The following is a 60,375-nucleotide window of genomic DNA, read 5'->3' as shown; positions in this document are numbered from 1 at the left end:
CAGCAGATTTTACACTCATAGGCATCTTGGAATAATTATTGCTTGAGGCATTTGCAGAAAAACCACTTGAGGATGCTTGAGGCTTTGAAGTACTTGATCCTCCAGCAACGAAACAGACATCACCATTCGAGTTTACAGAAACGTTTCCTTCATGAGAAGAGTCAGAACCTGACTCCCCTTTTGAGTAATAAGCAGCAGATTCAGGCCTCGAACTTGAGCCTGAGTTAACCTTTGCACCATACATACCAGGGTCTTGTATCTGATCTGTTGGTGTTTCTTTTCGAACCATATTAAGCTCATAAGTTCTGAGCTTGTTCACTGCCGTTTCAAGATCACAATTTGGAAAGTCTCTGTCTTCCCTCATAAGAACGGTGTACATTTCCCACTTCGGTGGGAGAGCATCGAGAAGTTTTTCAACGATCTCTTCTTCTCGGTAAGCAATTGAATAATTGCTGAGCTCTGTCATTAGATGATAGTATCTGGTGATAATATCATCCAGTGATTCATTCTTCAAAAATTTGAAGACGGAGAACTGGGTTTTTAAGAGTTTGATCTTTGATGCACGGATACCCACATTCCCCTCGAATCTATTTTCAAGAGCATCCCAAAGCTCTCTCGCAGAAGTGTACTTTCGGAACGTATGGAGAACCTCTTGAGGAAGTGCCATTGTTATCGCAGCATGGGCCTTGCTTTCGGCCTCGTACATTTTCTTCTCTTCGTCCTCCATTTTGCTGTACTTCTTAACCACATCGCGACCTTCGTATTGCACAGTTGGAGGGATATATCCATCCTGGATGCACACCCACATTTTGGCATCCTGGTATTTGATGTATTGGATGAATCTGTCCTTCCATGCCACGAAGTCAGTTCCTTTCATCAGCCTCGGGGCCTTAGTGGCAGACCCCGCTTCTACTTCCATCTTGACCAAATCGGAGATGTTAATTGACGACATCCTTGCGAAAACCTGAAAAACCTGAAAATACAAAAAAAAATATTAAAACAGCTCAGTAGGCGAAGTTAAGAATAACTTCGCTTGAAAGTTAACTTCGCTGAAAAGAGAACTTCGCTGAGTTCTTAAATTCGCTAGACTTGGCGAAGTTAAAAATAACTTCGCTTAGAATGAGCGAACTTAGGAGGTAAGCGAACTTGGGTGGAAAGCGAAGTTGCGGATAACTTCGCTAAGGCGAACTTATGAGGTAAGCGAAGTTGTGGTTAACTTCGCTAAACCTTATATCTTCGCCGAAACCCTAATTCCAGTGACGGCAACTTCGCCTGAAGAATGGTAACTTCGCCCGAAGAACGGTAACTTCGCCCGATGAACAAGGAAACTGTTCAGATCTGTTTTCGTCAATCCAGCAGTTTCCGATCAATGCAATGGCTTGAAAATGACTGTCAAGCACGAGTAAAACACAATCCCAACAAAAACACGTCCCGCGAATAGGTCAAACGAGACGTTTTCTACACCCGCGTGAAATCCCGAACCTCACAATCGAGCCGATGGCTCTGATACCAATTGTAGGTTCCTGGACGGATCGTACACGGGATGTCGCTAACAACGCAGGTGCGGAATCCCTGCGTAGGTAGATACGAGTGTAGAGTATGTAGAGATCGAACACACAAGCAATAAACCAACCACGTTATATTGATAACAAACACGTGACCCGAGGTCACTGTTACAGACTATGACACGTAACTCGGTTACTGAAAACTGAAACAAAAACCCTAAACGAACAACTCTAAACTGTTTCGCAGAAACAGTATATAAACACGACAACTTCGCCATAGGCGAAGTTGTCAATAACTTCGCTGATTCAACAAGTTCGCCATAGCGAACTTGTTGACAACTTCGCGTATTACATAAATAAACATAATCAAAACATAATTACATTACAGACTCGATTACAAATGCTAGACTATGAACTACTGACACACATGTACCAACAGAATACCAGATAGTTCAGGATTTTTATATGAGACCGTTAATACATTAACGACACCGTGCTATAAGAGAATACCAGATAGTTCACAGATTTATAAATGAGATCGTTAATAAACATTAAACACGTGCTATAAGAGAATACCAGATAGTTCACGAATTTATGAATCAACCAACCAAAAGCGGTAAACACATAAGCATATAAGCATGTAAACGTAGAACACCATATCGGGCATTTATTTAAGTAAAGTATACGATTAAGTTTGTGGTTTAAGACTCAAGTATAAAACATTTAGATTGAATAAGTATGCAATATCACCCCCAAAACGAAAGATGGAAAAACAGGGTATGAACGTACTCACATTTCAAGTAATAAACTTGATCGGTATAAAGACGAGTAACCGGAAAGAGGGAGTTTAACCAGCAAAGCCTAAACGAAAGAAAAGTCGTGTATTAGAAAGTTAGTCGAGGAAGATCTCTAAAATGAAATAAATGATATGAAATGCAAACAATTTAAAGTTTAAGGTTTAAAAAGAGTAAATATTTAAGAAAATTATATTAATAGTCTTTTAAAATATAAGTTTGCTCGAAATCGGGTTAAAGTATCTAACCTTGATTTTTACTCAACCTATGTTAAGTAATAAGGTGGGTAAAAATGCAAGAATTCAAGTCCCTTTATAACATAGATACTAAAACGTGGTTTTAACGAGTATTCGGGTTGTTGGTTCGGGTCTTGGTAATTGGTCAAACCCAAAGTCAACTTTCCAAAATAACATATGTTATGAGATAACTCAATAAAATTAAAGAAGACTTAACCAAGTATGTAGTTTTATTGTTTTAGAACTAACAACGTTCGTTAAGCGAGAGTTCGGTTTTATCGGTCCAAACTTTGTTAAAAGATCAAGTTGGATTCGACATTCCAAGTACCTTGAGAAAATAATTAAAACCAGTTTATAAACTATTTTTAAAGAAATATACAAGTCTTGATAGCTAGAAACACACTTGTGTGTCTTAAGCGAGTGAAAATCGGTTTAGTTCGGTTTGGTTTGGTTTCCATCTCACAATAAGTTCATAAATGGTTGCCACATGCCCAAATATCAAGGAACTTGTATAATTATTTATAAATGATGATACTTAAGTTTTACAACCGAAAAGTTAACAATAAAGTCTTTAAACGAAAGTTCGGTTTTCGGTTCGGATCTAGTTTCGATTTAAGACCGAGGTTAGATTCTGCAAACCCAAAACCATAGAACTCATAAAATGATTTTAGAAACTTAGATCCGACAATAAACATGTTTAACCAATTATTTAACAAACTAGTAAACAAAGTTCGGTTTACAGTTTGGAACTATTTACGGTTAAACCAAGGCTAGTTTCTACAAACCCATAACCATAGAACTCAATAAAATGATTTTAGAAACTTAAATCCAACAATAAGAATGTTTAAACAATTAATTAACAAAACTAGTAAACAAAGTTCGGTTTACGGCTTAGAGCTATTTACGGTTAAACCAAGGCTAGTCTCTTCAAACCCATAACCATAGAACTTATAAAAATGATATATAAACTAAAATAAGCATAAGTTAAACATGGTTATTAAGTATAAACAAGTTATATAGATATATATATATCAAGGACCACGAAAGTCCTCCATGTAGCATTGCCTTACGAGGTCCGACACTTCACCGACCGAGACCGGAAAAGTGACCGCCAAATGTAACAAAGGGTGTATATTATATATATGAAGCAACAACAAGCTTGAATCATATGGAGTTAGTAGAAAACAAAGGAAACTCTTGTTTAACTCTTGAAGGTCAAACAAGTAAGAATCTTGAAGGTTGGAGCTTAGAACTTAGGTTGGGAGTGTTTGGTGAGTATGAGCAGGTTCAAATGAGTGGTGAGGCTTGGTGTTATGAAGGATAAGGTGTTAGGGTTATCCATAAGGTTTCTTTATAGATTTCCAAGCATTTTGATTGGTTTAGAGGGTCAAACATGTGATAAATAACAACAAAAAACGGATTGGTGACTACAGGTCTGAGGTCGCGCTACGCGACCGCCCTACCCCTCGTGGCCTCTCGGCGCGGTGTCCATGAGGGTGGGGTTTGGTTCAGCTCGTCTTGTGTGGTTCGTTTTGCGTCCCAGAAGTTCATTTTCAATGTAATTTGAGCGTTTTAAAGGCATTTTCGAATCCGTAAAAGGGGTTTTTCAAATTGAACAAGCGGGAATGATTTAGTAACATAAAATCCAATATTTCATATATTCAAAATGTTCAGGATATAAATCGGGTCGGTGTACGTGATAAACGAATACACAAACGAATACAAATAGGACGCGAAGTTGACGAATGTCACACATGTCATTAGGCTAATCTGACTTAAGGCTAAATGAATTGAATCGAATAGGCCAAACGAATTAAATCGAATATCCCAAATGGATCGAATCGAATGTCCTAAACGAATCGAATCGAATCGAGTATTCCAACGAATCTAATATACTAAATGAATTGAATCGAGTATCCAACGAATCAAATCACATTCTTAAAAATGCGATTCGAACATGGTTTTCTTTATATCTTGTTATAAACGTTTTCTTTCAACTCCTTATGATCCGTTACCGATATAACGAGTTTTGGACCTTAACAACTTACCCACTTGTTCCATACATGGTCCGAACGCCACCAGTTAGTCCTGAACCATCCCAACAAACTCGTTTAACACCAAGTTTATGTCTTTCTTACACGTTAAGGTCCGATTTACTATCCTACCAAGTTTCATGGCAAACCGACTTCATTTACCCATCCTTTTTCTCGAATCGAACCTTACCCAATTAACCAGAACCGAGCCAACTAACCCATTTACTAACAAGTTCATTATTTTATCAATAATTGTGACCGTATATATCATCCTACCAAGTTTCATGAAATTTTGTACACGAAAAGTAAGCATTTCAAATAAAAACATACATATGAGGTTTATGTTCGAAATCACTCGAATAGCCCAAAACTATATCAAATGAACTAGGAATTGAGTGATTCAAGTGGCCACACGAAGGGGATGCCAAGCTCTAACAGTGCCGCCCACTGCTGTCACTGGAATCTACTGCTACAGTTGCCAGAAAATCCAAACAGTTACTAGAAAACTCACTTTTCCACTGTTACAATTTCCTTGATAAAATCTGGACTTCCCAATCTCTGATTGAAGATCCAACCAGTGGAAATTGTCATTTATATGTTATGAACACTCTTTTTAAATTTGAGACAGATCCGATGATTAGATCTTCGAGAATCATCGGGTCTTTGTGGATTGCTCTCTCAAAAATGGAAATTTTGGGTTTGAATGAGGTTGGAGGCCAATAGTTATGAAATGAGATGGTGACTACACTTATAGGAAGGGGTAGGGTTTCATGTTTAAATTTTTATCTAATGATACTTAACCCCCTCATACTTTGGATAATTACATTTATCTTATATAATCAAATTAAAACCCGATTTATTTAAATACCAACAAAACTTGGAATGTTACACACTAGAGGCTCCACTAGTGTTTGGATTTTGGACCATATCGAACCCTTATCTTTTTTTGTTCCCTTATATCCTTTGCGTTCGTTTCTTGTTCATTCCTCGAGTAATAACATTTGCCCAAGGACTTTTCAGTATTGGCATCGACCTTTGTTGCTGACATTATGGCGTCCCATGATTGTGGCATGCCGTCTCACCCTGACAAACATCGAAAAAGTCATCGCTCCTTACTCCTTATCGGAAGCTGGCTTTCATCATATATTCGCTTATGCCTCCTATGATAAGACCTACTTTGTTGTACCGCGTGATGAAATCTTCAATCGATTCATTGTCTTCGCGGATCACTACCGTAAGTATGTCTGTTGGATCATGCTTGAATTTGAACATATATTAGCAAACCTGTTTCCATTTTCTACGCCTTATTTTCTTAAAGAAATCAACTATAAAAAATTTCCTACATTAATGATTTTACAATTTTGTTTCTTTCAAGGTAGTCACTTTCTTTGGGGTTTTTTGATTGAAACTCTCTAAGTATCGCCGACATCATACTCTATAGTCTACATAACTACATTCATGTTTTGTTTTTTTTCATAATTTTAATTCTAAAGTTTATAATTTGTGGAAAAACTAAGGCTTCTTTGCATCTATTCGATTTGGTTGTTTTTTTCGATAAACATTATTGGTTGTATTTATATGTGGATGTGTTTCTTTATTTTGTAATTTTTTGTAGTTAGCGTTACTGATAAACAAAAACAATAAACGTACCCAGTAAATCCCACAAATAGCAAAAGCTATTAGTAGGGTATGGGGAAGATGCGATGTAGGCAAACATTGTCAGTAATAATCAAGTATTAAGTTGTAGGATGTACATGGAGTTTGCCACTAATGTAATTAATAATCATGTATTAAGTTCTTATTTGTATTTATCATTTACTATTTTACATCATATATTAGTTGTCTTTAGTGTAGGCTATTTACCATTTTTGTAGTTATGTTATTGTTGAAATTTATTTAGACATTGTTTAGACGATATTTGTGTAGGTATTTTTGTAGTTATTGTTGTAGTTGAAATTTATTTAGGCATTGGTTAGCATATATTTGGTTGTTGGTACTGAATGATGGGGTGTCCAGACTCTAGATGGAGCATTGACTCACTGTATCGACTCTTTTTGCGGATGCACAGTCATTGTAATGTTATCTTTAATTTCGATAAGGTTGTTTGTAGGTGTCATAAGGTATGTGTAAGATATAAATGATATATGTTTGTATAGTTTTATATATTTATTATTTAACTGTGTAGGTTGTTTATGATGCTTATATTACATCTTAATAGTTGAGTTGGGTTGTGTGTAGGTTGTCAATAGTGTTGTTTTTACAATAGACATACATAGACATGCTACATAGTAAACATAAAATCATACACATCCATCCAAATAACAAAGTAGACATAAATACACATCCTACACATACTACATAGTAATTAGAAATTAACCACACACATGCATACAACATATGTGTATGTACAAATAAATTGAATATTACAAAATTTTTATAATTTGAAATACCAAATCATATTATCTCCATTTTTTAATGCTAAACCATGTTGGTATAAATTGATGTGTGTTTCTAATTTAATAGATTGTAACATCATAGTGAATTAGGATGAACAAAAAAGAAAACAACCCTCTAGGTTTATGATGCATCTTGTGTAGGTTACATGTTAATTAGTTGGTTTATTTTATTTATTTATATATTTTTGGTATATTTATTTGTGTGTAGGATGTTATATTGTTTATATGTTGGTAAGTATTTATTGTGAAAGGTGTATACGGTGTATGTTGAAAGGGTTGTGCATGTAGGATGTTGTTGTAAGGCCCCGCTCCCGGTGCCTCACGTTGGACGTTGGATTTTCTCATAAACACAGTTCTAAATATCAGAGTTAGTTAAAACTTTCGCGGAATATAAAAACTTTCATTAAACAATACATCATAATTCATAAACATGTCTTTAAATAAACATTCTTGTCTTCCAAACTTAAAACATCAATTAAAATACTATGAGTCTTCAGATGTCAGCCTCTTATTCTTCTGCCATGTGCCCTCGCTCAAGCCAGCTGTCTCATTCTACTCACCTGCGTGCATACTAAAAGTCAGCTACGCTGAGTGAGTTCTAGTTAATCATACAACATACAACACATTCATAAGTACATACTTCACGCTTTCATACTTTCATTTATAATATACTTACTTACCTTCATACCTTCTTTCTTTCATATTCATACCTTACGTTTTAAAGAGCATTACGCCCTATAACCTTTGCATATATTATTAGGGTATGCAACCTTTAACCTTCGCATATATTATTAGGGTATGCAACCCTGTAACCTTCGCATATATTATTAGGGTATGCAACCGTTTAACCTTCGCATATATTATTAGGGTATGCAACCCTTTAACCTTCGCATTTATTATTAGGTTATGCAATCCTTTAACCTTCGCATATATTATTAGGGTAGCAACCCTTTAACCTTTGCATATATTATTAGTGTATGCAACCCTGTAAAATTCGCATATATTATTAGGGTATGCAACCCTGTAAAATTCGCATATATTATTAGGGTATGCAACCTTGTAACCTTCCATGCGTCCTATAACCATCCTTAACCTTCTATACATACTTTCCTAAACAATGCGTGCAATATCCGAAGATCGTTAACATACTATCAAGCATTCATTTATAATATAAACATACATACTTCCATTAACAATACGTGCAATATCCGAAGATCGTTCACGTACTATCAAGCGTTCATTCATAACATATAACATATCTATCACATACATCATCAAGACATACACTTACCATTTAAGGTAAGTGTATTAACATTCACATTGAGTATGCACACAGCCCCGAAAACATAACAAGGAAGATGGGGCTAGAAACTCACCTGGATCCTGTTTCGTTCTCCGTTCACGGTTATTCCGTTCTTTAACTGAGCTCTGCTAACTGTATATTAATCACGTGTATCAAAACTCTTCTTAATCATATTATTCATATGTCTGCTAAAATGGCTAAGTCTAGTCTATTCTAATGGTCTTGTTTTAGAATAACATTTACTTAGAATATTTTACCCTTAAACACTAATATATTCAATGTAAGGCCCCGTTACCGGTGCCCTACATTGGACGTTAGATTTACTCATAAACACAGTTCTAAATATCAGAGTTAATTAAAACTTTCGTGGAATATTAAAACTTTCATAAACATTACATAATAATTCATAACTTGTCTTAAAAAATTCTTGTCTTTAAAAATTAAAACATTAAATATAAAACATCATGAGTATTCAGATGCCGGACTCTTATTCTTCTGCCATGTGTCTCCGCTCAAGCCAACTGTCTCATCCTATTCACCTGCGTGCATACTAAAAGTCAGCTACGCTGAGTGAGTTCTAGTTAATCACATGTCATATAATACATACACTTACCTTCAATTATGCATCCAGAGATACATAATAATTACTTTACTATTTTATTTTCATTACATAATTATATACATACTTTCATACTATATGATTACTGTCCTTTCTACCTTAGATATTATTCGGGTCTGATCCCTTCCTTTTCTATTTCAGATATTATTAGGGTCTGATCCCTCTGTCCTTGTCTATCTCAGTTATTATTAGGGTCTGATTCCTTTCTTTTCTATCTCAGATATTATTAGGATTTGATCCCTCTGTCCTTGTCTATCTCAGATATTATTAGGGTCTGATCCCTTTCTTGTCTATCTCATATATTATTAGGGTCTGATCCCTTTTACCTCTCTATCTCAGATATTATTAGGGTCTGATACCTTTCTTCTCTATCACATATATTATTAGGGTCTGATCCCTCTTTCTCCATCTTCGTGCATGCAATCTTTACATAACCATAACTTACATTTACTTTCTTTAATCATTCATACATATTCATACGTTGTACATATATCTATCATACACATTCAACTATCATATACATACCTCCCTTGTTAATACGTGCAATATCCAAAGATCGTTCGCGTACCAACAAGCTTTCATTCACATTCAAGATATACATATATAACATATAAATCATACATGGCATACACTTACCATTTAAGGTAAGTGTATTAACTATCACATCAAGTATGCACACAGCCCCGAAAACATAAAAGGAAATGGGGCTAGAAACTCACCTGAATGCGGTTAAGTTCATCGTTAATGATTATCCCTTTCTTTAGTTGTGCGCAACTAACTGTATAAAAAATACATGCATCAATTAACTATCACTATCCATATCGCGTTTCTAGTCTAATTATAACCCTCAATGAACGGGGGCCCGGGGGCAGCGGGGTTCTTGGGGTGGCAGCCCCTAGAGGGGTCCAAGGGGCAGAGCCCCTAGCTGGGGTTAAGCTATTTAAATTATTATTTAATTCGATAACTCGTTTGTAATAACGAATTAAGCCTTATTCGTTAACTGATTCGTTATCTTAACATGGTCTGATTCGTTATTCTAGTTCGTCATCTTGTCATCAGCTGGTTCGTCATTCCGATTCGTTATCTGAACGTGACTTGATTCATTGTATGGTTCGTTATCTTATCTTAACGAATTGGGTGAGTAACGAATCACCTGATTCGTTACTATAACATGACGAATTGGTGAGTAACGACTGGTCTAGTTCATTATCATAATCATAACAAATTGGGCGAGTAACGAATCACCTGATTCGTTACTTCAACATGAAGAATTGGCTCAGTCTTATCCAAACTTTAACTCAGAGGTCAAAGTCAAAATTGCCAAGAACACCCAAACAGTCAAACTGCGTCAGATCTGCGATTAACCTCCGATTCTTAACGAAACAATATAATTTGGTACCATTGAACTCATATTCCCAGTGGTAACAAACTCCAATCCATCAATCATTCAATTATTACGTTTTACATGGTGCGATTTAAACATATACACCTACGGCTCATTTATCCTCGATTAACCTATCAAATGTTGATGGATTGCACCATGAATTAGTTCGTTTGATTCGTTTTCACCATACTCATATAGATCTAGGATTACTTAAACGAATCCGAACCTAAACGAACGAGTTTCCGTTATAAACGTACCTTAAACGAGTCGGTTCACGAACACGGTCTAGTATTGATGTTGTTCAGGTTCGTCACAACGGTCTAGCACCAACGGGTTCGGGTTTCCACCTTTGGATCTTGGCTCGAGATATAGGATGGTGTTTGTGTGTGTTTTTGATGGTGTAGGCTATGATGTATACTATCATGTATATTCTATTTGGGTTATACAATGTATCCTAACATGCACATTTCATTCGAGGACATGTATGTATTCGAATCATCAAGTGTATTCGATTGTGTACATTGCATGCGAACCATATATTGTATTCGAATAAGGTCACATGATCGATCATATAGGTGTATTCGATTGGACAGCTTGTATTCGAATCCATCAATGTAATCGAATGACCATAATGTAGACTGACAAAATGTAATCAAATAACCCTAATGTAATTGAATGTACAAGTGTAATCGAATGTCCTGGTATTCGAGTTACATAGTAATCAATCATATGCATTGTAATCGAATGTATTGTATGCGGATATATCATATGTAAGTGAGTGTACACATTGTACTCGAACGTACGCATGTTGCATGCGAGCCCTCAATTGTAATCGAATACACACTTTGTAATTGAGTCATACATTGGAATCGAACCGGCTTGGTGTATGCGAGTATAGCCTTTATATGCGAGTATACATATGGTATTTGAATGAGGCCAGGTAATCGAATCCGTCTATGTATTCGAATGTGGACGTGGTATTCGAATGGGTACATTGTAGTTGAATGTGCCCATGTAATCGAATAAGCTGATGCATATAGCCCCTTTATCATCACTTCTTTACATTTCATGACATTAACACTTTAATTGTTTGGTATTAACCCATAAACGTTCCCGTTTCCATTTTCGGCCAAAACTTAACCCGTTTAACCCTAAAGTTTGAACCTTTATGACTCAAAACGTCCATAGGCTAGATTTAGGGTTTCTTTTATGAGCCATAACCCTAACCCTTTTCGTCTAGTCCATTTTAGGCATAAATTTTGTGACTTTATGATTTGCCTAGACCCGATCTACGATAGAGTTAAGTTTCATAGCAAACCAATTATAAAAACCCAACCTTTAAGGTTAAAGTACGTACCATTACTCGTTTTTAGGCTACGGGTTAGCTTGGTTGTGAACTATAATCTTGTATCTTGCTTAAATATCCAAGATCTATCAATATTTAACTCGGTTTTTGGTCTTGGATCACTTCTCTAGATCGCGGCCGTATATGGAAGGTTATGTGTGTGTGTTTTGAGTGTGTAGGGAATAAGATAGATAGAAATGAGGATTTTAGGGTTTTAGGGAGGTTTAAGGGAGTATTTATACTCTCTTACGCCCATGGACCTAAGACCATCCCATCCGTTATTCCATCTCTCCCCACCCAAGTTCATACTCCTTATTATATTTAATCTTAATTAAATATTAGCACACGTTTAATAAACATAAATTTCATTTATTTATTATTATAAAATTTAGGATGCTACAGCTGTAGTGTTTCTTTGGTTGTTGGTAAATTAATACTCTGTAGGTTAATAGGTTCTTGAACCTTAATTTTCGGCCAAAATCACGAATTTGATATTATCAAATCATTTGCCAACCAGAAACGAATCACACCGACACTCTAATCTTGGTAAATGATGACAAATTGACAACTAAATCATTAACATTCGTACCGCGGCTTACTTGTCCTTAAATCACTAAAAAATACTCGATTATAATGCAATTAAACCCTACCACACCGTCTTCCCAACATCACGAGTATAAGCCCTAACTCAATTGCTTCACCCCTTGTTGTTAAGATCAAATTCGTGATCAAGCCAAGAGTCATAACCCTAGTTCACCGTTCTCCGCCTTGCCGTCCTCTTGATCGGTAATTAAAATGTGTTTTTAGTTTGTCTTTAATCAATAACCATAAACCCCAAATAAGTTTTAATCAACATTGACCATGTGAGCCAAATCGGATTCAAAGGTTTATTTATGATCTAGGGGAAGTGTGTGTTTATAATTATTGGTGGCAATCTATTTCATAGGTTAGATACATGCCCTAGTGGTAGGTGCATATACATTTAACACTTTGAACCGGCATGGGGAGCGGGTTCGAGTCCCCCATGCCACGCTTTTGAGTTTTTAATTTTTAAACCTCCTTTTTAATCAATTTTTGATAATATTACATTATGATAAGCACTATTTGATAAAAATCGGACCCCGATTATGGTCGTTTTTATTTATTTATAACTCATAATCTTTTATAAACCTCATTTTATATAAAAAACAAAAATATATACAATAATGAAATCTTTTACCACTCTCGCTTAACGAACCTAACTATATTCTTTGATCAAAATAAATTATCGTTTAACCTTCTCGTATTATATATATATATCATATTATATAAGGATTATTCTTATTTATTTGTAAATCTAACATAAAAATTAATAATAATAATAATTATAATAATAATAATAATAATAATAATAATAATAAACCATAAATTATGATAATTAAACCAATAATATTTTAAATAAAATTTTACTTAAACGCTATTGATCCCAAATCCGTTATAAGTCTTGTATTTGTAACTATTTCGTTTATAATTAATTTATATTATCATTAACAACTACAAACTTTTGTTGACGTATCTCGAGGAGCTCGACCGCTTTTATCTTAATTTTTATCACCATCTCATCACTTATTCCACCTATTAAGGTGAGTAATCACAACCCCCATTTTTACCGTTTTACATTTTTTGGGGCGTTATGTGTTCACAAGTTAAATATATATTATAATTTTCACTACAATTCCACTATTTGCGTAGATATGCAATTGCTCAATTAGTTGATACATGCGAATGTGATTGTGTGTTTATTTTAGAGTTATGATTGTTGGTATCTCATCCTCATTAGTATGATCATAAGTCGCTGGAGTAACTCGACTCGTTTAGGACGAAGGAAATGGCTTTTTATTATTATTGTTTATGCTAGTTGTAGTGATTCATGTTTATCGCAAGGAATTGTCATTTCTAATATTATTATGTACACAAATCGTGATTACTTGCTCAACTTTATGTTGACAAACTATATATTTTAACGCATGACGCATGTAGCTATATGGGATGACGCAAGAGAATAAAGAATATATTGGACCTTAGGTTGCATGAAGAATAAAGATTTATTTTTATTTTAGTATTTGATTGTAATGTTATTTCCTTTGAGACAATGTTTATACTTTTTATTTATCTATTATAATAAAAGACTACTTAATTTTACAACTTGTCAATCTTATAGCATTCCTTATCTTTTTTTTTCAACCTATTTTAATATATGGTCCCTTATCTTTAAGTTCATTTCAATATATGAATTCAAGTTTAATTTGATTAAATGTAAATCCTAATCGATTCATTTATTAACATTAATGGTGAAATAAAAAAATAAGAAAATTTCAATATTGAAGTTGTATGTCTGTTAGAATAAAATTTACAAGTCACATATAATTGCAAATTAAAGAAAATAAATGCGCATAATTGTCTAAGAATTTAGATTTGTATGGTAATAAACTACAAATTGTTTCTAAACTAGGATTCGAGCATAACGCGTAATATTTTATATAAGATTAGTTTCAAATTTTGATTTAAACTTTTTCTCATATGTATTTGAACTTAGAAAAATGTATGTTTTCTTAATTTTCTTCAAACATTTTATATAAATAATGCAAACATGAAGAATACCTATTACGTAAATCTTGGTATTTAGTTTTAATTAATTCATTGACTTTTTGTGTAATATAAAGGATTTTAGCAATAAGAAAATCAATATTTAGTTTTCATTATTTTTTCTTCAATAACTCATATCAAAATGTTTCAAAACATATATTTTATGACTTAATTTATATTTACATTTAAATCTATTTAATTTAATATGCCTTATAATACAAATTACTTAATTAAAAGCATTCAAAGTTAAAATTTTAAACCAAATAATATGTTTCAATCTCATCCACTATTTTCGCTTTCCAAAAATCATTTAGGATATTAAAACCTAGATTCATAGAATATCGTTTTCGTTAGGTTTATACACAATTTCATATTATATTAACTTATTAATTTTATTATTATACAAATACAACGAATTAGGGTTGTGTTAGTGTTTTCTATTGGTTAGTACATAATTAAAGTGTTTATTATGGTTTATATTCAAAATAATAAATATATACGCAAATTAAAAAAAATACAGTCATAAAATTTGTATGCAAATATGTTATAAAAATTTATTAAGATTTACACCTTAACTATAATGTAACTTAATAGAAATATTTATTATTTTTATTACTATTTGTAACTTGATCATGTTTTTTATTACATTTTAAGGATATTCCATTTTCATATTAATTGTAAAAAATAGTTAATAAGGTTAAAAGTCATTTACCATGCTTTCATAAAATTGAAAATCTTTGGTTTTTTTTCTCTATAAGCCCAAGGGTATACTCTAACCCATACATAGGTTAAAATGACATGACACTTTAAAGATAGATTAAACCACTCCCCACTTGTGTTAAGTGTGTTAAAAATGCCCATGAGATATGCTTTTAACGAGTTACAATGAACAATATGTATTAATTACTAATTGATTTGTTATTTTAATTATGTATTAACATGAGAGAGATGGAGTTAAATGGGTTAAACCATTTCCTTTGGATGACATGGAGTGAAAGAGAAAAAAATGAGTGATGTAGAGCTTATGTGGAATTAATATGAGTTAGAGTATACCTTATGGCCTAAGTTGTTAATATATATATATATATATATATATATATATATATTGATTAATTAAGTATTCCAACAACTTTCCATAATATTAACTAATAAGTAATAACACGATATTAGTATTCAAAAATTAAAAATTCCTTATTCATTACTTTTTAAATAAAAATCACTAACTTCACTTTATGCAACTTTAAATATAATAATATTCTGCTAACTCAGAATAATCACTATTATTTGAACATGACTTTAAGGTTAGTATGTATTTGTCATTTTCCTGGGAATTGCATTCATATGAAATGAAACAAATCGTTTTATTGTATTTTAATTTTCGGTTATATATGTTGCTTGATTATACAACTTTTAATTATAAAATATAAAATCATTTAAAAATTTATCATACACAGAATATTAATTACAACAAATTTATCATGATTAATCAATTTTATATTCTAAAGATTCTAAGGATGATTATATCATCAAAGTTCAGGTATGTTTTTCGGATAAACATGTATTGATGATCTCAAATGACATAATATTAATTGTTTAAAAGGTATGCTATTTTATGTGTATGAATATTTTTATTTGTTAGTTTTATGGATATATTTATCATTATTAAGGGTTGGTAATTTGGTATGTACTTGAAAGAACCTTTATTTGTCACACGTGCAACTATATGTGGCTACACCAAGAGTTGCAAGCAGACATGGACTAAGATTTTAATTTTTGATAAACAATGTATACCAATCAATACAACAAATGTAGTGTACAAGAAGTTTTTTACTTATTTGTAACATATTTGTGTAACCTTATTTATGTAATTTTTATAATTTTAACGTAAATTGAAATTGTATTAACAATATATGATCATTTTGTTGACTGAATTTTACTTAATGGCTAGAGTTTAAAATTTTCATCAATTACCCGTATAATACGCGGGCTTCAAACTAGTACTTAATATATGAAATGAAATTAGATATTAACACGTGTAATTACTTTAGTGTCTTTTGAATTATGATACAAATTATGTCGCGCCCCGACATGTTCTGCCGTAGCTTGGGGTATGACAGATAGGTAGACGTGATGGAAATGGAGGTACACAAATTGCATGCGTCAAAACTACATGGCATAAAAGCCATTTCGGATTTTTTTTAAACAGAAAATAAACGAAGGGATGCATTTTGTCCCATCGGAATAGCACATGTACTTAATTGTTTTATTTTAAGTTTGAATGAGTCAATATGATCACACCCAAAAACAGAGCTGTCGTAAAAGGAGATCGAGGAGGGCGACACACATAGGTCCATTCTCCTAAGATGCCCATAATTGTTAAAAGAAAGTGCACAAAATGACTCGTTGGTGAACTAAAAAAACGTGATAGTCTATAGAATCAAAGGTCACTGATTCAATTATTCTCATTGGTGGTGTTTTTATGTTTTACAGGGAAAAGTTTGCTTTTGCTTTGTGTTTGGACTATTTTAGTAATTTTTTATTATTATTAACTTGCTTTTGTCATTATTGACTTTGGAAATAAAACAGAATTAATAAAATTGCCAAATTATTTTTCATATAGCTAAAAACGTGCTATCACAAGTTCTTTTTTATCTTTGTTTCAAACCCCAAAATGATAGTAATTGTGATCTATGCAGTCAATCTCGGTGGTATTTCGGTTATCGGTCATCTTGTGAAATATCGGTCTGAATCTCGGTACCGATAATATCGGCGATACTGGCCGATATTTACCGATATTTCACCGATATATCACCGATATTCCCGATATCAGTGTTTTAGTATTAATTTCAACTTTTAGTGTTTAATGTTGGTGGTTTGAGTCTTAAACAGTTCCTACTTGCTACAATTGTAAGTGTTTTGCAACTTGCAAAAGGATAATTTGTTAATATTAGGAGAGTACAGTGAATTGTTAGTGTTAAATTGCTATATATATAAATTTTGCATGATACTAAAATTACCGATATCCCACCGATATCTCACCGTGATAACCGATATCTCAAATATCAGTCCTTGACCGATATCCGATATTTTCCCGCATTAACTGCTTAGATTGTGATGACCTCTCCCATAAACCAACCACGCAAATTGTAAACTAACTATACTATATATAATACATAACTCATGAGCAAATTAAGACACTTCAATTTTAAATAATTTACAACTTAATTAACAAATGATACAACTTATATGGCATATTGAAGAGAGGCAAAATAGTAAACTTCAATTCTTTAAGCATGGTTAAAATATTCTCTCTCTCAACTTTAGTTAACCTTTGTAAATTGAAATAATAGTTCAACCTTAGTCCTTTAACTTTTAACTATATATTATTCTTAATTTCACATTTAACCCAACTTTCATCCACGACTTTTAAACGGTCATAATTTTTTCATACGCTAATATTTTTATTTAAAAGCGGCACCATAAAACGAGAATTTTATTCTCTTTAATTTGAGTAGGATATCGTCTTAATTGTTCTTAGTTAAAAAAATTAACATTTACGTTTGCAAAACGGTTTTGATAGTTTTTAAATAATCAATTAGTAGGATCGCGTTAAAAATTGAAAACAAATCATCACCAACAACACACTGTATCGAGCGGCATCCGTCTAGTTAAAGTATATATAGAGTTAGGCAAACATAACGCGTTTTTGTTAGTTTGTTTGAACCAAACCAAAACCAAACCAAACCAAGTAGGTGGTAGAACAGCCAAGCCACCGACGATCGACGCATCTCCGTTGAATTATCATCATCATCATCATCATCATCATCATCATGTTGGTGTTTTACCTGATCTCGTTGCCGTTGACGATGGGGATGGTGATGTTCACATTGAAATACTTCGCAGGACCTCACATCCCTCGCTACGTACTGTTCACCGTGGGTTACACATGGTTCTTCTCTTTATCCTTCATTGTTCTCGTTCCCGCTGACATTTGGGCCGTAAGTTCCCCATTATTATTATTATTCATCTATTCACTCTTCATTTTTATTACATCCCTAATTCTCGTGATTTTGGTTAGATGCATGTTTCGATTGGGGAATTGGAAACCTAGGTTTTGATTATGTGAAATTAGGTGGAGAATTGTTCCGATTTGTTGATCTGAAACAACCTAGGTTTTGTTTTTATGGAAATTATGTCATCTTTTGTTAGGCTCACGTTAGTGCTTTGCCACCGGCATGGTTGTAAAAATCCCGACTAGGCACAGATCGCTATTTGGTCAAACTCGGTAAAAATTGAAAATTTTGTATATATATGTATATTTGAAAAATTACATTTAAATTCCGATATGATGAATCTAGATTAATTGCTAGTACCTAGCCCACCGCCCGGCTAGCGCCTAGCAATTTCTACAACACTGGGCACCGGGACACCAACAACAGAAAAACTAATCCCACTCATAGGCTGAAGATAGATAGGCTGCTGCCGGCTGCCACTTAGGCCACAGTTTTTAAAAGCCTCTGTGACATGCACACTAAAATTGACGTTGTGGATAGAGTATCTAAACTACAATAAAACAAACTAACAAAGACTAAAACAAAAAGTACTGATAATAATAGCGGTAAACTACTGATAAAACAAAGTGATGAGAAAACTATTCTAGTGACCTTGTTTTTTGAAAGCTTGTTTTGATCTGATGCGTGATGCGCAGCGCATACATCATGTGAGGCGTTTGTTATAATAGAATGTTTGAACTTGTAGCACAAAATTATAAGATATTCTCATCATCTTTGATCAGATTTGTTTAATAAATGGTTTCGTTTGTTCAAATGCTCAAAGCCTCAAACCAATTGCTCAATAGATGATCGGATTTGAAAACTCATTTCCATTGCAATCGATGGTCAAATTTGTTCAAATACTGGTCAACTGCATAAGGCGCTACATCATGCATAAGATCATATCAGATGACATTATGTGATGCATACATTTTAAAACCAAGCCAGTAACAGATAAAAGACTGTTGCTGTGAATGACACTTTGTTTTAATCTTACTGTATCCTTAATGAAGTTCATATATTTCTTGATTTCTTTGAGGTGGTTATGATTTAAAGTTTGGACTATTGAGTTGCAAAAACTTTATTTGGGGATTTGCTGGGTATGGTTGTGTTGTTGTTGGGTTGCAAAAACGTAGGTTAGGTTTGCTCGATGTTCAATGCCTAAAGATGATTTCATGGAGTAGGAAATACATATAAACCATCTGCATGACTAGGGCACAGGTGTTTTACTTTTGAATTTTCATGTTAGCATGTTCATTGCTTTGTAGTGCTCTATGTTTAATGTACATGAGCTTCCAATGAATGGATCAATTTGTGTGCAGTGCTGCATATGACATGAGTTTTTCACGAGGTTACGTCAAACATCCAGTAGTTGTTCTAACTTTTAAGAAGCTAAACATTTCTTCTCTTTTGCAGGCTATGAGTGATCAGGACAAGGGGGGTATTCCTTTCTTTTGGAGCTTATCATATTGGAGTACATTTTTACTCACCTGGTATACTTTTTTTAACTTTATAATATATGTTTTGAACCATTTTTTACTTGGTACACTTTTTATAAGTTTATAGTATCTGTTTTCACATGCAGGGTTGTGGTGCCTATTCTTCAGGGTTTTGAAGATGCTGGGGACTTTACAGTGACCGAAAGATTAAAAACCAGTTTACATGTGAATTTGTTGTTTTACGTGATCGTTGGTTCTGTTGCATTCTTTGGACTCATACTGCTTATATTATTGCATAATAACTGGTTTGTTTCTTTATACCTTTTACTTATTTCATGGAAGTCTCTTATATCTTGTTACAGATTGTGGTTTGCATGCTCGAATCATATATAAACATGTCTTTTTATAGTACAGGCTGAAAAAGACTGGATTACGTCTGTAAACGAATTGAACAAACATGAACGGAGCATGTTCGTTCTGTTCATTTAACTTAAAGCGAACAAACAATCGAACATGAATATTACAACGAACAAGGTTTTGTTGTTCATGTTTGTTTATGTTCGTTCGTTAATAATTTAAACGAATGGTTCACAAGTGTAAACGAGTGAACATAACTGAACATTGATGAACGGACATAACTAAGTGAACCCCAATTAAAATCTAACATGAAGTTAAATATGTTGGAACTGATAATTTATTAAAACTAGACTAAATTGTAACGGGCCTAAACAAGTAGTTGACTATGTAAACAAATGAACCTACACAAATATAAACTAGTGAACATAAATGAACGTAAACGAACGAACGAACATTCACGAATGAGACATGTGTTCATGTTTATACTTTTAACTAATTGAAAAAAATAATTTGTTTACGTTCGTTCGTTTTAATAATTAAACGAACATAAATGAGTTTCTCGCCGAACAGTTCATTGAATGTTCACTTCATTTACATACTCTGACAGGGTTAGGTTTGGTTGACATGCAAGAACTTTTTGTCCACTCTTCACCTTTTCATAAATAGTTGTCGCGCTTGCTATGATATAGAAAACAATATTATCACCACATGATCTAAATGTTATGAGGTTCTATGCATTAAAATAATTCCTTTGACCCGTTTAAGATGAACCAAACCCAAATTGACCCGTTAATAAGTAAACGATTCTTTAATCGTTTAAAACTTTTTATTTTTGTCAATTGTTTAACAGGAGCGGTGGTATAATTGGGTTCGCCATGGCTTGTTCAAATACATTTGGGCTTGTGACGGGTGCGTTTCTTCTAGGGTTTGGTTTAAGTGAAATTCCAAAGGGCATTTGGATTAACGCTGACTACATTACTCGCCAAAAAGTTCTTTCACATAAAGTGGCTAGAGCTGCTTTAAAACTTGATGATGCTCATCAAAACTTCTCAAATGCTATTGTTGTAAGTCTGATTCTTCATTGCATCATTTGTATACTGTGCTTCTTTTAGATAGTTGTACTCTTCACACAGCACATAATACACCTTAATTAGTTATATTCGTAAAATTCCGGTTATTTCTAATATTTGTGTATGGTAGGATGAAAATAGCCTTTTTTTTCTAGCATAGAAAGATCAGTATGACAAATCATAGGTGGATAATAGACTTATAGACGGGGGGTTAGCTTGGTTTTTTAAAACGCACGCATTAAAAGCGCATAATGCACGGTACGGTTTGATGCGCCATTTTTGAGTTAAAAGCGAGTTTCTACGTAGATTACTTGTATCTTGTGCGTAGACCACTTGCACACATGGAGTTAAAGCTTTATTTTGGTTATACATAATGGTGGTACTAGTCTTCTTTTTTATATTTCTTTTAATCTCTTATTTTTTATAGTGTATATAGTTAACAAGTTAAAATGTTATCTAAATAGTTTTTTGTATTTTTTTAATAACAAATGTCTTGCATACATGATGCTTGTGTATCGCACATTGGCTTTTTGGATAAAAACGCTTCGTAGCGCATCACACATTTTAAAACCTAGGTGAAACGGGTTTAGGTCAGAATATGACTTTTCAGTATGGGTTGACCCGTCAATGTTTTTTTCTTTTACCTCAAACTTTATCAATAATTAATGTTTCTTATATGATTTTGTAACTGGATTATTAAGATATTAATGCAGTGTTTTTTAAATGAAAAGATTTAATTAGTTGTAAGCAATTAAATACACTGTCACTCTCGTCCAGTATGACCATTTTGACCATTTTGACCCATTTTGTTATTAACTAAGTTTAAATGTTAAATGATTTATTGCATCAGGTTGCTCAAGCAACATCAAAGCAAATGTCAAAACGTGACCCGTTGAGACCATACATGGATATCATTGATAAAATGTTGACAAATATGGTAATTTTTTTTGTCATTTTGTTCATTGAAAAGTTATGCTTTTTGTGCTATTTGATACATTGATTTCAATACGTTAAAATTTAGTTTAATGAAGATCCGTCTTTCAAACCACAAGGAGGGAGGTTAGGGGAAAATGACATGGATTATGACACCGATGAGAAATCTATGGCAACACTAAGGCGCCAACTTAGAATAGCTAAAGTCAACTACTACTGTTGCAAAAGGTAACTAAGTGTTATGAGTTTCATAATTAGGCGTGTAAATGAACAGAACGTACACGAACGGAGCGTGTTCGTGTTCGTTTGTGTTTTTAACGAACAAATGAGAGAAAGCGGACATGTAACGAAAGTGTCTTTGTTTGTGTTCAGTCATTAAGAAATGAACGTGTTCGTGTATGTTCGTTCGTTAACAGTATAAACAAATGGTTTATGAACGTAGACGAAAGGACATACATGTTAAAAGTAAATGTATACAACAATATGTTGGGCCTAAAATGTTACTGAGATTGAATTAAGTTGTAATGGGCTGAACAAATTTAAATACATATCCAAACGTAACTGGATGGGGCTAAACAAATGTAAATGTACCAATTTAAACGGACGAGCATAAATGAACTTAACAGAACGAATATAAACGAACTTTCATCAACATAAATGAACAAACCAGACGTGTTCATGTTAGTCTTTTTAACTAATGACCAACACTAATGGTTCACTGAATGTTCGGTTCGTTCTCAAGTAAGTGTTATGAATATTGTTTTTCTTATGGAAATCGCATCCGCTAAAATTTGAGTGTCAAATATGTTTGCATTTTTCTTATTCTTTAGTAATTTAATTTAAGTAAAATGATTTAGAAGGTTTTAACTAAGCTATGTGGGTGACTTTTAACCTGTTTTACCCCTTTCCATACCTTTTTAAATTTGACCCGTTTGACCTGTTACATACAATACATAATTCAAGCTACTCATTTATAAGGAAATGGGACAGAATTGCCATCTCTTTGCGAAATGAAAAAAAAAGATAAGTTAAAAATGGACAAAATAAAATTTCAAAGTTTTAAGAAAATTAAGGGTAAAATGGTCATATTATTTGTTGCTAATATGTAAACTGCTTATGTTTGATATTTTGGTTGTTTTGGTTTGGATATATGAAATTGTCTTATTTATTTGTTTGCTGAATCATTTATGTTTTACTTTCTTGATCAGTGAATACATGAACTTTGTGATAGAAGCCCTTGAGCTGGAGGACACGCTAAAGAGTTACGAACACCGTGATGCTACTGGATGGTTTGCTTTCTCATTCCAGGCTTGTTACATCTTCCATTCAGTTTTTATTGTCTAAATATGCTTCATGTTTTGGAAATTATTGTTACCTTGTGATTTGGGTCACGATTGTTGGTTGGACTTGTGAGAGTTTGTTAGAAGAGTCAACCGATTTGCAGAGATAGTTAATCGATTTCACGTGCTTATAGTTTTAATAAGAATATGCACTGAGCCACTGATCAAAGTTTTATGAGAACTTGAGAAGTAAAGAAATTTTCCTGAGATTTATGCTGTTGAAAAATATTAAAACGTCATTCTGACATTTTCACTTTTGAAACATTATGGACCAAACTTTGTTTATGATGATAACTTTGTTTACGTTATGGACCACACTTGCAATTGAACCTTTGCATAGGGTCTTACATGCAATTTTTTTATAAGCAATGGATGCCGTTTATAATGCAGGTTTGAAAACATTTCTATTAATTCACTTTGCAGGAAATATATTTCAAGCTTCAGGCCTGAGCGTCCAGGGAAGATAGGATCATATCTTGATGCAGTTGGTAATCATTTTATGTCCCCAAATTATGTTATAGTATTATCATTCTTTGTTAATTTCTAGTTATTTATTATTATAGAGCTGATATGGCGGTATGTCATGAGGAAGCAACTGAAAAAGCTTTCGGCCATCATATTGGGCTGTTTGACTGCTGCGATTCTTTTAGCGGAAGCCACTATGCTTCCGAGGGGAGTTGACTTTTCTCTTTTTTCTATTTTGATTAACACGGTTCAAACAAACGGAGTGTTTGTGCAGGTAACTTCTTTTATTTCAATATTTTAAAATTAATTTAATTTTGGTAAATAATTTTTTTAGTGAGAATTTCATATATGTTTCTAGAAGTTTGTAAAATATCATATATGCCCTATCTAAAGTTAATGTATTACGTATACCCTTTTTTAATCAACTTTTAGTTCATGACTAGATAACTTCTCTCAAACATATTATTATGTTTTTGTCTCTATTTTAATTTTTTAAATAAATATGCTTTAAACAATCGTAAATGAGAAATAACTAATAATGACAAACAGTGGCACACATGGAAAAAAATCTTCTAAATTTGGATAATCCCTACTACTTTAATGTTTTTGAACTTTTTGTCATATGGCACATTGTTGCTTCTTTTTTTAAAAGAATTGGCTCCTTTTATATTTCATAGAAACATCCAAACGATTTACAATGAAGTGGCAGGTAAGCGGGCAACAAGCTGCGACATTGTTGCTTCTTTAAATTTTTATATTTGGGTGTTATATCTATGATTGTGGTCTTTTGATATATATTGATAATTTATTGATTTTTGGATTAGTATTTTGTTAAAAGTAATGAGTTTGTAGTAGTTTTAAAATAAAAGTAAATTATTTATTAATTAGGTTGACTTTGAATTAAATTGAATTTATTCGAATTTAAGTTTCAAATAAGAATTGGATTTCGAATCGGGCAAGAAATTCGAATACAAATTCAAATTAAATAAACCAAATCTTGTTTGAATCAAAGACAAATTCAGATACAAAAAATAAAAATTCGCAAATTTGATTCGATTAATTCGGAATTTCGCTATTCGATTCGTTGAACAACCCTATTTGTAGGGGTATATATGATATTTCAGAAGTTTCTAGGGGTATATATGAAGTTATACTATATGAGCCTTATATCACTTTTTACATATGTTTTCAGGTTTTCAGTTTCATTCCCCTGATGTATATGTGTGTATGCACTTATTATTCATTATTTAAAATTGGAAGGTTGACTTTCTACTCACTTACTCCAAGTCAAACAAGTTCAGTTAGCCTTCTAATGATATGCTCGTAAGTGTTTTTTAGTTTTCAATGCTTAACAGACAAAATCTCATTTGTTTTCATAACATTGTAGATAGTAATATTGACATTAATTATTTTTTTCAGCCAGGTGGCACGATACGCACCTCCCGTCTCGTATAATTTTCTAAATCTTATTCATCTTCCGCGCGATGCCACTACTGTATTTGAACGGGTTAGATTTTAGTATCTATTTTTTTAATTGCTTAGTTCAATCTAAATGAAAGCTTATATCTAAACAATAAGTCTCACAACCATCCTTACGAATAGGCTTGTAAATAAACTAAACGTTCAGTGAAACAAACATGTCTTGTTCGTTTATTTATGTTAGTGAACCTTCGGTAATTTTAGAGTTAGTTTACATCTGTTTAAGTTTGTTCGTTTATGTTCTTTAATAAATTCATTAACATTTATAGGCTCATAATAATCTAATATGGTTTTAGTAACTTTTTAGGTCCGTCACATAGTTCACATTTACTTCTAGTCGGTTTTATACTTTTATCCCACCTATGTTTTTTTTTGTTATTTATGTTCAGTTGCATTTGTTTGTTTACGTGCGGGGACTGTTCATGTATACTGTTAACGAATGAACCTAAACGAACATGAACATGTTCATTTTCTTAGCGAACGAACAAGAACCAGAGAACTATGCTTGTTTAGTTGTCCCTAATCGACTGTTTGTTCGATTAAAGTTAAACGTGTTTGTTCAGTTCTTTTACAGACCTACTCATTGCCACGACACCTTCATTTCAATTTCATGGTGATGATGAACAACGTATTTTGCTTATATTTATGAATTGTAATCAATATTTAACAACTTATTTTGGAGGAGAGCAGCTACATATAGGATGGTGTAGATGAAGAGTAGCTACAGGCGTTTTGTGCGATAAGAGGTTCCCAACTAAACTAAAGGGAAAATTTTATAGGGTTGAAGTTAGACCTGCAATGTTATATGGAACAAATTGTTTGGCCATAAAAAAGGCACATGCATGTAAGATGGAGGTTGCAGAGATGAGTATGCTAAGGTGGATGCGTGGGCATACAAAGTTGGATTGAATAAGAAATGATGTTTTCCGAGAGAGATTAGGGGTGGCTTGCATATCAGACAAGATAAGAGAGGGGAGCTTGAGATGGTTTGGACATGTGAAGAGAAAACAGACGATGGCTCATGTTAGATCTGTAGAAAACATTACTATAGAGGGGAATAGAGGTAGAGGCCTACCCAAATTGACTTGGGATGAGAGGATTAGGAATAATTTGCTAGACATGCACCTCTCCGAGGACATGGTCGAGGATAGAAATTCTTGGAGACGTAGAATAAAGGTTGAGGAGTTTTAGAGAGAATGTCTAGTTTTTTGTTACAAATATCTTTCTTTCTACCTTATTTCCTTTTCTTACCCCCATACTTCATTAAGTTTATCTATTTTGTATGTTATTTTTATTTTTATTCTATATCATTTTCTGTACTTATTTATTACTTTTTAATTTACTATTATTATTATTCATAGTATTCTTATATTTTTATACTTACTAAACTTAATTTTATTTGTTTATTTAGTTTTAGTGTTAATTAATAAATTAATTTAATATATATATATATATTTTTAAGTATTATTGTATATTTCCAATTATCAGTACCTTTATTTATCTATTTTATTATGACTAATTTTTTTTATTATTTAATATTAATTGTATCTAGTTTTTTTATATCTCCAAGATCTAAAGATATTCTGTTGAATTGTCTTTTTATATTATCTAATGTATATGGGTTTTAGAGCTGAGGGTCTCTTCGGAAGCAATCTCTCTGTTCTTTTGTTCTTTGGAATAGAGGTTCGGTTAGCCTACATCCCACCCTCCCCAGACCCTGTTTATAGCATTGCTATTTATGGGATCCTACTGGGTATGGTTGTTGTTGTATTTAACAACTTATTCTACTTGCCAACCCCAGGGGTGGGATCCATTGCGAATGAAATTTACCTACTAAACATATAGATACCTAGAGCAATTATTGTTACTCTACAGTTTTGAACTAGAGTAATTACACTACAAAAAATAAAGTAATGTAATAATATTTAATTTATTTAAAAACTGTAGAGTAATAATAATTACTCTAGTACTAGTATAATTACTCTAGTTATTTGTACATTACGATCACAATATATGTTAAACTGGTTCAACAAAATGAAACCTAATTTACCTATAAATTTATCAATTGTTCAGTTGACTAATAAACATTAAAAATTAATTTACAGAGAATGGGGAAAATCGATGATGCGGTCCCCTTTTTTGGTCAAAACTTTAACAGAATCTATCCGCTTATAATGGTTGTATATACTATAATGGTTGCAAGCAATTTTTTTGACCGAGTTATGAGTTATTTTGGAAATTGGAGGATATTCAAGCTGGGAAATGAAGATGAAGCCGAAGATCTTGATGGATTTGATCCATCAGGATTGATGATTTTGCAGAAAGGTAATGCATTTACTTTCTCTGATGATTTTAATTATAAATAATTGTAGTTCTTTTATGCGACTCTTTTTTTTTTGTGTATAGAACGGTCTTCGATTGCTAGAGGACATATGGTTGGTGAATTTATTATTCCTCTAGCGAGATATTTTAACGACACAAATACAGATATAGAAACCGGCAGCAATAACTTGGTTAGTGATCCCCAACAAATTTTTTTAATTCTGTTATTGCTAGTGTTTAATGAATGTTTAATTAGTATATACATAGGGGCTTTTGTTTCAGATCAATATGAGAATAGTATAATGTATATGTACTTATTGCTTTGAATGTGATGCACAAGACAGGTATTTAACCGCCTCGTGACTCTTCTGCTGCTTGATTATTATATGAGGTTACATGAGCATTATATGGTTTTCGCGGTTCTCAACATATTATTATTGGTTTTGAAAACCATGTCTCCTATGTACATACGTGGGAGAGAGAATGTGAGGCGGTTAAAAAAACCGTCTTACGCATTACATTTAAAGCAATAGGTATACACTTTATTTTTATTGAAGATGGTACGTAATTATGTAACTTGGTACGTGATTGTATAATATGGTGCCCTTATGTATAGTACGTGATACTATATTACAAAAATATGGGCCGGCCCTTACACGTGTTGCATTACCTTTTTTAAGAAAATAAGCTGTTGTACAGAAACCGCCCCTTGTATATATGTATGTAAGTGTGTGTGATTGAAGCTATCAATGTTTTTTTTGGTGTTTAGGCTGCTTCCAATACGTTTTCAATTGAAGATGGCACCACCAACAAATACAAAGCATTGAGAACGGCCCCAGCTTCAGACGTAAACATGGCTGCAGGCACTGATCCCAACATGGGACTCGAACAACCGTCTAGGATAACCTCAACCTGGGTGTCCATGAAGACCAATCTCCAAAATTTTAAATCTAATATGGTGGCTAGAAGATTCATGCCTTTGCGCCAGTCTCAAGATTCACAAGAACCTTCCCAATCTCAATCTGAATCTCTAGACGAAATCTTTGCCAGGATAACAAAAACGCCACGAGATGACGATGATCATGACAGGTATGCAGTGGGCCCCAGTAGACATGGTAGTTGAGACAAGTGGGTGCAAATTTTGTTGTATAGGATGAAGAAATCAAATGACAATTATTCATGTATACTTAATAGCATAGGTGAGAGATGCACCCATGGTTTAGATGAGTTGTGTTTTATGTGTGCATAACTCTGGCTCATTGTGTAACTAACATTAATGGTTATTCAAAATAGTTATGATAAAGGAGTTCTCGAATTGGATTTAAATCATTGTTAATTTTTTTCTTTTGTGACTTGTGTTACTCGACATCATAGACAAAAACACAAATGAAATAAAACATAATCAAATTATGACACTGTTTGACAATAGTTTCTACTAATATATATATGACAAATAGACCTTGTTTTTATTTAACTTCGATTATACACTATTAGTGGTTATCAATATTTTCTCAATGAAACATACATTAGCAGTAACATGGTCGGTAGATTTCATTTTGAACATCTAAGCATTCACATTCTATCCATAGAAAATGTGAATGAAGTTTTTATAATGTAAGAGTATTTCTAATTTATTCTTCATCTTCATCTCTATAATTACACTAAAAACACTATATTTTCTCTCTCATTTTCGATTAAATAATTTTTTTTATACTTTTATCATTACTTTTTTCCTTCTTATTCACTCACAACCACTTTCAAAAAACATTAAAAATTATAAAGGTTTATTCAAATTTAACCATGAACAATAACATTTTCTCTCAACTCCTCACACAACCACTTTTAGCCATTTTTAAAAAATGAACTCCTCTGTCACATAATTTGAAGAATGTATTGTGAATGCTCTAAGACCATCCAATATCACAATCCAAACCAACCCAACCCAACCCAACCCAACCCAACCATATATTAAAAAACTAATTTCTCTATTTTCCATCTATATAACCCAACCCAATTCAATATTTTACTCACAATCACAATCCAACCTATACCATTTTTTTTATTAAATAAAAATGCTTCATTTTTTTAAAATTTATATCAAAATGTTCAATATTTTTTTTTATAAATAAAACCGTTTTGTTACATTTTTTTAAAAAGGTTAAAAGTTGTAATTTTCATAAAAAAACCAAATTATATATAAAAGTTTGGTTGCAAAATTGGGTAGCTAGAACAACCTAGGTTGTAACCGGTTGTGGATAAAAAAAGATTTCCATTTTTTTAACTAAAATGTTTTCATTTCATTTTGTGCCACCTTGCAACCGGTTGTGATAAACGGTCACCATAGTGGATATTCTAAGTAGTGGTTTATGGTGTTGTGAGTGAAGGAGAGCGAAATACAATGATTTTTCTGTATATTTGAAAAGTTCCGTTCATACTCTATAATTTTTTAATATATTTTAAAAGTGGTTGTGAGTGAAGAAAAGATAAATGATAAAGGTATAAGCAAGGTATATTTAGTTGAAAAAAAAGAGAAAATATAGTGATTTTAGTTTAATTTTGGATTTGAAGATATATAATTGGACGTGAATACCCATGTCCATCTCTATAATTACACTAAAAATTATGATATTTCACTATCTTGATCAATTAAATAATATTTTTATATATTTACCATTACAGTTTTTCTCTTCTCTACCCACACCCAAAAAAGAAAAACCCTAGTTGCAACTCGTGGATGTAGGCTCCCCACTAGGCCGAACCACGTTAAAATTTTTGTGACATTTATATTTTTTTGTGTTGTGTGTTTTTATCGTTTGTATGTTGTTTCGCTTTCGCGGGGCTTTGTTCTTCAAAGTAGTCTTGTACGATTAGCAATTTTTGCATTCAGTTTTATATATATATATATATATATATATATATATATATATATATATATATATATATATATATATATATATATATATATGGGTGAGATCTAAAGAGAACTCCTCTTAAAGAGAGAACTAGAGAACTAGTAAAGAATTATTTTTAACTATTTTTAAAAAAAAATTATTTTGTGATTTTTTTTCTTTCCTCATTCTAATAAGATGATATTGATACTAAAAAAAAAAAATTGTCGGTGTAGTAATGTAGTGCATATGTGCACTAATGCCTATTGTATATATACAATAGTTTTTTATTGCATATAATACAACACAATTGCTTTATCCAATACACACTATTGAATATATGCAAATACGACACTAATAATTGTATGCAAAACACATTATCGCATATATGTAATACAACACTAATGCACATATACACTATATCGATTTTTATTAATTTTTGTATATAATATAACACTATTACAAATAAACAATACAAACAACTATATATATGCCATTTAACACTATTTCAAATATCAAAATGCACACTATTGTACAAATGCATTATAAAAAAAGTCGGTGTATTGCATATATACATTACTCGTTAATTTTTTATATTTATTTTTTATTTTTATTTTTTTTGTGGTGAAGAATAACAACATATAAGAAGGATGAAAAAAAAAAAATTTTAAAAATATTTTTTTTAATTAAATTAAAAATACTTCATTGTTAGTTTTCTAGTTCTCTCCATAAAATGGAGTTCTCTCATGATCCTCTCCCTATATATATATATATATAAAGGGAAGGTTCAAGAGAAAACTTCTTAGAGAGAGAACTATATAACTTCTAAAAAAACTTTAGATTTAAAAAAAAGAACGTTTTTCAATTTTTTTTCTTTCATCATTCTTATATGTCGTTACTTTTCAAAAAAACAAATAAAAACTAAAAAGATAAAAAGAAAAGTCTATGTAGTACATATATGCATTAGTGTTGTATTGCATAAATGCAATATAATGTATTGCATATAATAGTGTTATATTGCATATATGCATTACATCGACATTTTTTAAACTTTTTTTTTATTTTCTTTATCTATTATTTTTTTGGAACAATATAAACATACAAGAAAGATGAATGAATAAAAAGTTATAAAATATTTATAAAAAATTAAAAGTATTTTTTATTGTTTCTCAAGTTCTCTTTATAAAAGGAGTTACCTCTTAATCCCGCACCTATATATATACTTCTAATTTAGTTTTTATAAGAATTTAATTTGATTAAAACATCATCTTGATAGGATCTTTTACTAGAAACATTCTTATAAAAATAAAAAAATCAAATTAAAACAAAATCCTTGTTGAATCAAGACATTGCGTGGTGTCAAATTAAATAACATTATAGATTTTTAGTGAGGGCATATCATATTAATGTAGTATTGGGTTAAGTTATTTTTCGCTAAAGAGGATATCTTTATATCGATATCTTTTATTTTAAATATACATAATATAACTAGTCTTATAATCATAACAACTATCATCTATGTGTTCTATATATTAAAATAGTGTCAAAATATATCAAATATAAATATCAAATCACTAATGACTTTAACGTCAAAATGTTTTCTTGTGTTGGCGTTTTTTATTTTGACATTTTTTGTCACGGCATTTGTTCCGTCTATAGGTTTGTGAAGTTTATTTAGTGTTCTAAAAAGCATTACAATGGTGAAATATACTAGTCGATTTTTATTTGTATACAACTCAGGTAACAAAATGCCGAGGATTTTGTGGTGAATTAAGAAGGATTGCAAAAGTCTTTGCCGGACCTTAGGTTTTGATGGTGGTGTTTGTATGGGATATCCTACAATGTGTTGTGGTCGTAAGAATTAACGATGGTAGTGATATACCCTACACCATCGTATTAGTGGTTATTTTGTGAAAACCGTTTTTCTAAGATTTTTTATGTCCAATAAAATTGTCAGCGCTTAATATAAACACCCAATGTAAGGATTTTCTTGTTTTTAGGATCCAATAGATGGTTTTTCCATTACACCATCCATAATGGTAAGATGACATATAGGAAATGTATGATAAGGTCGAGGAGAGATGGTCTAGGCCGGGTTAAGGGTTAAGCCGGTATTGTGATGGGAGGAAAGAGAAGGGAGAGAGAGAGAGAGAGAGAAAGAGAGAGAGAGAGTTTGTGTGTGTGTGTGAGAGAGAGAGTATATGACATATGGGTTGGTTTAATGGGAACGAGAGAAAGTGTGTTATGTAAGAAATATTGTTATGTGCCTTCCCTAGGGACATGCATTCTATTTATTTAGGTTTATTTATTAATAAATCATGTTGGAGTTGTCCTAGGTTATTTTCATTTAGTAGTTACATGTTTTATTTGATTTAATTAAGGATTGAAGTGGGTAGGTTATTGTCCCACGTTCACCATGTTAGTAGTGGAAGTAGTTGTTTGAAATCCTTATTTAAGGAACTATTATTTTGATTAATGGATAGGAAGGAATATATGAAAATTATCTGATCATCTTTCTATAATTCTAATATGGTTTCCCTCTAATCTTCTTTGGCCAATCGTGTAGCATCCCGAATTTCGTTAGATATTTTAAATTAAACGGGGGCTTAAATAAAGTATAAAAGATAAATGTAATTATCTACAGTATGAGGGTGTTTAATGTAATTATAGATGAAAAGTTAAACATGAAACCCTACCCCTTACTATAAATATGGTTTTGGTCTATTCGAGTGATTTCGAACATAAACCTCAAAGGAACGTTTTTGTTAAAAAGGTTTAGTTTTCGTGTACCGATTTGCATGAAAAATTGTAGGATGATAGAACAGGTCACGGTTATTGATAAAGTAATGAACTTGCTAGTAATTGGGTTAGTTGGCTCGTCTCGGGTAAAATGAGTAGTGTTCGGTTCGTGAAAAGGACAGGTAAATGAAGTCGGTTTTGCATGAAACATGGTAGGATATAATTTATCTCAGCTGATCAAACACATTAGAACCCGACACCGCAGCCCCGGGGTGTCGTTTGAATCTAGATTTAGAACGAATTGGGTGATTAAACGAGCTTAAGGGTCACCTTAGCTTGGGTATAGATCAACCGAGGTTACTTAGATCAAAGATACTCAAATTCCGGCCAAACGGGGCGGCCAATGGTGGCTGACGGCGCCGGACACGAGGTAAAACCATAAAAACGCAATTAAAATAACCAGATTTGCAGTTTGGAACGTATATGTATATACGACGTATTTGTTTGTAACATATACAGAGCATACGTTGTCCAAACATATGTGGTGCATATGTTATATAGCATATACAACGCATATGTAGACTTATGCATTGGAAATGACATATGCTGGAAGAATTATCCGCTGGAAACTTATACGCCATAAACATATACGGGGCATAAGTGAAATTTCAGATAAAAAAGGATATGCGGCGTATAAGTACATAAATGGTGAATATGAACTTGTGCGAAGTATAAGTTAAAAACAAAGGATTACTTCGTAATTAAAGGTAATGTTTAAAAATGATAAAGACCTAGAAAGAAATATCGAGTCTATAATAGATACATAAGAGCACGAGATTAGATTAGTAGTTAAACTTATGTGTCTTGTTACACAGTCATCCGTGCATAACTAAAGAAGGTATCACAACTAACTTAGAAAGGAACATGATACATGTGAGTTTCCAGCCCCATTTATTTGTTATGTTTTCTGGGCTGTGTGCATACTCAATGTGATTAGTTAATACACTTACCTTAAGTGGTAAGTGTATGGTATGTGAATGTGTATGAATGATTTATGTATGAGGTTAAAAGTATGTATGAAAGTATATGATACAATGTATATGTAAAGAAATGTATGTATGGTTATATGAAAAGAAGGGACCAAATCCTAATAATATCTGTGAGAGAAGAGACCAGACCCTAATAATATCTAAGAGAGAAGAGAGCATACCCTAATAATATCTGAGACATAAGGGACCATACCCTAATAATATCTGAGACAAAAGGGACCAGATCCTAATACTATTTGAGACAGAAGGGACCAGACCCTAATAATATCCGAGACAAAAGGAACCAAACCCTACTAATATCTGAGATGGTAAAGATAATTATGCATGTAGTATGGACGTATGAAAGAATTTATGTATGAATGTATGTATGTACAAAAGAAAGGTAAACAGTTAAAGTATATAATATGTACCTTCGGATGCATATATGTAAGTAAGTGTGTGAAATATATGTTGCCTGATTAACTAGAACTCACTCAACGTAGCTGAATTTTAGTATGCACGCATGAAAATAGGATGAAAGAGCTGACTTGAGGGAGGCACATGTCACGGAGTGAGCTAACGGACATCTAGTGAAGAAAATTTATGATGTTTTATGTTAAGAAAATTTGAAAGTTTAAGACAAGAATTTATTTTTCTAATGAATATTTGATGTTTTTGTATTGCGCGAAAAGTTTTAATTCACTATGATATTTAGAACTGTGTTTATGAATAAATCCAACGCCAAAGTAGAGCACTGGGACCGGGGCCTTACAAGTTGCTAGAGAAGAATGTATGGATGTTAGCTTAATTGGTAAAGAAAGAATGTGTGTATGCTAGCTTAATTTCTAGGGATAATAATGTGGGTTATATGTATGTTTGCATGATCGTGTGAGTAGTAGAAACTAGCACAAGTGAAATCATAAAGGGAAATATGTAGGACATGAGGAGTAATGTAAAGTGTTAATTACACTTGGCCACTGTCATTAATGACCATACAAATCATGTGCTAAATAATTCCTAGAGTGATACCGTTTGTGTTTCCTTAGAGATAATATTGGATGACTACTGCAAATGGACGAGCACGAGGAGGTCATACTGGACGCTGTGGTAACGTACCAACTCGACACCCTTTATGAAGATGGTGTGACAAAGCGATATACGAAAGCAGTAGGACTCCAATTTTAGGAAGTAACGAAGAAGGATCAAACTTGGAGCTTGTAGCCATATACACTAATGGAGTTGCTCAATTGTTTCGCACTAAAATGACAACAATCTTCACCAAAGAATCAAAGGCAACCCAAACTGGGAAATCCAAGTGGAAGCAATATGAAAGAAACGGAGATAAGCCAACGAGAATGAGTCAAGACAGGTAGTATGCATGCAGTAGTTAACTCCATAAGGGAACTTGTTGGGATTGTTAGTAACGAAGCGAATGATGAGAAAACAAATATTATCGTGAAGGAAGGGTGATTGTCAATGTATCCTTATTGAAAATGCATGAAAGGATGAGGCTATATAGTGTAGAGAATATGAAAGTAAGACGCTAAGAAGAATGTAATTGTGTACATGCGACTTTATGGAAGACACCATTAGCAATACTTTCATTAAAGTATGAGAATGATTAAGAATTGTAAGGTAGAACTAGAGGGACGTGAGTTCCTTGTAACTCTTATTGTTTGACCTTAAGAGAGTTCGATGTCATTTGGGAATGGATTTGCTGTATTAGTTTGAGGCTCATATAGCATGTAAGAGTAAGTTGATAAGCATGAAGTCTTTGGATGGCGGTACAATGACGGTGTATGGGTGATAAGGAAAGGTTTAAGGCTTAACGTCATTTCGATGATAAAAGCCGAAGGTTTGTTAGGGCGAGAGTGCAGTGCCTACCTAGCGTATGTTGTCAAGTTACGACCGAGACGAATTAAGAGAAAGATGTTCCCATAGTGTGTGACTGTCCATAAGTGTTCCTAGAGGACCTTCCAGGGTTACAACAGGAACGAGAGGTAGAATTTCAGATAGAATTGATACCAGGAGCACAACCCATCACGAAAGCACCTTACCACCTGACACCGTACGAGATGACAGAGCTAATGACCCAACTACAAGAACTCCTCGATAAAGGTTTTATAATACCAAGTGTTTCTCTACGGGGTGTACCGGTGATGTACGTGAAGAAGAAAGGCTGAAGTGTGAGAGTGTGTATAGATGATTATCGCGAGTTGAATAAAGCTTATGGTAATGAATAGATATATGTTGCCACGGATTGATGATCTGTTCTATCAATTGCAAAGTGCTAGTTGGTCCTCGCAAGTAGGCCTTAGAGCAAGCTATCATCAGTTGAAAGTAAAAGTGGCAGAAATCCCTAAGACAACGTTTCAGACACGATATGGACACTAAGATTTTCTCGTGATATCGTTTGGAGATGTTGGACAAATCTGACATTACTTTTGTTAATAATAATCTTGAAATATTCAAGGAGCAAGTGCGCCCATGTTGAACACTTGAGAGAAGTGTCGAAGACGCTGAAGAAAGAGTAATTGTATGCTAGGCTTTCAAGGTGTACCATTGATACATGTCATAAAAGATTGGATATCTCTTCAAGCGGAAAGAACAGAATATGAGGCAAAGATGACGGTAAAGGCTGATAAAGGATTATGACTGTGAAATCAAGTATTATCCTGGTGAGGCTAATGTGGTCGCTGACGCACTAAGTCGTAAAGGTGAAGAGGTTATCACGACAATTAAGTTGTATAAATTAGTTGGCACTTCGGATTTCATGAGCGAGATCTGCGAGGCGCAGTAGAATTTATAAAGGATGAGAACAAGATAAACAAGAAATGAATTTTCTGACTACGCCGAGATTTGGATGATAATACATATGATGTGAAAATCAGATTTGGTCACCTGAGGATTCCATTTCATGGAGATCTTCAAGGCCAAATCCTAGATGAAGCTCATAAGTCTAGATACTCGGTTTCATCGAGGCTTCGAAAGGAAAGATGTTGGTTACAATTAAGTCAAATAATAATGAAAGAGATGTCAAGTGAAGATGAGTTCATGGTATGTGACAACTGTGGGAGGACATGATACTTTGCCTACACAGACAAGAACACCCACAAGTGTTACAAATGTGGAGCCGAAAGTCACACTGCACGAGGATGCTAGAACCAAGGACAAAATATGGAAAGACATTCAAGGAAATGTAGAGATGGTTTAGACTTACGTTTATTTGAATTGAGTCTTAACGCGAGTGATTAGTGTTGTGACTGATAATCATGTGATCATGAGAGGGAAGTCATCTAGAATGGTAACGGTGGAATAACACTATAAATGTCCATATGAAGTTCAGAATATGCTCGGGAAGACAGTTGGATAAGATATATAGATATGATATATCAGACAACAATGGATTCATAGGACAAGACGAGAATTGATTGATTAGTCAAGAAAATGAAGATGTATCAGCATGGACTTCAGGATCAAGCTACCTTAGACAGCTATAACTCATGAACCCTACGTGTTGATGCAAAGCTAAGAATGAAAGAAGATTTAAATGGTGACTTAAGGAGTTCTCCGAAAAGTTATGCAATGGACGTGCTCAAGAATTGCAAGAAGTGTTCTATCTTAAGGAACAGACATAGGGATTTCAAGAAATAATCCTTAAGGAGAAACTTGAAAGATTTCCTTTTTTTGGTTTTAATAAGTTTTGAACGTATTGCAAATTAGTGTATTTGCAAAAAGTTGTAATCGGACAGAAGGGTCGTTAAATGCTAAGTGTTATGATAGCAAGTGCAATTTTTCTAGAAAGAAAAGCATGCTGGAGGAAATGATGGGGACTTGCTAAGTCTGGATAAGGAAGAGTATCATCAAAGACTTCATGGAAAAGCTACCGTGGACAGCTAAAACTAATGAACATCACTCGATGATTGTGAGACAAAGGATAAACCGGTAAGATAGGAAGCTAAGACGACTAAGTTGTATAAATTAGTTAGCACTTCGGATTTCATGAGCGAGATCTGCGAGGCGCAATAGAAGTTATAAAGGATGAGAACAAGATGAAAAAGAAATGAATTTTCTGATTACGCCGAGATTTGGACGATAATACTTATGATATGAAAATCAAATTTGGTCGCCTGAGGATTCCATGTCATGGATATCTTCAAGGCCAAATCCTAGATGAAGCTCATAAGTCTAGATACCTGGTTTACATCGAGTCTTTGAAAGGAAGGATGCTGGTTACAATTAAGGCAAATACTGATAAAGTGATGTCAAGTGAAGATGAGTTCATGGTATGTGATAACTATGGGAGGACATGATACTTTGCCTACACAGACAAGAACACCCACAAGTTTTACGAATGTGGAGCCGAAAGTCACACATCCATTGAATAACTTTTCGGAGATGCAAGGAAATGTAGAGATGGTTTAGACTTACGTTTATTTGAATTGAGTCTTAACACGAGTGGTTAGTGTTGTGACTGATAATCATGTGATCACAAGAGGGAAGTCATATAGAATGGTAACGATGGAATAATACTATAAATGTCCATATGAAGTTCAGAATATGCTCGGGAAGACAGTTGGATAAGATAAATAGATATGATATATCAGACAACAATGGATTCATAGGACAAGACGAGAGTTGATTGATTAGTCAAGAAAATGAAGATGTATCAGCATGGACTTCATGATCAAGCTACCTTAGACAACTATAACTCATGAACCCTACGTGTTGATGCAAAGCTGAGAATGAAAGAAGATTTAAATGGTGACTTAAGGAGTTCTCCGAAAAGTTATTCAATGGATGTGCTTAAGAATTGAAAGAAGTGTTCTATCTTAAGGTACAAACAAAGGGATTTCAAGAAATAATAAGGAGAAACTTGAAAGATTTCCTTTTTTTGGTTTTAATAAGTTTTGAACGTATTGCAAATCAGTGTATTTGCAAAAAGTTGTAATTAGACAGAAGGGTCATTCAGTGCTATGTGTTATGATAGCAAGTGCAATGTTTCTAGAAAGAAAAGCATGCTTGAGAAAATGATGGGGACTTACTAAGTATGGATAAGGAAGCGCATCATCAAAGACTTCATGGACAAGCTACCGTGGACAACTAAAATTAATGAACATCACTCGAAGATTGTGAGATAAAAGGATATACCGGTAATCTAGGAAGCTAAGACGACTCAAGAAAGTATGTGAATGCAGGAACTATTCCTTTTACAAGGACTAAATAGGTTTCGAGGACGAAACCTCTTTTAAGGAGGGTAGACTTGTAACATCCCGAATTTCGTTTGATATTTTAAATGAATCAAAGATTAAGTGAAGTATATGAGATAAATTGTCACACCCTCAAAATCCACTAACGTAGTTTTACCGTCAGAGGGTGTGAACTAACAGGATCGGAATCATTAGTTATAATCAAACACCATAAGTAAAGTTTTCAAACCACGAAACATTTAAGTGTAAATAAGTGCGGAAGCGTAAATTCATAAACCAAGTGTTGCGTCACGCAGGACGACTTAAAACCCAATTAATAACAGTTTAAAAACAAGTTTGCAAAAACGATAGAGTTCAATGTAATGCATGTTCCTATACCGCGCGCCCGCCTCGGCTATCTGAGAATAACATACTAAAAGTGTCAACACGGGGTTGGTGAGTTCACAAGTTTATATAAATAAAGTGTTTGCATTTGCATTTGCTTTTTTGCGTTTGCGTTACCAGATAATGTTAAATCAATTATATATCCATAGGTAGCTAACCTATAAAACAAGTATTACTAAGTGTTAGACACCGAAGCTGACTGTTTATCAATTTCCTTGCCACCATGTCTACCACGACCATGGAAAATGTGTTAGCCAAGATTGCACCCACTCGACCTCCAGTCGAGTTTAGAGTTGGGTGGGATTTGTCAAACCCAGTAGTACTACTCAACAATGACTCGCTATTATACAAATACTAAACGGTTCGATGTTATGAAGGACTTTAGTTGGTTCGTTTGCCACTTAGCCTTTACAAGTTATATATAACTAATAACAAAATCTAAAGCGTTTTGGAGTGTGTTATCTCCCCCAAGTAAAAAGCGTATAAAAGAGTAAAAGGGGAACGTGAAACTCACTGTTTGCCAAGAATTCAAAAACAAGTCTACCAAGAGATGCGCGTCACAGAAAATCTTCACTAGCGTTCTAAAACAAGAATGAGATTTTCTAAGTGTTGGAACTATTATTGAGTCTCTAGACTCGGCACATAATACCTATGCATGAGATACGTTTCGTGTTTCGTTTGTGAATTGTGTGTGACTCAACAAACACATTGGTGATACGTTACATGTGTGAACAACTACTTACGTGTCAAGTATTAATATTGTACATTACTAGCAATTATTCCCCACAAGTGCAATTTAGTCAAAATCATGGCAATTATCTAACAACAAGTACGTTTCATGTAATTTCGTATAGTTCAGCAGCTAGTTTTATCAAGACAGATTTCTACTTGAAAGATTACTCTATTCAACAGATCACAACATATCAATTAATTCACCAAAAATCTTCACAAAAGAACACATGAGTTAGGTTTCCAGAACTATTTTTATTATATTTTTATTCCACATGGTTTTCTCACAAAGACCAAAACATTACAGTAAACTCACAGCAGTCAAAATCATGCGCAACAGAATGATATTTGTTATTCCCGTTAAATGGTAATTTCAATTAATGCAAGACCAATTGGGTTAGGTTCTTAACTCAACATTTTAACTTCCAGAAGTGGAACCAACCCATTTGGTCTTGTAGTTTATGAGATATGATAATTTCAAAACAGCCTAACAGCAGACCTCACAATTCAGACTTGCACTTCAGTTTTGTAAGATAATAAAAGTTAACTTTTACACGTCCAAAAATTACAAACTTGGACTCTATAGAAACTAGACTCAACCTAGTACACTGTAGTGATTATAATTTCGACCAATTACCAAATTAACATTCAATTACAGTCGTCTAAACATAAACTTAACAATCTGTCCAGTACCAGTTTACATCAAAACTCAACATAACAACAATCTATGAACCATAATCCATGCATATAACACTCTAGACACAATATTTACCAACCATGCATATCAATCTCACATTACACACATAGTAGGGTTTTTCTTGAAAGTTTAAAATCAAAGAACAATGATTAACAAACAACAATAACACAACAAGTTATCAATTTCATTAGAAAATCATCATCAAGCATATAATCAAACCCTAACTCATCTAAATCATCAATTTCGTGAATTAGGGTTTTGATTAACCCATTCAATATCAAAATTAAACATATGGAATGCATAGAGTAGTTGTTAATACCTTCCTAGCACCTTAATTCTTCAACCAAAAGCTTGAAAATCCTTGTGTGTATGTGTGTGTAGTGTGACGGCAGCCAAGAAGAGAGGGGGGGGGGGGCAATCTGGTTTGGGAGGGAGAGAGGAGGTTAGGGTTGTTGTTATTAATTAATAATAATTATATTACACAATGGCCCCTCAACTTTTAGTTATTACTTTTCTAACATAAAATAGCTTTTTGCATCTTGAGTTAATGTTCTACTCAATATTATCAAATAACACATAAGCCTAACATATAATTATCAATTACTTATTGTTTTGATGTTTGTCGTTTCTTCACCAATGGTTTGAGTCAACTCGTTTGCGTTTCGGTGCAATCCCGAAATACTACATGTGTAGTGATTGTCAAGCGTTATTTAAAACCCTAGTTTAAATGAAATGAGATGTGCGTTATAGTTCTAGTGATCTTAAGTTTGAATTGATGGAGTTTGGATTAATGGAGTTAACCTGAAATTGACGAATGTCACATAAATGTAATTATCTAAAGTATGAGGGTGTTAAGTTTCATTAGATGAAAAGTTAAACACAAAACTCTATCATCTTCCTATAAATATAACCACCATCTCATCTATAACCATCCTAGCCTCCAAACTTCTTTACCAACATTCTCGTGTTTAAGAGAGAAACTCTCAAAGATCCGAGGATTCCCGAAGATCTAGTCGTCGAATCGGTCTGAAATTTAAACTTAGTATTCATGGCATATAAACGGATATTCACACCAATCAAAGGCCAGGAAGTCCGATTTTTATCATCAAAACCGTAAAACGTAAAAATGAAGATTTTCGACAACGGTTTTGGTTTTCCAGAAACTGTAGCGGAAGTTTCCGGTGACGACGAGCTGATGGGTTTGTAGATCGTTACGAGATTGTTCCGTGTCCGCTTAAATCACTCAATTCTGAGTTCCTTTGATATGGTTTTGGTCTATTCGAGTATTTTCGAACATAAACCCGAAAGGAACGTTTTTGTTAAATAAGTTTAATTTTCGTGAACGGATTTCCATGAAAATTTTTAGGATGATAGAACGGGTCATGATTATTGATCACGTAATGAAATTGCTAGTAACTGGGTTTGTTGGATCATTTCGGTTAAAAAGAGTAGTGTTCGGTTCGTGAAAAGGACGGGTAAACGAAGTCGGTATGCATGAAACTTGGTAGAATATAATTTATTTCAGCTGACCCAACACCATAGAACCCGACACCGCAGCCCCGGGACATCGTTTGAGCTGTTTGAATCTAGATCTAGAATGAATCTAGTGATTAAACAAGCTTAAGGGTCACCTTAGCTTGCATATAGATCAACCGAGGCTACTTGGATCAACGATACTCAAATTCCGGCCAAACGCGGCGGCCAACGGCGCCGGGTTTGGCGGAAAACCCCTAAAACGCGTTTAAAGTAACCAGATCTGGAGTTCGGAGCGTATATGTATTTACAACCTATATGTTTGTAACATATACATCGCATATGTTGTCCAAACATATGTGGCACATATGCTATATAGCATATATGGTGCATATGTAGACTTATGCGTTGGAAATGACTTATACGCTGGAAGACTATAAGACAATGAGAATATAAACATACAAGAAAGATGAATGAATAAAAAGTTGTAAACTATTTTAAAAAAATTAATTTTTTTATTGTTTCTTTAGTTCTTTTTTTAAAAGAAGTTACCTCTTAATCCCGCACCTATATATATACTTTTATTTAGTTTATATAAGAATTTAATTTGATTAAAACATCATCTTGATAGGATCTTTTTACTAGCAACATTCTTATAAAAGAAAATCCTTGTTGAGTCAAGACATTGTGTGGTGTCAAATTAAATATCAACATAAATTTTTAGTCGGGCATATCATATTATTGTAATATTGTGTTAAGTTATTTTTAGCTAAAGTGGATATCTTTATGTTGATATCTTTTGTATTAAATATACATAATATAACTAGTCTTATAATCATAACTATCATCTCTGTAATCTCTATATTAAAATAGTATCAAAATATATCAAATATCAAATATCAAATCACTAATGGCTTTCACGTCAACATGTTTTCTTGTGTTGGCTTTTTTTATGTTGACATTTTTAATCATGGCATTTGTTCCGTCTATAGGTTTGTGAAGTTTATTTAGTGTTCCAAAAAGCAATACAATGGTGAAATATACTAATCGTTTTTTATTTTTATACAGCTCAGGTTACAAAATGCCGAGGATTTTGTGGTGAAATTAAGACAAATTGCAAAATTCTTTTGCCGGACTTTAGGTTTTGATGATGGTGTTTGTATGGGATATCCTGCAATGTGTTGTTGTCGTAAGAATTAACGATGGTAGTGATATTCCCTACACCATCGTATTAGTGGTTATTTTGTGAAAACTGTTTCTCTAAGAGTTTTTACGTCCAATAAAACTGTCGGAGTTTAATATAAACATCCAATGTAAGGATCTTTCCTGTTTTTAGGATCCAATAGATGGTTGTAACATTCGTTACTTTTAAAACCCGAAAATCCGATCCATTTTAAATTTTCGGTTTTCGTTCATATATATATATATATATTAATATATATAAATATATTAATTAATTTTCGTTTCATTTATCTTATGTGACATTCGTCGTTTTTTTATACATTTATATTCGTTAAATCGACATGTTTATGGCTTCAACGTATTATTGTCATTTGCTTACCATAAATATAACATTTCCGATGCTTTAAGTTATTATCCGTTCATTACTAGTCTTCTTGTTCAAATAACGAATCTCCGATATTTAACGTCAATATTTAAACGAGTCAAAAACTAACCAGGTATAATATATAAAAAAAAATAATCCAAAACATTTTATTACATTTATATGATATCTAAAATATAAGGTTCAAATGATAATTAAGGGTTTATTATGTTTTAAATACAATATAAAAGTCTAGGGGTTGAATATGTATATTATACAAAATATCATATAATATAATATAATATAATAATAATAATGAAAAGAATGCAGCCTAGTTCCTTATCCCGTTCGTTTTTCCGGCCAGAAGGTCCGACGACCGGATTCCAGCGCCGGCGACCCTTAAACGTCAATATATAACTCGTTTTGATCCGTTAACCACCCCAATAGACTCCTCCACTAATAATAAACTTTATAGTGTGATTTATATCATCATTTAACAACCCAATAACTCGTATTAATCATCGAACCGTCGGATTTAATAAAAATCATATTAACTCAATTTAAACACTAATCGATCCAATTAGAACTATACCTAGAACCTAACCTAACACCTAAAGATGCGAAAATCATCATTTTAACTTAACACACACTCTAAATCTCATAATCGCTCGTCAAAATTCGTCTCCGGCCACTTCACCATTCACAGCCTTTCCGTCACTATTAGAGGTAATGATTATACGGTTTTGATTCGTTTTTAGCCAATTAACAAAACCCCTAAACTTAATTAAGCAAACATGGAACATATTAAAAGATTTGAATTCCTAGGGTTATAATGAAGATGATGAACCAGTAACATGTTTTATACATTTGTTTCTGATAGTTTAACAAACAAACAATCTAGTCCACTGGTTAGTCCTTGAACCTGTCAACCTGGGGACCTGGGTTCGAACCCGGGTCATAGCACTTTTTATTGTTTGTTTGTTTTGTTTTATTTTATCTTTTTTAGAACCTTTCTTTTAATATTTATTAACCAAATAAAATTTATAAAAAATATTATAAATAAAATAAAATCATTTATATTTAATATTTATTAACCAAATAAAATTTATAAAAAATATTATAAATCAAATAAAATCATTTATATTTAATATTTATTAACCAAATAAAATTTATAAAAAATATTATAAATCAAATAAAATCATTTATATTTAAATAAAAATTGTGTTAGTTTATTTTATAACCTTTTCATCCGGAAACCAAGCTTTTTCCAACCCGAAGCGTTTGTTAAAACTCGTGATATAAGTAAATATATATATACGATATCGTACTAACTTTATAAATTACAAACGACAACGTTCATACTAAACTAAACTATACCGGTAAAGGCCGTAAACATTAATATATTCAAAGTTAATATTAATCTCGTAAGTAATATTATATTAATAACCAATATTTCGTTAAACTTTATAATACGTTAGCATAATTATTTTCAAAACTAAATTTCCGTTAAGATCTATAATTCATAAACATTATAAATCTCAATCCCGTCCGGTTCATTTTAAAACTAGCTTAACTTATATATGTGTATACATACTTCCATTCGTTAAACTTTAACATTCGTTAATGTATAAAATAATAATTTCCAACCCCATAATAAAATGCACATTCAACACTTCTAAAACCCGACAACCCGATTTATCTACTTTTTATAAGTCGTTAGTTAATATTGATTTAGTACTTTTAATTCTAATTTGTGAAGTTCAATTGCTTCGGCTTCATTTACGCACTTTTGGTTTTATTTCAAGTTTGTCTTCAACTTCAAGGTGAGTTTCTCACACACCCCTTTCACCCTTTTTAACTATTTTGGGGGTAGCATATATATCCTCTCAACAATTCAATTTCGTTTATTCATTATTTACAAACTACAATTCTTTACATGAACTTGTGTGTTTACTTGTTACTTGCTCAAAATTACTTGCACATGGATTACTTCAATATAGTATGATAATACGCCCCCCCTTTGCGCTCAATACATTTGTTGTTATGAGTGGAAAAGTGCCTCATTATCCGAGTACGTTGGTGCACAATCCCAACTGGAAAGGATCTTACTTGCGCTTATCTGAGTACGCTGATGCACAATCCCAGTTGGAAAGGAAATTACTTGCTCATTTACACTTGTTCATGGAATTGTATGATTTTTATGTACGTATATAAAAACTTGTGTGAACTCACCAACTATTCATTTAGTTGACTTTATTTTATATATATGTTACAGGTACCATTATTAGAGGATGAAACGGAGAAACAACTAGAAACTTAGGTTATATTAATAAATGGACAAGTTGTTAATTGTTATTGTATTTTTCCTTGGTATTTCTCTTACTTTCAAACTTGTGTACTTGTTGTTAAATCAATTAATGATATTATTGTCACTTAATAGTGTCACATGTGTTTTGAGCAATCTGTACGTCACACCCAGGCATTTCCGATTTAGCCGGGGTGTTACAGATTGGTATCAAAGCCATGACTATAAGATAGTACATTAGACGTAGTGTTCTAGTTGATTATAGTTTATTTGCTTAATTGTTTAGGTTACATGATTAGAAATTATGTGAGCCTTATGTGATTGTTCGAAGCACTTACTTGATACTATTATACTTATGATTCAATTACTTCAATTACACAAGTACACACAAGTCCAAGGCTTATGCATAACGTAATGATTCTTGAGGATTCTCAATAATCAGATTTTCGATTTTCAGTTTTCGATGGTTTATGCGACGTTTGACGTTCGACTCGCTATGTTTTACAATGTGTTTTAACTGAAAGTCTGTCAAGTCGTGGTGATCCACGAATACTCAGCTTTCGGTTCGTTTAAATTACGCATTTTAATATGAGAATAGTTAAGTTTAAAAATTTTGTGACTCATTTTCCTTATTTATACATCCATTTACGGTTTAAAATTTTAGAATTTCGAAAGTTAATAACCGAATTTCAATACGATTAATTTATTATTTTACTATTATGTTTTAGAATTGAAAGTTCGAAAAGTCATGGTGGTTCATAAACACTCGATTTTCAGTTTGATTTCACTATTTATTGTTAAGTTTAATACTTTTTCCATATGATTATTCAATAATTTATGAGGTTTTCGTTTATTGAAGGGTGAAAACTCATGACGTTTCATGGGAATTCCAATTTCGATTTCAAATTTCTTTCATGCGATTTCTTTTCTTTACTTTTTTTATTGGTGTATCTATTAGTCGTTTTCATACTTACGTCCCAAGTCACGCGAATTCTTCATGTTTCGTATCATGCCTCCTTGTTTTCATAGTTGTCACACCCAACTCACAAAATGATAATCCAAGATATAAAAAAAAATGGCCTCCGCGATCCTGATCACCCCACGTTTAACCACACTCACCTTCATCGGTATAGTAAATTTAAATTCAAACCCAACACCATTCTTGGAAACACAAACTAAACCCAACCGAAGAGCCTCGCGCTGAAACATACCCTTTGTACAGTATGTGTAAATCTCATCACTTTACTTCCCTGAAACGTTGATATACTTCAATCTGTGGTAGATTCAATTACCACTTATTGCTAAAACCCACCCAAACTCAACGCCACTCACCCATCTGCAAGACCTGTACCTAACCATTTGTCTCAATCATATGCTTGACAACACGCTTCAAGCCTGCCATCATTATGGTGACCCTAGCACACGTGCCATACTTCAAAAGGCTTAACTTGTTTCCGCTATGTAATACCTTACCCCGCATCCCTCGTCTATTCTAATTGATTTTTCGGTTTCAACAGCTAGATTTTACAAACCCATCCAAATCGACTATATTTTCTTTTGCATATTTTATTTCTTTTACTAACACAAAGTCGTGATTACTATAGATACTTAAATTTTCAATCAAATAAATTTTCTTTAAAAATGACTTCAAACCAATTCAAATGATTCATTATCGCTATTATTATCATTATTATGAATATTATTATTATTATTACCGTCATCGTCATCATCTTCATCATTATTATTATTATTACTATTATTATTATTATTATTATCATAATCAATAATTTTTTTGTTAAAGTTATTATTATTATTATTATTATTATTGTAACACCCCGACTAAAGCGGAATATGCCCGAGTATGACGTACATATTGCTCAAAACACATGTGACACTAATAAGTGACAATATTGTAGGTTCCTAGCCGGATCACACAGGAATATCTCGTAGTACGAGGGTGCGGAATCCCCACGTAATACGATACGAGTGTAAGATTAATTATGCGTTGAATCGGTAAAGTATAACACACGGAACAATACTAATAAACTCGATTATATTGCAAAGCTTCACCACATGATATCAATAATCACTAACACACGTTCTGCCGTCCAAAAAAACCTCTTTACAAACAAACTTAAGCCGAAGTATATATAGACTTTGACAACTTCGCCTAACATACTAGGCGAAGTTGTCTAACTTCGCTATTCCCAAGTTCGCTAATCATACATGGCGAACTTACATAAAACAATATTCAAACAAAAAACGAAACAAACTAAAACGATTACAGACACATGCAAAACACGAGATACTGAACTACTGACATCATGCACCAACAGACTCCCCCTTGGCAGTAGCTTCATATCTCTATCTTCTTTCTCGTTTCTAGTAATCCCAAAAATCTCGTGCCACCCGTCTTCAAGCATGAACGCCCTGTCTTACACAGACAGAGACCACCTTTTGGTACTTCTTTGCTTCATCCTTCCACGCAGGAATATAGAATATCTTCTTATCGTTCAGTACATGCGAATCAGCTTGAAACAAATTAACCAAGTGCATGGGATCATACACTCTCAGAATCTTCTGCTCTTCCTCATCTTCCATAACGGCTTCAGCAGTCTGGCAGTCGACATACCACCACTTGAGATTCTTTAACACATCTTTAGGCATCATTTTCATTGGCACCTCTTTCAAACACCGAATTGGTTTATACTTCATCACCATCCAAGGCTTGCCATCAGCTCGCGTTCCCCTTTCTTTATCTTCAACTAACTTACCTTTCTGAGGCTTTAGCAACTCAAACTTCTTCTCTTTTACACTCTCTTTCCACACGATCTTCCCAATTATTCTTGCCATATTGTCACCACTCCTATTAATCAATCCCAATTTAGCCAAGTCTTTCACCTCACACTCAGGAAAGGTGTTCAGTGATCTCAACGCCTTTTTAAAGTACTGAATCCCATCATAACGCTTAATCACAAACAACTTTAACTGCTCATCATACAGCCAACAAATAATACATTTCTTCGACTCAGCATACCCCTTGATGTTGTAACTCTTTTTGAACATTGTCGGCACTGCGGGCCTCTTTGTCTTGAAGAACCACTGAGCACAGCCTTCCTTACATCTCGGCTGTTCTTCCCATTCAGACTCATCTGACACATCCACATCTTGAGTCACATTCACCTTGTCAACATCTGGAATATCATGTTCTACACTATCATCCACAATCTCACCTTTTTCTATCTCACTATCAATCACAATCTGTTCTCCTATCTTTTCAATCTCATCAATAGTTAACACATCATCTGTTAAATCAACATCATCACCCAACACTTCCTCATCATCAACAACAACGACATTCTCACCACCTGATCCACCTGATGTACCAGTTGACTCCCCCTGAGATGTGGAAGTCCCAAGAGTTTGTTCAGTTCTTGGCAACTCACCACCTGCACCTTTTGATGCATTGGGATCATCGTCTCTATCTTGTCTCTTCTTGGTTCTCAACTCGTCGCCCTTGCATCTCGTCTCCCCCTGAGATGCTAAGAACTCTTTAAGGGCATCAAATAATTTACCGTGTTCAACAAGGAGGGACGACTGTAACTGATTCTCTGCCACAAGTCTCTGGATGGCATGAGTTTGGATGAGATTAATTCTTGACTGTTCAGCAACCACCCGTTCAAGAGCTGCTATCCTCTCAGAATCTGATAAAGTAGCATCAAAATCAAACCTTATGTGAGAAATGTCTTGAGCATACGGTGGAGGAATACCCAAACTAACTGGAATATCCGAGGTAGGCTGAACCGTAACCGCGGGTGGTAACGAAACAGGTAACCCCGCAGTAGCAACCACTGTAGACTCAACAAATCTTGCAACAACCTGTGATGAAGTAAGAACAGGAGGCGGCAAGGAAACTATCTCTGGAGCAGTAAACAGAAATGTGGTTGGAGGAGTACCAAAAGACGACGACGTGGTCTCCAAAGAAACACTGGTGGTAATCGGCACTGTAACAATCGTAGTAGTAGGAACCATAGTCATACCAGATAAAGAGGGTGGAGAGAAACGAACCACCCTTGAGCTTTCACCAACTCCTGAACTTTCACAAGCCCTGGCCTTCTTCGATCTTCGTACCAACTTGTCTAACTCCTCCTCATAGTCAGATTCACTATCATCCGAATCTTTCTTCCTCTTTCCATGTATTTTTTCTTGTCTGGCAAGAATCTGTTGTGCTTCTACGATATCGTCAGTGGAGGAGTCAGAATCGGTTCTCTCAGAATCCGCCATCGATGTAGCGACCATGGGCACATTTACACCAGACGCCTCAGCTACTGAGGCTTGAACCTCAGCAGCTGGATCAATTCGTTCCATGTCAAAGAACCCTTGCCCTCCAAAGGCGACTTCAAGGTCAACCTGTTCTTCCAGAGCTGCAACCGGATCAGCAGTCGGTGCTTGCTGTACCATAGGTGGTTGTTGAACCACAGGAGGTGGTTGAGGAACATCGGCCTGTTGCGGTGCCGGATCAAGAAATTCATCACCAGGAGGAGCAACATATGCAGGATTCACCAAGTAACCAAACAAGGCAGTGTGCCTCGGACGAAGTTCTGGTTTGCTACGAGCACTCAATGACCTGCATTGCGCAAAAACACTCTTACTCACACTTTCAACATAACGGATAGGACGTCTTTGAGGCAGAGTAGGAGCTACGTGATTCAGAATCATCTGTAGGAATCTCGGATACATTAAAAATCTTTCCCTAGCGACCGCGCGTCTCTGACGATCAATCTCATAAAAAACCATCTGACTAAAGCTGTAGGGCTTGTTGTATGTCGGGGCAGTCATTGCAGATTGCATCGTTGCCCCCATACCGTCTGTACCAGCCTTACGACCAGACATGCACACTATCATCACGTGCATCAGAAACCGCCACTGATCTAATAAAAATCCCTTTCTCCTTTGAGTGTCACCTAACGGACCCGAATAACCCATACGCAGAAACGCACCATCTCTGAATGTAGCCGGAAATTTTGTTGGATCATTTGTAGTTTCAACCCCGAATGTAAAGCAACCCTTATTTGATCTGCCGAGAACTGTACCACCTGATTGTTCACTGTAGCGCGCATAACCGGAGGATTAACTCTATAGTCATATTCAACCGTTCGCCAAAAGTCTTCGATATTTGGTAGCGAAATGGGGAGAGTAGTCGTGATGGCGTGAAAAATACGTGAGCGAACGAGGAATGAAATGATCTCACGATAATCGTCTATACCACTAGCATCCGGATCCAAAGTGATATATATGTTGTGACCCGGAAAGAACTGTCGGTTGTTGTCACCACCTTCGTCATCACCAGCCCCTGCCACAGCAGCCATAACTGCACAACAAACGGTCTAAATTAGAATAGTTTCTTAACAGATCATAACTTCGCCTGTTACCAGTGGCGAAGTTATAACATCTTTTATGTTTAACCTCGCTGTGTCTCAACTTCGCCTGAGTAAAACGAAATAAACCAGATAACTTAGGGTTGAAGTTTCTGATAAGGCGAAGTTAATCAGTCGGCGAAGTTATGAGCAACTTCGCCTAAACCTTAACTTCGCTTCTCTAATCGGCGAATCATAATGACCCAATTGGGGCTGTGTTTGATCGATTTTGCGAATGAAAACATGAAATAGGTAGCCGATATAGGCTCAGATGACCATATGAAGACTAAACCACAGTTAACACAAGATGTTGAACGAGGGTTTAAGGTCCGTTTAACCGAAGCCACACATTGGATCATCAAGACGCCGATTATTATCAAGTCTTACGAATTACGGGTCACACTGATCTTACAAACTTGTATCACGGAACAAAAATCAAACAATAGAGAGGATCAATACAAGGTCTGTTCAAGGACTAAGTTCGCCGAGGGGTTAAGGTGTGAAAATAATTGACTCAATTGACTTTAAATAGGTAAACGTAACCCAGGGGCGAAGTTAGGTTTACTTCGCCCTAGTTTAACTTCGCTTAACCAAAACCATGTATCAAAACTTCGCCCCCATTTTAAGACCGAACCTTTAGAGATTTAACAAGGTTCACTTTATATTGTTTAACAATTTTCAGTAACAAATTTAAAATTTATAATCAAAGAACCAAGTAACCATGTTATATAAATGTAAAACATAAAACGAAATACATAACGAAAAAATTTGTAATAGAATAAACGGGATCAAATTTCAGTCTTAACAAGCCAGCTTGTTTTAGAAAAGATCCGAACAGGAATCATACTGATTAAGTGGCTGTCACTCAGATCCATGTTCAGCGGTATTATGACATAAAGAAGTAGGTTGTAAGCAGGTATAAAACTTAGTATGGTTTTTCATCGCTTCTGTGATACGGATTATGTTCAATTAAGCTCAAAATTTAGATGGACATCACATGAGAGATTGTGATGCCTCCTATCTATTCTCAACGCGTATTTGGCTTTCCCCAAGTCACCCCGAGTTGACTTTGATCCGTAGTGTCTGATTAAACAATGTGCACACATCTATCTTTAGAGTCTTCTTCCCGTTCTTTCTTATGCTTGAAATATTCTTTCTTGCCTCTTTCTTGATATTTGAAACAACATAAGCTTCAGAAGGCTTAACAATATACAAGTTTTTTTTTTTTCAAATATAGACATTAATACAACTTCAAATTGTAGACAACTGCTAGTCCCGAATCTGGATCACTGCAGGTACTTGACACTCTCTTCGCGGGAATCAGAACACTCACGGGCTCGTGTATGACTGGGTAATCACTTTTCTGCCTATCATTCGGAAAGATGTATATGGAGACATGCACAACTCAGAATGACTCTCCACATTAAATCGATGAGATTTAGTTTGTATCACTTCTACTTTTACGCACCATAGAAAGCTATCATAACATACAATGACTGTTCTAGAGTCTTTTAGGTCTAATAACTTCACCAGTTAAGCACACAGAATTAGTTTTTTCTATCACTTTCCAAGGTTGGATCAATTTTCTTTTAAACATCGTATTGAAACTTCTTACGAAGTTATAGACTTGAAAAATTATATCATCTCCCAAAAAAAAAATTTAAATCCTATCGCCCCGATCAAGTCAAAGTCTTCAGGTAAACGGCTATCCTGAAGATCCAATGGATCCGCTGGACCGACCACATACGAGTATGTGTCTGTCTAACTAAGTATGAGCGACTATTTTTCAGCGAAAGAATAAAAACCCATCATAAACCGCCCCGGTCACTTTCAGTCATCTGGTTAATGGTTATCCTCATAATCTACAAGTAGAAGTAAAGACCAAACATATCCGAAGATATGTCCTTCAAACTTAAGCAACCGACATAATTTTAAGTGATAGTGATGGTTTTTTTTTTTTAGAAAAACAAGGTTACTCGGGATTGATCATCTCATTAAGCTCAACAAGATTTTGAAAACGGGATCGGTCAAACGCTTTAGTAAAAAGATCGGCAAAATTATCCAATGAATCAACCTTTTCAAGCACAATTAATTTCTTCTCAGCACAATCCCGTATAAAATGATGACGAATGTCAATATGTTTAGTTTTGCTGTGTTTAACGGGATTGTTATTTACTGAGATTGCAGCAGTGTTATCAATGCAAATAAGAGTTTGAGTGAAATTCATACCATAATCGCGCAATTGCTGTTGTATCCATAGAACCTGGGAGCAGCAGTTTGATGCTGCCATGTACTCTGCTTCACAGGTGGAAATGGCTAATGAGGTCTGTTTTCTTGCACTGCCACGACACCAATCTTCCTCCGAGAAACTGACATCCACCGGTTGTGGACTTCCTGTTCTGATTGCAACCTCCATAGTCAGAATCTGTATAAGCTACCAAATCCAGTTATCCCCCTTTCGTGTACCATAGTCCCATCTTTGGCTTCCCTTTGAGATACCGCAAGATTCTCTTCACTCCCTTCATGTGAGACTCCTTCGGGTTTGCCTGAAAACGAGCATAAAGACAAACTGCAAACATAATGTCAGGTCTAGATGCAGTTAGATACATTAAAGAACATATGATTGCTCGATATTGGGTGGGATTAACATCTTCATCACTGTCATAATCAGCATCCAGTTTGTGGTTGACGCAAATTGGAATGTCAAATGGGGTACTATCATCCATCTTGAAGCGTTTGAGCACATCATGGACGTATTTCGTTTGATGAATAAACATCCCATCTTTCTTCTGATCTACCTGCAATCCCAAAAAGAAAGTTAATTCGCCCATGGCGCTAATTTCAAACCTTTTTTTCATGACTGCTTCAAATTCCTGACACATGGTGACTTTTGATGCAGCAAAAGTGATGTCGTCCACATAGAGTTGAACGAGTAGAAATCTCCCCCTTTTCTCTTGAAAAACAGCGTACTATCGATCTTTCCTCTTTCGAACCCATTCTCAAGCAAGTAGTCGGACAAGGTTGCGTACCAGGCACGAGGAGCCTGATGTAACCCATATAAAGCTTTACTCAGTTTGTACACATGATCAGGAAAATCTGGGTCAGGGAAACCCGGAGGTTGTTCAACATACACCACCTCATCGACTTTACCATTAAGAAAGGCACTTTTCACATCTAACTGGAACACTTTCATCTCTTTGTGTGCAGCAAATGCCAGAAATAATCGAATTGCCTCCAATCTTGCCACAGGAAGCAAACACTTCATTGTAATCGACTCCTTCCTGCTGATTAAACCCTTTCACAACCAATCTTGCCTTATTGCGTATGATTATCCCTTTCTCATCTCTCTTACATTTAAAAACCCACTTAGTCCCTATAGCATTCACGTCCTGTGGTTTTTCAACTAATTTCCATACTTCCATCTTCTCAAACTGTGATAGTTCTTCCTGCATGGCTTCAACCAACGAGCTATCCTTTAGAGCCATTTGATAATTCTTTGGTTCAATCTGGCTGATTAAGCAGGTGTACAAGCATTCATTTATAATACCCGTGTCTTTAATGCTTGCGTAAACACATGTGTGTTCATCCAAACTTCTTCTTGTTCGAACACCGTCAGACGGATTACCTATCACGTTCTCCAAAGGGTGATTTTTGTGAATTCTAGTAGTCTGAACTGGACCGACTTCCAGATTGTTTCTAAATTTGAAGAGAGTTCATCAGTATGTGATTGATGTTGAGTGTGAAATGGATTGTAGAATTCTTCTTCAGTAGAGACAGCAGGAGTATCAACAACACTTGACGAGGTTGGTTGACTTTCATCGTATTGTGGACGTTGCACAATATTTTCCTCCTCGTCATACAGAATCTGTGAAGCAATTTTCTCATCAACTTCTTTTCTAACTTTATTCTTCCATTCGTCACAGTTCCAATACCACTGATTCTACCTCCACTCTCTCCAGCGAAACTAACCCTTCCTCCTTGAACAGATTTCCAGTCACGTAACAATTTCTTGTTACCAGTCATGTGCCGGGAACAACCACTGTCAACAACCCACATATTGTTTACAACCTGTTTGACTGTTCCTGCACAATTAAAGAAATAGATTAAAATCTGGGGACCCAAGACCTACTGGTCTTGGGTTGAGTAAACCTGTTATCAGGTATCCAGTACCTTGATTGCCCAAAGTCAGTTTGAGGATAGTTTCTGTAAGTTCTGAACGGAAACCTTCTAGAGGACTGGCTATGAGGCCATCCAAACCTTCGTGAATTAACTGAATTATAATTGTTGGTTTGGTAGTTTACTGGGAAAAAACGAGACTGATTTCTTTGAAATCTTGGATTAGTCCAATGACTAAAATTTTGTGTGTTCTCATTCTTAACAGCATCATAATTAGTATTCGTTTTATTCTCAGTTTTCGGAGGCCTCATACCTCTAAATTTTCTCTGTTTTAGAGGACAATCAGCTACAAGGTGTCCTACTTTATTGCATCTGAAACAACTTCTGTTTTGAACTTTCATCTCAACAGTGGTTGCAGATGTCGAGGTTGCGTTATTACCCGTTTGTCTAACATATGGTGGGACGAACGGATTTAGGGAAGATTTCTTTTCATCGGGCTTATATTCCTCCCCCACGTTTTAGTAACACAACCTCTTCTTTTATCTCACCCAATTCGGAAGACTTGTTCGAATTTGATGAGACAGAGCTAGGGACAGAAATCGCAACATTAGAACTTGACATACTCGTTTCGCTCTTATTAACTTCAGTTTCTTTAGTAGAAACTTTGATTGGAACTGTCTGACTAATCTCAACATTCGCAGATTGCTGATCACTAGGATCATAAGTATAGTTATGGTTATACGGTGGTGGAACTTCAGAAAATCCAATTCCTCCTTTGTTAACCGGGGAACGTTGAACACTTATGATGTGATCTAGCATTGTTGAAGAATTTCTAAATTGTTCAATTTTCCTGTTTAGTTCCACCACTTTTACCTGGTAATCAACTATCTGTTTATCTTTTTCAGCAATTTGTTTGGTCTTTTCTTCTAACACTTCATAACTAAGATCAATTACTTGTATTTTTTCAGCTAGACTGGCTTTAAGACTTCTGATATCCTTTTCACTAGCTTTTATTTTTACCGAGTAACTATTTTCTTTAGTTTTAGAGTAGTGATGTTCTTCTTTCTGGTTTTTTAAATTGAGTATCCAAACTAACAAACTGATCAGTTAATGTTTTTAATTGTTCAGACAGATTTTCACATTGATCACAATGAAGTTCAGAACTTACCTCAGAGATCTGATCGTTCACTTCTGCCATGTATGCCTGATCTTCTCCCGTCTCTCTCTCACTTCCTCCAGTTTCGATGTTTACCAAATTAGCCTCTTCGAACACTTCCTCAACTTGTATATTCCAGTTGTATCCACCATTCTGTCGAGATACCATAGCCCTATTTTCACTACCACCCCCATTCTGTTGTGCAGGCCTATTCTGACTTCGTTCGACTCTCACATTTGTACATTCCCTTAGCAAAGTGTCCATTTTGTTGACAGTTGTAACATCGAACCTTTTATTTATCAAACCCTGGTCTTTCTCCAACAAACTTTCTACCCGTTTTCTTCATGAATCTCTTTACCCTTCTTACTATCATAGCCATCTGCCACTGCAGACCCATCTCTTCCAAATCATCAGCATCGATCTGATCATAGTCTTCATCCAAAGTTGTAGGGTCTACTATTTTACCTTTGATATAGTTCTCATAAGATGCAATGAAAGATGCATAGAGGGCAAACTGTTGTTCAGCAGATTTCACACTCATAGGCATCTGTGAGTAGTTATTGTTTGGAGAATTGGATGAGAAATTTCCAGTTGTAGTTTGAGGCTTTGAGGAATTACTCCCTCCTGCTACTAAACATACGTCACCATCCATATTGAGAATCACATGACCATCTGGAGTGGAGTTTGATTCCCCCTTAGAGTAGTAGGCAGTGGATTCTAATTTTGAACTTGAGCTCGGAGTGACTTTAGCACTATACATTCCCGGATCCTGAACTGATCAGTTGATGTCTCCTTTCGAACCATGTTTAGTTCAAAATTTCGTAACTTATTGACCACTGTTTCCAAATCAATCTTGTCAAAATCTTTATCTTCTCTCATCAGTACAGTGTACATTTCCCATTTCGGTGGAAGAGCATCAAGAAGTTTCTCTACTACCTCTTCTTCCTTGTATTTAATGGAGTAATTATTTAGTTCGGTCATCAAATGATAATATCGTGTGATGATATCATCAAGTGATTCATTTTTCAAATACTTGAATACAGAGAATTGGGTTTTTAACAGCTTTGTCTTGGAAGTACGTATCCCCACATTACCTTCATATCTATTTTCTAGTGCTTCCCATAGCTCTCTAGTAGTTTTGTATTTCTTGAAGGTATGAAGAATCTCTTGTGGAAGAGCCATTGTTATAGCTGCATGAGCTTTACTCTCTGCCTCATACATTTTCTTGTCGTCCTCTTCCATCTTACTGTACTTCTTAATCTGTTCACGACCTTCAAACATGGATGTTGGTGGAATGTACCCGTCTTGAATGCAAACCCACATCTTAGCATCTTGATACTTCACATACTATTCAAACCGATCTTTCCATGCAACGAAATCGGTACCCTTAAGCCATTTTGGAGCTTTAGTTGCAGACCCAGCTTCAACCTCCATCTTTATTAGTTCAGTGATGTTTAATGAAGTCGTGGTTGAAAGAAACGAAACTCAAACTTTCAAAAAAAAATATACTTTCTGTGAACAGTGAGCAGATAGCGAAGTTGGTACAACTTCGCTTGAAGCTTAACTTCGCTGAACACTCAACCTCGCTGCTTCCTAACTTTGCCTCTTAACTTTGCTTCACAGTAACTTCGCTTAAACCCTATAAGTTCGCTTAAACCCTACGTAAGTTGACGGCAACTTCGCTTAATGAACACGAGGTTTTTCAGGTTTTAGTTGGGTGTATTGCGAGGTATGCTAAGGTGTTTTGGGGTATATTTTATGGTGGAAGATGGGCAAGACAAAAAAAAACTAGGTATTTCAACGTAAACTCGTTCCGCGAATAGTCGTGTGATAATCCCGAACCACACAATCACGAGCAAATGCTCTGATACCAATTGTAGGTTCCTAGACGGATCACACAGGAATATCTCGTAGTACGAGGGTGCAGAATCCCCACGTAATACGATATGAGTGTAAGATTAATTATGCGTTGAATCGGTAAAGTATAACACACGGAACAATACTAATAAACTCGATTATATTGCAAAGCTTCACCACGTGATATCAATAATCACTAACACACGTTCTGCCATCCAAAAAAACCTCTTTACAAACAAACCTAAGCCGAAGTATATATAGACTTTGACAACTTCGCCTAACATACTAGGCGAAGTTGTCTAACTTCACTATTCCCAAGTTCGCTAATCATACATGGCGAACTTACATAAAACAATATTCAAACAAAAAACAAAACAAACTAAAACGATTACAGACACATGCAAAACATGAGATACTGAACTACTGACATAATGCACCAACAAATATTATCATTAATTTATTTAAACAACAAGTACACAATTTTAGAAGTAAGAGAAATACAAATAAATACACATTTAAGCAATTCGTACATTTAAGTTGAATATCCTAAGTACTAATGTCTTCGTCATTTTAGCGTTCTCTGAATAAGGTACCTGTAGCATATATATAAAATAATGCCAACTAAATGAATAGTTGGTGAGTTCACACAAATTTTGATATAAATACATAAAAATCTACAATTCCATGAACAAGCGTAAATGAGCAAGTAAGGTCCTTTCCAATTGGGATTGTGCACCAACATACTCGGATAATAGCGCAAGTAAGTGTCTTTTCTATTGGTAAAAACCAACATACTCGGATCGGGGGTCCCTAATCCACTCATAACATCGAGGTCCTGAGTGCATAGAGGGGCGTATGATCATACTTAATAAGAAAACCATGAGCACGTAATCTTTGAGCAAGTAAGCAAATAAACACACAAGTCCATGTAACGAATTGTAGTTTGTAAATAATGAATAAATGAAATTGAAATGTTGATAGGATATATATTCTACCCCCAAAAGTAATAAAAGAGTAAAAAGGGAGTGTGAGAAACTCACCTTTGATATTGGAGACAACTTGAAATAATAACCGAC

The 60,375-nt window shown here is 34.2% G+C and overlaps 1 protein-coding gene across 1 annotated transcript; it reads left to right on the top strand.

Annotated features, from left to right (window-relative positions):
• Positions 1–18,115: 18,115 nt before the first annotated feature.
• On the top strand, positions 18,116–29,096 carry LOC143554529 (uncharacterized). The gene is made up of 14 exons (XM_077044260.1): positions 18,116–18,298; positions 19,769–19,845; positions 19,938–20,096; positions 20,999–21,212; positions 22,069–22,155; positions 22,240–22,379; positions 23,360–23,440; positions 23,915–23,979; positions 24,055–24,230; positions 25,149–25,279; positions 25,376–25,463; positions 27,541–27,760; positions 27,842–27,948; positions 28,527–29,096. The coding sequence occupies exons 1-14, from the start codon at positions 18,131–18,133 to the stop codon at positions 28,878–28,880; spliced, it is 2,067 nt and encodes a 688-aa protein (XP_076900375.1). The 5' UTR covers positions 18,116–18,130; the 3' UTR covers positions 28,881–29,096.
• Positions 29,097–60,375: the final 31,279 nt, after the last annotated feature.

The sequence above is a fragment of the Bidens hawaiensis genome, unplaced genomic scaffold, assembly GCF_021521415.1.
Source record: "Bidens hawaiensis isolate Kalapana, Puna unplaced genomic scaffold, B.hawaiensis_p1.1 tig00017722_1, whole genome shotgun sequence".
Taxonomy (NCBI): Eukaryota; Viridiplantae; Streptophyta; class Magnoliopsida; order Asterales; family Asteraceae; genus Bidens; species Bidens hawaiensis.
This window is presented reverse-complemented; position numbering and strand designations above follow the sequence as displayed.

Bases quoted from the DNA above. Each gene is read 5' to 3' on its own strand.
- LOC143554529 (XM_077044260.1), top strand. From the start codon at position 18,131: ATGTTGGTGTTTTACCTGATCTCGTTGCCGTTGACGATGGGGATGGTG. The intron at 22,156-22,239 runs GTAATTTTTTTT...GTTAAAATTTAG, and splicing joins ATAAAATGTTGACAAATATG to TTTAATGAAGATCCGTCTTT. The intron at 25,280-25,375 runs GTAAGTGTTTTT...TATTTTTTTCAG, and splicing joins AGCCTTCTAATGATATGCTC to CCAGGTGGCACGATACGCAC.